Raw genomic sequence first — 72089 nt, 5'->3', positions numbered from 1 at the left:
TCCTCTGTCTGATCAAAGCCTTTTTATCTTTTTATCCAATTGGTTTTCTACTTCTGCTTTGAGTTTTTGCTCTGCTTCATCTTTTGATCTTAAAAGATATAATTTTGTATAACGAGAGAAATCATTAATAAACGTAATATAGTAACGTTTCCCACCTCTACTTTCAGTATTTTTAAAATCTTCTAAGTCAGAATGAATCAGTTCTAACACAGATGTGGTATGATGATTTACACAGGAGAAAGATTTTCTAGCAAATTTGGCTTCAGCGCATGTTTCACATTGAGTGTACGAATCGCTAGACAAGTTTGGTAATAAATTCATGAATTTCAGTCTATTTAAGCACTTTGTACCAATATATCCTAATCTACCATCCCAGATGTTAACAGAGACAGAGATGTAAGCAGAAGGAGAACCATTATTATTATTACCTATAACAGGCCAATTTGGAAGAAAGTCATAAATAGAGGTCGCAGTACGACCCTCACGAGGAAAAGGCCTAATTACAGTAACGTCTAACACAAATAGCCCTCCACGTAAGTATCCCTTCCCAAGAAATTTCCCATAACGAGTCATGACCAAGCGGTCAGACTCAAACGCCATCTTAATCCCGACCCTGTTTAACAAGGCTCCAGAAATTAAGTTTCTACGAAGGGAAGGAACGTATAACACATTTTTAAGCATCAACTGCTTCCCAGAATATAACATAAGTTCTACTGTCCCTCTACCACTTACCTGGGAGACGCTGGAGTTTCCCATAAATACTTGTTCTCCTTCGGTGATAGGTTCAAACACTTTGAACAGGTCCTTCTTGTTGTAGAAATGGCGAGACGCACCTGTGTCCACGACCCACTCTTCTAGGTCTCCCACTATGTTGGCTTCAATTATCACCGCTGCTACCACTTCAGTGTTCTCCGTGTCTTCCAACAGGTGAGCTTGGTTCTTGGACCCTCCAGTGTTGGATTTTGGATTTTTCTGTTCAATTCCTTTGCGGTGGTAGCACTGAGCAGCTCGATGGCCCTTTTTTCCACAAACAAAGCATCCAGTATCTTTTCCGCTCTTCTGGATTTTGCCACTCCTCGGCTGATAATTATTAGATTTATTCTTGAAGTTCTTTTTATTGTGTCTATTTTGATCACCAATTTTTGGCCTTTCAGCGCCAACACCTGTTTCAACAACGTTAGCTTTGGCATTGTCAGGGAAAGCAACAGACCTGAGCACTATGCGGTTTTCCTCTTCAATGTTTAGGCTGTTGACCAACTGTTGTAGGTTGTACTTGCGTCTCTCATGCTTCATTTTATTTTTGAAGTCCAACCAGGACTCAGGTAGCTTCTCAATAAGAGCATCAGTTAGAAATACATCATTTACCTCTGCTCCTTCGGCATTCATATCAACAACTAGATTTTCGAATTCATGCACTTGTTCGACTATGGATTTTGTGTCTACCATTTTGAAATTCATCCATCGCCCCACAACATACTTCCTTCTTCCGGCATCATCAGTGGCATATTTTTGGCGCAATAAGTCCCATATTACTTTGGCAGACTTATAGCCAGAAAACATGTCAAATAACGAGTTTGACATGCGCTGAAGGATAATGGCTCGGGCTATCTTATTATCCTTTTCAAATTTAGGACTGACCTGTTGGGATATGGCAGCTGTTTGTGGAGCAGACGTTTTTGGATCAGATGGAGTGATCACGACAGTAACTTGGTTATCTCCCTCGGAGGCTCCCTTTTCTTTCTCGGTGACTTGCTTGTCTTTGTCTTGAGGTTGCACAACATGAGTGGCTACGGATGGAATGGTCGTTGGCAGCATGCATGCTTCAGAGTCGGCATATATTATGTAATCCACATCTTGACCTTCCAGTAGCATGATGATCTTTGTAGCCCATCTCCTATAGTTGAGTCCACCGGTAAGAGGTTCGACCGAGGTGACATCGCTGTTGGGTTTGGGTTGGTGAGACATTCTTGTTTTCGCTAAAGGCTTTTAATTGTTGGGTTTTTTGTGGAGAAATCACGAACTGGAAAAACAAGAATGGAATGTGTGTGTTTATAAAACACAAGTTAATTTAGGCTGGCGAAGAATTTGCAGAAACGAATAAAGGGATAACGTTGTGTTGTGTTATGGATTAACACTTCCTTAAAAGCATTTAGGCGACCAGGGACATCGCATGCTTTCGACAGGTTGAACACAGAACGTATGTATATATATATATATTTATAAAGCTCAGACTTTTCTGTGAAAGGAGGGAGAAGGAATGTAGGATTTGAATGAATAATGAAGACTGAAGGAGGCAGTATATATACTGCAAGCTACAACTGCCATCCTTCATGCCAGCCACAACTTGGAGAAATTTGTGGTAGGAAGAGAAAGGCTCACTGCCACGTGCAGTAAGTTTAACGCAAGAATAAACAAAAACTTGGTCAAGGGGATCTGATCCACAAAATTAGGGGAGAAAAGTCACTAATTCCTTTTTCCCTGTAAATGTTTCCCAACAGAAACTGCTACACCGGGGGAGTTCGTTTGTCTCTGGTTGTCTTCATCGAGAAGCCGAGGTCGATGCCGGTACGTTATCCATGTCTCGTTGTCGCACCACCACCGCCACGCCGTCATTACTGGAATTGCAGTTTGCTGGAGAAGAAGCTCTAGTCACCATCTAAGCTATCACCACCGGGAAGGGGGAAGTCGATGGTTGTCTACCGCTATTTGAGCTCACCAGGGAACAAAGTCGCCGGAATATGCATTTTGAGCAAGAAGCTGCTCATAGTCACTCTTGATTCGATTTATTTCTAATCTAAGAGATGCATTTATTCCTTTAAAGCTTCAGCTCGTTGTGCCAGTTTATCGCATTCTGCCTGTCCCGAAATAAGAAAACAGTATGAGGAATTAATCCAGACTGACAAAAGCAAATGATTAAAGGAATTAGTTTTACCTTTTTGCTCAACCTGGAGTGCCTTGAACATCAAGATGGAGTGCCTTGAAACTAATGTCTAGCACAATAATACCATTTTCATTTACTAATATAACTACAGCATAGTTTTCTTTTTTTTTTTTAAAAAAAATAACTAGAGCATAGTTGATCAAAGACAATGGCACAATCTCTCAAGCAAATACTGTGTATTATAAGAATCATGTCTGCATCCACATGTTGGTTACGATCACAACAAATAATATTCTCAAAGGTCAACAGTGTTTATTTTTCTACTTTGGTGTGAATGTTATTATAGAGTTTATATAGCCATTATATACTATTATTGTATGTAAGAGTCTGTCGATCTGCTGTGAGTAATGTATAAACATCATAATAACCTCAAGGAGGCCGGTAATCCGCCACATAAGGTTTGGTAGATTCCGGCGACTTCGTTCCCTGGTGAGCTCAAATAGCGGGCAACCATCGACTTCCCCATTCCCGGCGGTGACAGCTTAGACGGGACTAGAGATTCTTCTCCGGCGAATTAAGGTTTCGGTAATGGCGGCATGGCGGTGGTGGTGTGACAACGAGACATGGATAACAACCGGTGACAACCTCCGCTTCTCGATGAAGACAACCTGCAACAGACGAACTCCCCCGGCATAGCAGTTTCTTCTTCGGTGTTCCTTGCAGCTAGTTGAGGATGACTGGCATTTCCGTCAAGGTAGCAACCTCAACTTCTCCTTTTGGCCGACGGTGATGGTGAACAAGCGTAGAGAAGTACTATACTAGGCAGAAGAAAGCAGATGAAAATCACTATCCTTTTTTATTTCTTTAATTTTTTTTTTATTTATTTATGCTCATGTGGCAGTCAAAGACCCACTCCAAAGCTTATGTGGCTAGCTATGTAGGATTTTACCGGCTCTTACGGGAGATGTAACCGGATAATTGGGTTAGATGATTCAAAAGTGTAAGTTCATGTGTTTAATTGCACTTTTAAAAAGTTCGTGGGCCTAATTGACTTTTCGCGAAATGTTTAAGGGCCTATTTGCACCTTTTCCCTTTTTTTTTTGTTTTGAAAAAAAAAATCTTTTCTTCAGCTTTTCTTTTCTTAATTCAATTTCTTTCCCAACGAAATGCCATCAATTTAATTATATATTAACATAATCTATATTGGCAGAATCTATCTATTAAAAAAATATTATAATATCTTACCTAAAAGGAAATATATATATATATATATATAATCAAATAAAAACACTGTCACATGAGAGAACTAATAACCGTCGATATGGCGCACCAAAAAAAGAAAAAAAATCGTCGATATGGGAAGATTTAACGACTTTAAAGCAAGGATAGAGGAAAAAGAGACGGTGACTACTAGAATGTAAATTAAAAATAATTTATTATGTAAGTAAAATAATATTTTATCCATCATTTGAATATCATATATTTTTACGTAGAGTATAATTGGAGCCCCATCGTTCAACAACCACTTATGCCCCCAGACAAAAATAGATTCCCACTCTTCACCCTTCAATGACACCCATCACCCACAACCCCGTGTGTTTCCAACAGACTACGCCACACAAAAAATGGATTATGTCCAGCCGTAGCTTCGAGGAAAGAACTTTGAGGAAAATATCTAGCGTTAAAAAGTTTAAACACCAAAGCGTCAGGCCTCATCAAAAACTTCTATGCTTGTTTACCAAGCATTGCCAAATTAAACTCGCGTATCTTACAGAACCCCAGCCCTCCCAGCCATTTCGGAATACACAACTAACTCCATTGAAGCCAACATAGCCCCTTCCCACCTCTCTGCCTTTCACCCCATCAAAACCCATTCATATCAATTTCAATGGCATTACACATGCCCTACAGAATAAGAAAGATCGTTATTGCATACGTTGGGATAGCTTGAATAATTGTCTCCAATAAAACCCCTCTCCCTACTCTAGAGAGGAACCTGTTATCCAAACTATGCAACCTAGCCAACACCTTATTGCATATAAAATCCAAAATCTCTCATTTATTTCTACCTACCAATGATGGTAACCCCAAATATCTCCCCGCCCCCATCCCTTGTTGAACCCCCAGAATCCCTACCACCACCCCTCAAAACTGTTGACCTACATTTTTACTAAAATTCACGATGAGTTATCAAGGTTTATTTCTTTTCCTGAAGTCATCACATATACCTGTAAACACTCTTTAATTTCCAACACTTCCTCCTACGACACTTGGAAGAAAAGAAAACAATCATCGGAAAATAAAAGTTGAGACACTTTGTAGTTGCTATATGAGCATTGCTACCTCGACCCACATGTGTGCTAGAAACTTCATGTTTATTTCCTACGGGGAATATTCACCAAGGTGGAGTTTTATCATCAGAATTAATAAAAGTTCTCATTCTCTCCCGTGGGCATAAGCTCTCATATGAACCGCGTAAACTCTTCTTCATTTTTTAATTTTCTATTCTTGATCTTGTTTTTCTCAAAAATGTCCATCAAAATAACTAAGGTCTATTGATGGGTAGTCCTTCCGAGGAGCAAATCATCATAGGTAAACACAATGGGCTCCATTTGTTATTTGGTAGGCTTGCCCATATACCCCACATATATGCCATCTATATCCATTTTTTCTATAAGGTCCTACCTACCAAAGATTACATTGATCACTGGTGTTTTGTTCTTGTCAATCGAGCCTTGGGCTCGTTCGTAATTTGGCTTTCTCTCGTTGTAGGGGTTGGGGTGAATGTCATTTCCTTTCTCACCTCTAAACATTCCTCTTTGCCACCTTGTCCCGATCTATGACATCGTTGAGCTTTCCTAATTGCACAAGGAGCTTGATAGCGTAAATGGAACCGGGGGTTACGATTACACTACGAATACGTATGTGTGCGAATAAGTGGGAGAGCGCTCGAAGGTCAGCCGGTCGGTCTACCGTAGGGCGATCGGGCGGTCCAAGGCTGAGTGATATCCCGAGTGGTAAGTAGTTACGAGCAGGTCGCTTAGAATAGTGTAGGCTGCTATTGTAGGGTGGTCAGGTTGCAATTACAGAGCGGGAATTACAAGTGAACGGTTACATGGGGGTGTAGACTGTGATATAGATTGATGTTGTAGGGTGAGATTACATGTAGTGAGTAGTAGTAGTTACATCAGATGGAGATGAGAAGTGAGGGGGAGACCACTCCTATTTATACTAATCAAGCCAGTCTACGCATTTAATGCACCAGTTGCAAGTGGCTTGACGTGGCGCCTTCTTGTTGGTTTGGTCAGGCAGTCACTTTGCAGGCTACACGTAGGTTGACTAGTCGAGGTTGCAAAGCCGCAAGTTGTCACTCGCCGCCCTGTAAGCGCAAGTTGGACTGCTTTACTTGTTGTGTAAGATAAGGTTTTGGCTTGCAGGTTGAGTCACTTTGTTGACCGACCGGTCATCCTTCGGTAGATCAGTCAGGTGTGTTTCTGTCGGGGCAACTCCAAGGGTGATCCAAGAGCATTTTGTCACGAGGCGTATCGGTACAAGCAGACCGGTTGATCATAAGTGATTTATTCCAGTCGGGTTGATGACTTTGACGGACCGATCGGATGACTTTTTGACGGACCGGCTATACGGATCAGTTTTTTTTGCGTATTTACCCATCACGAGTCCCCCACTTCTTGAATCCACGAGAATCGTTGGTTTCGAGAAGTGAGAATAATTTCTTTGTAATTTGTTCCAATCAACTTGTCACGAACAAAATTTCACTCGGTCAGTCTAACATTAGTCTTCCCGGTCGGTCGCCCTACAGCTGGTAATTCCGGCCTTTAATCAGCATGTTGAAAAAAAATTTGATCGGACGGCGTATATTTGTTGGAGTGACACGCGGCGCGATCTGGGCCTTCCACGTAATCGGGCCAACCCTTCAACTTCTGAGCCCATTAGCCTCCTATAAATAGTTTTCTTAGATTTTTTTATTTGCACTTCAGTCTTCTTTGGCCACCCTGCATCTTCTAAAATTGTCTTCAACTTGTAAGGTAAAAAATCTCCTTCCCTTTCCTTTTTCTTTTTGTTTCCTTTTTTGCTCTTGCTTTGTTTTATTTTTCTTCTTTCCTTGTCTTGCCCCGACCGTGATACACATGATTTTATACCATTATTTGTCCCATGATCCAGTCAGTTATGTTGCTTATTTCCTTCACCTTGATACCTTTAAGGCTCGTTTGTGTGTTACATTTGATCAATCTTAGTTTATTCACAAATGAGGAGCAAAGGAAGGATTTTCAGTCATCTTGGACGAGTTTCGAGACATAAGGAATCTACCCAGGGACGGAAAGGAGCAACGGAGCACGAAAGGAGTCAGAAGAGGACCAGGAGGCCGCCTCACGGCCAGCCTCCCAACCGTGATGGCGGCCGTGAGCCCCACCGCGGATAGCAGCTGACCACGGCACCTCACGGCCCCGATCCCGGTCGTGATGGTGGTCGTGACCCGGCTGCTGTATTTATTTCGCATTTATTCTATATTTTGGGTCATTCCGAGCCCTAGTTTAGTTCAATACAATTTCCCCTTTCTTTAGAGTTTTCCATAGCAGAGAATAGAGCAGAATTACATCCTTGAATTCGGTTACGAGCTTTGAATCATTGTTTTGGATTGGAATTACTCTCAAGAATTGTTAGTAAAGTTTTCTCTTTTATTCTTTAGTTTTGCTGCTATGATTTCAGTATTTAATTATTGCTTTGTTTTATTTACTTCAATCATGCATGAATAGTTCGCTTATGGGTTTGGATTAGGGATTTATTGTTAATCTTGATGTTCAAGTTGTGATTATTGCATAAAGGGATTGAATCATTTACCTAGGGTTTATGTTGAATTGGGGATTAATTTCTACTTGTTATTGATTGATGGCCACAATTAATTGCTTGTTTAGGAGAGGGATTCATTGCAACGAAAGTTGGATAGAGACCTCGAGCCTTACCAATTTCAACCTAATTTTTCCTACTATGAGAATAGGGGTAATTTGGGGGCTTACAATGCTTAGGTGCTTAAAACTATGATTGATGCATCACGAAAGTGGGGCAATCTTAGCCTAATTCTGTTTATTGATTACGAAAGTAGCTGAATTGAATTATTGTGTGCATTGCCCATAAATCCCTAGGATTAATCCTTCTTTCCCTAATTCTGAGATTGTTAGAACATCAAGATAACAATACCCCTAATCTAACCCATTCCTTTATTAATCAGTTAATTCTTTAGCAAATTTATTTCTTTCAAATTCATCATTCAGTTATTAGTTACTTGGATTCTAGTTAATTCACATACTCTAGTGCCTAGTTCACTTAATTCACACAATTCCGTGCCATAGCCCCAATCCTCAGCGAAATGACATTCTACACCCATATTCACACTCACATTTATACTCATCAGACCGAAACCCGAGTCTCCAAGCAACACTTGCAATAATTGTTTTCCTTCTCTCCTTACTGCTTTGTCACACACGTCGAACAACCGCCCCGATCATCTGCTTTTCACGAGATCAACACGTACGTTTTTCTTCCCTTTTCTTTTTTCTTCTACAATTACAAAGCTTCTTTCTTCTCTAAATACATATGCATGCCTATTAATTTTCTATTTGCCACCATGTACATTAAAAAATGTGTACATATATATTTGTGATTTTCTTTGTTGTTGTGTACTGTACTGCCACCATGCATGCCCCTTTTTCTTTTAGAACGTAATATGTATGTACATTGTTGTTCGCTGCTTCGCTATCATCATCATATATATTATTATTATTTTTTAAAAAATATATGCTGTGTTTTTGGTCGACCGACTGCCAGTCGGTTGACCAAAATCACAACAATATATATGATTTTGGCCGACCGGCCAAAAATTGGCCAGTCGGCCAAAAAACATATACTTATATTTTTTTATTTTTTTGCTTTTTTTTTTTGCCGATTGCTACCTTCTCTTTGTTTGTTGTTGTTGATCCGTTGCCAATCAATTGATGTTGTAGTTGCTCACTTGATGTGCCGGTCGACCAGTCAAACTGTCGGGCCAACCGGTTGGTTACTTATATAAACACACCGCCTTCTTTGTTTGCTAATATTGGTTTTGTTGTTGTTGGACTCTTGCTCCATTGATCGACCGGTCACCAAGACCGACCGGCCGGCCAGTCATTGGGCCTTGCTCCGCTTTCCGCTGATTTTGTCATGTTTATCCTTTGATTTCCACTCGTTAACTTCTTGCATGTTCTTTGCATGTGCAGCATGTCTTCAGATGATAGCGAAAACAACTCCGCTCGGGACTACGACGATCAATATGATGATGAGGTGATTAGTGAGTCTGGTGGGTCGTCACCCGGTCACACCGACGACGTGGAAGTTGTTGACGCCCGACCGGTCGGAGGGAGACCGGCCAAGGCCTGTCCTACTGCCCCTATTCAATCCACTTCGTTAAAGCCCCTGCCAAAGAAAATGGGAAAAGTGCACCAGGGGGAAGGGAGCTCTTCTAGACCCAAAGGCAAACCCACCAGCGAGCCGAAAACGACGGGTGGTAATGACGTTGAGTTAGACACTGATGACACCCCGACCGAAATAACTATTAGAGAGGAGAAGCAGGTCGCAGAGCTTCTTGGAACAGAGGTTAACTATAAAGTGGATAGGAACTTGGCCAGCATTGTTTATTGCCACAGCAGGAGATGGATAGGTGTTCACTTTGACTCATTGAAGGCCGATCTGCGATTCCCGCTTGACCCTTTCTTGGTTGACTTTGTGAAGTACTATAATATAGTCTCGGGCCAGATAGCGCCAAATGGCCATCGAATACTCGCGTGCTTCCCCCAGATTTGCAAGCGCCATCAGGTTCCTTGTACGATTAATCTATTCAATTTTATCCATGTGGTGAAGGCCATGGGAAAAAGTTGTAGCGGCTGTTTCGTCATGATCCAGTGTCACGGACTGGTTGGATAAGATTTCGCCTTTTAAAAACAAGTGGTATACTCGGTTGCGTAAGTGCACGCCACCATCTGAGACCCCGGAGATCCGTGCTGATGTCGATAAGATTTCAACAGAATCCTATTCTTGGGGGCCCTACCATTCTCCAAAGGCCTTTGCAGATGCGCGATTTCCTCCTCCGATCTACGGGTCCTCTGGTCAGACTGTTGCAGGCGGTGGGTCGGTCGGTCGGTTGATCGAAATATCATGACTCGTCTTCTTGTAATTTCTAACTCTTTTGCTTGTTGTGCAAGTCCACAAATAATGGAGTTTGACGACAACTTGAATAAGCTAGCCGGGCTAGGTGGGAAGACTTCGTCTGGCGGTCAAACCTCAAGAAGTCTGAAGGTTGTTATCAAGAGGAAATCGACAACTTCCTCCGCAGACCGACACACTGCTGGTTAACCACCTCTCGAATCTCAGCCATCAGATTCCTTTGTTGCCCCCGACCAGACTAAGTCGACTGGGAAGCACCCATGGAGGTGGCGGAGACCGACCCACCTAAGGATGTTCATGCTGGTGACTCTAAGAGGGCCCGGCTGACTGGGGAGAAACCTGGACTTGTTGATGCACTTGCTCACGGAGCTTTTAGTTTACCAGAGATATTCAATATGCTTTTCCAGATGAGTTCTCCACCCGCAGCCTTTGTCAATGAGAAGACCGACTACGTAGCGGGGCAAATTGCCCATCACATATCGTAGGTACTTGCTCCGTTTATTAACTGCCACTCGCTCCTTCCATTTTCTTTGTTTTTAGTTGATTGCTTTTTACCATATCTATATGCGCCCATGTCAGGCTGCCAGTGGGGCTGCCGAGTTGTTTGTCCGGGCGACGGTCGATGTTTCACATCGTGATCAAGAAATAAGGGAACTTAAGGAGAAAGTGAAGCACCTGGAGGCTCATATCGACTCCTTGAATCGATACCCCGGCTTTGATCAATTCTTTCGGGACGCCGCCGTGCTCTACCCATCCCGACCGACCAATCTACCTGCCCTGGTCAAGTCTTTCTGCTCGTCCGATGATGTTGTTGCCCCTCTACTTCATGCACTGCATCAGGCTCCCGTAGGTCTGCAGGCGCTATGCCGGGTGACTGCTTAGGGTTACCATCGAGGGAAATATGTTATGCAGGAGTCTATTCACCAAGCACTTGCAGATGGTATTGAGGACTGGGAGCAGGTCAGTGCATTACTACCTGAGCAGATTCCTCCGGAGCCTTTTAGTGATCCTCCTGTAGATCCGTCCGACTCGCATACTGCTGACTCCCGGAGTCATGTCCCTTAACTTTCTGATGGACACTTCTTAGCTTGTTTTCCTTTTCTTCCAGACATTAACTACTAGTACCCGGGAGACCGACCCCGTTCTTGTGTCGGTCAGACTTGCTATTTTGCTTAAAATATTTCTTTATTTCCCTGCTTCATGTAGTCTTCCTTTAATTTTTAATCTTCATGTTTTTTATACGATCGACTGGGTGTCCTCCACTCCAGTCGTATTGATACCTGCCCTACAAACATACAGCAAATGGATTGCAAAAAGATGACAGTTTTAAGTGTGATAGTTATCCTCAAGTTGTGTAGAGTACCCAATGAGTAAGACTTCCACTTGCCCACTAAAGATGAGTGTCCAGCGGATATGACTGACTTGGTCGATCGGGCAAGACCGTACCGGTCGGCCTGCCAAAATTTCAATTGGAAAAAATCTTAAGTGATAGTTCCCAAAATCAGTAAGTGGTCTCAACCACAACGCCGACCGAGCAGGATCGTTTAAGTAGAGCTGAGATAGCTCAACTGGAAAAAAAAAAAAAAAAAACCTCAAACAAACAGGTCGGAAAAACAATAGGTGACCTTAGTCACAACTCGACCGGTCAAAATCGTGCAAGTAGGGCCGGGATAACACCACCAGGCAAAACCTCAAACGAAAAAGCCAGGAAATAATCAAGTGAACTTAGTCACAACTCGACTGGTCAAAATCGTGCAAGTAGGGCCGGGATAACTCACTAGGCAGAACGTCAAACGAAAGGGCTAGGAAACAATCAAGTGAACTTAGTCACAACTCGACCGGTCAAATCGTGTAGGTAGGAACAGGATAACTCACCGGGCAAAACCTCAAACGAAAGAGCTGGGAAAAACGCTTGCTCCTACTTCGGCCGATCGGCCTTTCTATTATTTTATTTTTTTTTTTGGAGCGACGTAAAGCAAATCCGACCGGGGTCGGTGAATATTACAATGATATTAGCAGGAAAATTTCCATTTAACCATCCGAGTACAAGTATCATGCTAGTCACCCTACACTACTTGTAGAATTGTATGAGATGTTCGGAGTTCCACACTCGGTCAATCAGTCAACCGGAGAGGGTCTCTAATTTGTATGTGCCGGGTTGGACTACTGCCACGACTTTGTAGGGCCCTTCCCATTTCTTAGCAAATTTTCCTTGTTCGGTTGGCTTACTAGCTTCTCTCCGTCGGAGCACCAAGTCGCCGACTTGAAAGTAACGTGGTTTCACCCGTCCGTCATGGTAAGTTTTAGCCGCCTTCTAGTACTCAATCATTCTTCGTGCCGCCGTGTCCCTTTTCTCATCAATGAAGTTGAGCTCTGCACCTTGCAACTCGTCGTTTTCCTCCGGTTGGTAATTCCTTTCCCGAGCGGTAGGGAGCCACGCTTCAATCGGCACCCTTGCTTCGAATCCGTAGGCCAGCGAGAAAGGTGTTTCGTTGGTCGCCCGTTGCGGAGTGGTTCGGTAGGTCCAAAGAACATACGGGAGCTCTTCTACCCAGCCTCGACCCGCACTTTGTAATATCTTTTTCAGTCCGTCTAGGATCGTTCGGTTGGTGTTCTCCACTTGTCCGTTAGCTTGTGGGTATGTTACGGCCGCTCGGGTGTGCCTGATGCCTAGTTTGGCCATGAAGCTTTTGAACGGTTGACTATCAAATTGCATCCCGTTGTTAGTGATTAGGTAGACCGGAACCCGGAACCGAGTGATTACCTTTTCCCAGAGAAACTTTTGGCACTGCTGCGAAGTGATGGTTGCTAGTGCTTCTGCTTCTACCCACTTGGTGAAAAAGTCAATGGCTACGATCACATATTTCTTCCGACCGGCTGCCATCGGGAATGCTCCGATCAGGTCGACTCCCCATCTTGCAAAGGGTATTACCTCGCTGATCTGTTGGTAATATGTGGCCAGTCGTCTGGGCAACTTGTGAAATTCTTGACAAGTAGCGCATCGCCGAACGCAGTGTTCACAATCCAAGTTGATTGAGGGCCAATAATATCCTAGCAGGACGATTTTTTGTGCCAGCGTACTTAGTCCTTGGTGGATCGAACAAATGCCTTCATGAACTTCTCCAATCACGATCTTGGCCTCATCGTTGGTCAGCACCTTAAGAGCGGTCCGCCATATAACCGCTTATAGAGTTTTCCGTCGATCAATTGGAAGTGTGGTGCTCTCAGTCTGACCTTCTTCGCCGTAGTGGTGTCCTCTGGTAGGAGGCCATTGGTCATGTAATTTTTCAGATCGTACATCCAATCCGGCTCGCTTATCTCGACCGGTCGGACCTCAATAACATCAATGCTCGACGACCCGATCTCTTCAATCCGTACAATCTTAGACACGTACTCAGGGGCCTCTTGTGTCAATTTGGAAAACATGTCGGCGTCCGTGTTCTCCATTCTAGGCACTTGGATCAACTCATATTTGTCGAACTGTTGTAACAGCTCCAGGGCAACGTCCTTGTATTGTATTATGCGTTCCTCCTTCGCTTCGATCGTTCCGGACAGTTGGCCGATTACCAACAGGGAATCCGACTGTAACCTCAGCCGGTCGGCCTTCATTTGCTTGGCCAACCGTACTCCGCCTAAGAGTGCTTCGTACTCTGCTTCGTTATTGGTGGGTCGGAATTTAAAGATCAAAGCTTGATAAATTTTGAAACCTTCAGGAGATGTGAGTACGATTCCTCCTCCGCATCCTTTCTTGCTGGATGACCCGTCAATAGAAGCTTCCCACCATGGTTCCTCCAAGGCGGTCGGGCTCCGGGTCCTGCGCGGTGCACTCAACAATGAAGTCCGCCAACGCTTAAATTTGATGGCAGGGAGCGACTTATACTCAACCGCAAACTGGGTAAGCATCATGGCCCATTTGATCAGCCGCCCCGATGACGTGGGATTTCTGAGAATCGTTCCAAGTGGTTGGTCGGTCAAAACTACCACCGTGTGAGCTTGAAAGTAGGCTGCAAGTTTCCTGGCGGTCACCCAAAGTGCAAATGCGGTCTTCTCAAACTTGGTGTATCACAACTCTGGTCCTTGGAGAGCCTTACTGACATAGTAGATCGGCTTCTGGACTCCCTTGGTTTCCTCCCGTACGAGCACTGAACGGACCGCCCGGTCAGACACTACCAAGTAGATGGAAAGTGTCTCATCTTTCTCCAGCTTGGACAAAACTGGTGATGAACTCAAGTAGGCCTTCAGGTCGTCGAACGCCGATTGACATGTTGGTGTCCATTCGAACCCATTAGACTTCTTCAGTATTTGAAAGAAAGGTAGAGATTTCTCAGCTGATTTAGACAGGAAAAGACTGAGTGCTGCTAGTCGACTGGTCAGTCGTTGAACGTCTTTAACCGACTGGGGGGGTTGCATCTCCATGATCGATCTGACTTTCTCGGGTTTGGCTCGATCCTCCGCCCCGTCATCATGAACCGTAAGAATTTTCCCGTCTAGACAACAAAAGCACACTTACTTGGGTTCAAACGAAGGTTGAAAGTTTCCATCACCCGGAATGCCCGTGCCAGGTCGGTAGGATGAGTTTCTTTCGATCGTCTCTTGACGAGAATGGCATCCACATACGCCTCCATGGTCCACCCGAGCAATCCTTTGAACAACTTGTTCACCATCCTCTGATAGGTGGCTCCGGAGTTTCGTAGACCGAACGCCATCACCACGTAACAAAATACTCCATCTTGGGTTATGAAAGCAGTCTTCTCTTCGTCTTCTTTGCTCATAAAAATTTGATGGTAGCCTTTGAAGGCGTCCATAAAACTTAGCAGCTCACACCCGGCCGTCTCATCAACCATCTGGTCGGGATTTGGTAAGGGATATGGATCCTTCGGACATGCCTTGTTTAAATCAGTGTAGTCTACGCACATTCTCCATGTAGGTGGTTTAGGTGCCAAGACTACGTTGGCCAACCACTCCGGGTAAAGGACCTCTCGGATGTGCCCGACTGCCAAGAGGGTGGCGGTCTTGTGTCTCTTCTTTTGCTTGACCAGTTTGAAACTCGGTTGGATGGATAATCGGTGATATATGACCGACCGGTCGACACCAGGCATGTCCTCCGGTCCCTAAGCGAAGATATTTTTAAACTTTTGTAAAACTTTGATAATGTCCTCCCGTAGGCCGGCCAGGAGGTTCCGATCGATCTTGACCACCCGCTCTGGCCGGCTAGGGTTGAGCATGATCTCCTCTACTTTCGAAGCTGGTTGCGGCTTCTCTTTGACTTCTCCTTGGTCGACTTGTTGAGAGATGGTGTGAATCCTTGCATCCTCGCGATCGGACTGCTTCACTGCATGCACGTAGCACTGACGGGCCGCTCGCTGGTCTCCTCGAACCACTCCGATCCCATTGGGTGTGTGGAGTTTCATGCACAAGTGATTCATTGATATGACAGCGGCTGCTTGGGAAATGCCGGGTCGACCAAGTATTGCATTGTGAATACATTTCAACTTGACCACCACGAACTCCATGGTAGTCATCAAGACATTTGGTTGGGTGCGTAACTCCACATTCAAACTAATCACTCCTTCTGCCTCTATGGAGTCGCCTGTGAAACCAGACAGCGGGGTCCATATGGGGGTCAACTGGTCAGTCGACAGACCTAGTTGGGTGAAGACGTCGAAGTATAAAATATTTACTGAACTTCCCGTGTCAACTAGTATTCTTTGGACGTTCGTCCCATTGATGTCCATTGTGATGACGAGTGAGTCGTTGTGGGCTTCCCCGTGGATAGGAAGATCTTCGTCAGTGAAGAATATCAGCTCTACACGTTTCTTCTTCTCCCGGGGTTCCGAGTGGACCGACCCGACGTACAAATTTCTCGCCCATTGCTTTCTTTGGCGAGAAGAGTCTCCTCCTTCTGGTCCTCCATAGATAACATGAATAACTGGCTTCTTTCCAGCCGCCTTGTCGTCACTTAACCCGTGCAGACCGGGCGCATTCGATTGCCCCTTGGGGTTCCTCTTCCAAACGTTCTTTTTGAACTTTCCTTTGTCACGTTCGTCTTTCTTTACGAACTGCTCCAATTCTCCATTTTGAATGAGTTGCTCAATGACCAGACGTAGGGCGATGCACTCCGCTGTCTCATGACCCTTCGTTTTGTGAAAAACACAGTACTTGTTCTTATCTGGTCCTTCGGGTACCGGATCGGGTGGATGGACCAGGTTGCATTGCTCGGCATATTGCAAGACCTCCACTAGGGGTTTGGTTAACGGGGTGAATCGTGGTCCATCCTCTTGTCGGGCACGTTGCTTAAAACGCTGTCGATCTCTTCTTGGGTCATGACCTTTATCCCGACCGATCGGCTGCTCTTCTCGTGTATTCGCCATGTTAGCCTTTATAGCGTCCGCATGGTGCCTGGCCCGAGTAATGGCCTCTTTGTAAGTTTTGGGGGGATGGACAACGAGGTCGTAGTAGAGTGGCCCAGAACGGAGTAACGTGAGGAGAGCGTGGATTGCCGCCTGGTCTTCCATTGGTTCTACTTGGTCAATATCACGATCCCATTTGTGCTAGAAAGCGGACAAGGTCTCCCCCGGGTCCTGCTTAACTCCATTCAGATAAGTGTAGGGCTTCTTTTTCGATCTGCTGACTACGAAACGCCTCACGAACTTGTCAACTAGCTGGCTGAAGTTTCCAATCAATCAAGGTTCCAACTCCCTGAACCACTCGGCCGCTTTGCCTGCCAAAGTGGCGAAGAAAGCTATGTATATGACTGCATCATTCACTCCCAACATCAACATGTTGCCATAGTACATGTCGATGTGTTCTTGAGGGTCAGACCGACCGATGTAGGTACGCATCATCGGGATCCTAAGATCTTGTGAGTAATGCGTGCTCATGACATCGTTAGTGAAGGGTGTGGCGATCAGTGGACTGGGAGACTCTTTATTTGAGTTATTCTTCTCACGAAGTTCACGTTGTAAGCGGTCGATTCTTTCTTGCATCCTAGCCAACTGACGACGGGGACTATCCTCCCTGCTTGGATGTTGCTCCCTCTTGTTCGGTCGGTCACCCACCCGACCGGCCAGTCGGCCTGTCCTGTCTTCCCCTCTGGATCGCGACGCGCTCCCAGTGCTGCTTCTCTCCGTTTCTGTAGTCTTTCGTGATCTTTGCCTCGGTTGGTCCTGGTCATCTTGAGTACCCAATCGAGACCTAGCACTCTTCCGAATGCGATCAAAAGCACTCCTACGTTGAGCAGCATCAGGTTAACTATGATCTTGACGTTCTTCTTAGTCGGGTATTCGCGACCAATCTGCTGATTGAATCTCTTCTGAATCACGATCTCAGGGTGGCAAATGCGACTGCCTTTGGGAAGGTTGAGCTACCGGTTGCTGCTGTTCTACAACAGGAATTTGAGGGGTCACCATTACTTGAGGAGTTTGCGTCATGACATAGTATTCTGAGGTCAGAAGCAGTCAAAGGGGTGATCATACCTAATCCAAAGACCTTAAGAGGATTAGCGATGAAGATGGTCACTCCCAACTACAGTAAGCAGCTCCGGAGAGAAGAACAAGAAAAGGAAATAGCCACCCCTAGTTCTGTTATTAGACAAATAGGACTTTAGATGACTAGTTCCTGCTTTAACGATAGATTCCTATTAGGCTGACCAAGGCCAAACAAAAGTTTCTAAGGAATCTAATAGGATATTGATTCATATGTAATGTATCTGGAAATCACTAAATGAACTTAAGGATATGTTCCAAGTGATATCTTTTAGATGAATCAAACTTGTTTCTCTCGCAATCTGTGTTCGAAAGATAGTTCGAGAGGTCACCCGATCAGTTTGTCTATATACGTTATGTCTCGAAGAAGGGTAGTTCGAGAGGTCACTTCGAAAGATAACAAACTGATATCTCTGAACGGAGGAATAAGGAGGGTTAGGGATCAATCACTCAGGGGGAAGATCCTTAACCAGATCAAGACGGAGGAATAAGGAGGTTTAGGGATCAATCACTCAGGGGGAAGATCCTTAAACTCATGTGGAAGACAATTCACCTTCGAGAGGTGAATCCGATAAGTTCAACGAATATATGAGGGGAAACGGCTAACTTTGGATATTAATGCTAGCCATGTGGGCACCGGTTACTGACGGTTTTCCATATTTAAAAATCTTCTCGTGATAAGTGGGAGCATGCTCATATAATTACTATTCTTTAATACCCCACTATCTTGAACCTAAAACCGCTCTGTTAAATTACCAAAAATACCCTTATTTTTCATATACTCTGACCGTTACTAGGGGTATTTCTGACCTTTTACTTCTTTAAAGAAAACCGGTATCCTTCCTTGGGTCAAGCTCTCAACCCTGCCCATATATCCAACCCGAATCCACACGATATAAAAGCCAAATCCTTCTTCTTTACCCGGATTCAAGCTAAAACCGTTTACCCAAAATCCCCAAATCCCCGGATTCAAGCTAAAACCGTTTACCCAAAATCCCCAAATCCTAGGATTCAAGCTAAAACCGTTTACCCAAAATCCCCAAATCCTAAACTTCAAGCTAAAACCGTTTACCCAAAATCCCCAAATCCTAAACGCAAAGCTAAAACCGTTTACCCAAAATCCCCAAATCCTAAACGCAGTACTAAAACCGTTTACCCAAAATCCCCAAATCCTAAACGCAGTATACATTCCCTCCAAAACATCTAACCTTCATCAATGGCGTCCCAATCCTCTACATCAACCTCATCTTCTGACGCATATCAGAGGGAGTTGCTACACATTCGCTCTCAAATCAAACAAGTCAAGGCGAGGAGTATCCTTGACAGAAACGGCTTCATCACCAACTCCCCTAATCCAAAAATGGCGGAAAAAGTCCTGAAGAAGTTTGAGAAAGCAGGACTGATGAAATACATGACGCACGACTACGGGACCGTTCACCCCCTCGACTTCACAGAATGGTTCGCAAATGCCAAGGTCACGAAGGGTAAAATCGAGAGCCGCTTTAATGATTTTCCCATCACAACATCTGTAGGTGACCTCAGAGCGGCATTTGATTTCGCGTCATCGGAGGAAGCAGTCAAGCATCTATCGGATTACGACTTAGACAAGCAAGCCTTCTGGGAGAAAATCCGACTAGCGACTGCACCACCCAGAGCATCCTCTGCCCTCCGCAAATACCACCTAAAGGAGAGGTTTGCTCTCGCCGCCGACCTAATCATGAAGTTTGTGCTCGGCAAGGTGTCCGGAACTGACGAGGTTAGTCTAGACCTCCTCAAAGTCCTCCATGCCATTTGGAACAACAACAAGCTGGATTGGGCACATATTATCTTCAACTTTCTCCAACAGCAAGTGATGCGCTCAGTCTCCAACGCCAACCTGTCTATCAGTAAAAAGGTTGGTTTCGGATTTGTTGTGCAATTTCTCTTAAGCCTGAAGGGCTTTGAATTGAGGGAAGGAAAAGAGATTCATCGAAATACCTATATGGGTAGGACGAAATCTCTANAAGCTAAAACCGTTTACCCAAAATCCCCAAATCCTAAACGCAGTATACATTCCCTCCAAAACATCTAACCTTCATCAATGGCGTCCCAATCCTCTACATCAACCTCATCTTCTGACGCATATCAGAGGGAGTTGCTACACATTCGCTCTCAAATCAAACAAGTCAAGGCGAGGAGTATCCTTGACAGAAACGGCTTCATCACCAACTCCCCTAATCCAAAAATGGCGGAAAAAGTCCTGAAGAAGTTTGAGAAAGCAGGACTGATGAAATACATGACGCACGACTACGGGACCGTTCACCCCCTCGACTTCACAGAATGGTTCGCAAATGCCAAGGTCACGAAGGGTAAAATCGAGAGCCGCTTTAATGATTTTCCCATCACAACATCTGTAGGTGACCTCAGAGCGGCATTTGATTTCGCGTCATCGGAGGAAGCAGTCAAGCATCTATCGGATTACGACTTAGACAAGCAAGCCTTCTGGGAGAAAATCCGACTAGCGACTGCACCACCCAGAGCATCCTCTGCCCTCCGCAAATACCACCTAAAGGAGAGGTTTGCTCTCGCCGCCGACCTAATCATGAAGTTTGTGCTCGGCAAGGTGTCCGGAACTGACGAGGTTAGTCTAGACCTCCTCAAAGTCCTCCATGCCATTTGGAACAACAACAAGCTGGATTGGGCACATATTATCTTCAACTTTCTCCAACAGCAAGTGATGCGCTCAGTCTCCAACGCCAACCTGTCTATCAGTAAAAAGGTTGGTTTCGGATTTGTTGTGCAATTTCTCTTAAGCCTGAAGGGCTTTGAATTGAGGGAAGGAAAAGAGATTCATCGAAATACCTATATGGGTAGGACGAAATCTCTAGTCCCCAAAGCTAAAGGTGGTAAGGCTGCACCTTCCCCCTCACAGCCAAAAGGAAGGGGCAAAAGGAAAGCCCCAGCCAAGGAGAAGGACTCTGATGATGAGCCTTTGGATGCTCTGATTCAGAAAGTTGCTTTGAGGGCTAAAAGGGCCAAACATATTGTTGTCACCCAGGTTCGAGAGGTGACACCATCAGTTATACAAGTACCCTTCGAGGACAGGGCACACGCCCAGGGGGAACCTCAGGCTACACTGGCCACTGAGGTTGAGAGAGTGCCCCCTACCAGGTCCCTGTCAAGAGATTTGTGTGATAATCTTCATGATGATATTACTGCTGAGGGTACTGGTGAATCTGTATTAGAACCTCGAGAGGAGGTTCGAGAGGTTGAAGGTACTGGGATCAGTGATCCAGTACAGGGGGATACAGAAGAGCCACGACAGATGGTTCGAGAGATAGATGATCCAGCAGCTGAAGCTCAGGGCTACATGGTAGATGCTGATGATCAGGGCATTGTGGTCCGGGACCCAGTGCAACATGCTCTAAATGTTGAGTTTACACCCACTGAATCTGCTCAGATTGATAGATCAGTTGCTCAAGTAATAGCAGATGTCAGATTGGAAGATGATCTCTCGGATAATGGTCGAGAGATCACTACTACAGAAGTTCTGCCTGATGAACAAAATGATGGAGAAGAAGAAGTCACTACTCAGTTGGAAGTGGAAGCACCTATTCCTGATGACTTCTCTAGGGTGATCAGGTGGATCAACTGGAGAACCAGTCCTTTCACTCAACTGATGGCCCAAGCAGCTGAGATGGAGGCAGAAGAACGGTTTGCACTCCAGTGGTTGGGTATCTCAGAAATCCCAGCTCATCATCTCCTAGACCTTGCCCACGAAACAAGAGTGTCTAAGTTGAACAGTGGAAGAACTGATAAGGGCAAAGGAATAGCTGAAGAAATCGAGGTTGAGCCTGAGGAGGATCCAGAACTTGATGCCCAATTTCGAGAAGATATCAGGCTCGCCACTGCCATCTCCTTGGGACAAAACATTGAATTCACGAGAGGTCCAGGAGAGACTTCTGGGGTTGCTCACGATGATATCGCAACAGCCGCAATCCCACTGTCCCAAGTCAGTAACTCTGCTCTGGACGAACAGGTAGAAGCTTCGAGAGGTGAATCCGAGACCTCTGAAGCACCTCAAGTGGCACCCAACACCGTTCTACTTTTGCCACCACCTGCGTCCACACCCTCGACTGACAACGATGAAGCTCAAACAGTTCGAGAGGGTGTAGTTCTGTTGCTCACACTGCCGGGTTTTCCTACTGCTCCTGAAATAATTGTCATTCCAGACTCATCGGAGCAGACTGAAATGCAGCCCAATGAGCACTTAGAGCAGACTGCCCCAAGTCCTGCTGGTTCGAGGGATACTGATGATACCATCGAAGGTGGAAACCGGGAAGCACCTGTCGACACTTCGTCTCCAACCTCACCAGCAGATGACCAAGTTCCCAACACTGGTTCGAGAAGTGACGCTGAGGGGAAACTTCTATTGGATGGAAACCAGGAAGCGTCCAATACCGAAGAACCTTCTCCGGCTAATCCTCTCTCCACAGTTGCTGAAGCTGAGGCTCCAGGTTCGAGAGGTAAGGAGCAAGAAGTGATCCATCCCTCAGGTGGAAACCGGGAAGCACCTGACATGGAGCTACCTTCGAGCTCTGAACCCAGTGTCCCTGTGGCTCCTCAGACAATAAATCGAGAGGTGGACTCGCAACTGCAAGTCATGGGTGGAAATCTGGAAGCACCCAAGTCCCCTCCGACAAAAGGTACATCTCGATCCTCATCTCCTACTTCTGACTATGATCAACAGGCCGAAGAAGTCTTCATTGGCGAAGTGCGTCAATTCATGGCTGATCAATCTCAGAAGATGGCTCAGCTCGAAAGAATACTCGTTGTGGTCCGCAATGCTGCAATGCCTGCTGCTGGCACAAGTGAATCCCAAGGTCGGCATGCCGAACTTCTCGAACAGGCGATATGGGCTGAGGATGCAGCACGGAAAGCCACTGATGAAGCTGCTGTAGCTCGAGCAGAGGCTGCAAGTGCGAGGGCTGAATTAGCCGAGATGCGAGCAGAGCTTCGAGCCTTTCAATATTCCAGTGAACTTCGACAGGATGTAATGAAAGCCATACTCGATGACCTGTCGAACCAAGTGCCTGCCCAGCTTCAAGCTATCTTCGAAGGTATGTCCATCCTTCTTTCCCGTGCTGATGATGCCAACAAGGGGGAAAATAAAGGGAAAAAGAAGGGGGATACAACAAGCAAGAAAAGGGCAGCAAGTGAACCAGCTGGACCACCTCCAAAAATACCAAGAATCATGAGCAAAGCAATGGAGGATGCTAAAAAGGCAGAAAACCTAAGGGTTCAGCGCACACTGGAAATGGAGAGAAGGAGAGAAGAGGACAGAGAAAGAAGAAGAAAAAGACAAGAACAACAGTCAGAAGAAGAAAGGAAGTTAGATCTTATCATGACAAGTTTTAAGTTTGGGAACAGAGAAGACACTGAACAAATTCTGACCCTGGAGATATTCAACCTGCTGAAAACCACTGGGATATCTACACACAGCAATATGTCTCCAGAAGAATGCATTGCCTGGTGGAAAAATGGAGTAATTGATGGTGAGTTCGTGGGGGAAGCCTACAGGAACTACAGGCATCTAGATGTCACAGATGAATACTTAAGCCTGGTAAATCCGAAAGATCCCATCAAGACACGAGAAGCCATTAACAAGAAAAGGAAAGCCAACAAGAAGTAAGCTCTCGTGGTCCAAACTCCACCTTATCTCAATGTATTGATGTTTATGTTGTTCTTGGTCTTATTTCTCTTAAACCTTTCTACTAAACTCTGCTTTGTAAACATTCCCTTATATAATCATATATACATCTTTTGCTGGGGGTGTTGCGTGAGCTCTATTATTCATGTTTTAGTAGAGTATTTGTCAAACTTACCATATGCGCTGAAAAATAAAATCTATGTTAATTCTTTCTATCAAATCAGCCATATAGAGTAAGTATAAGTGTTGGCATCATCAAAAAGGGGGAAATTGTTAGGAACATCATGTAATAGGTTTTGATGATACCAACTGATAAGTAGAAATCCCCAAGTCTCGATACATAGGCAAAACGCTGTAAGTTCGACAAGTAAACCAAGAGCGAAAATACAACCGGGTAACTTTGAGCTCAACTCGGAAAATATTTAAGCTTGAGGTAAATTTGTTTGAACATCTTAGAAGTCTCATATGTTGTAATCATATAGACAGATCAGAAGAAAGCATGGGACAACACTGGAGGAATAAGGGTCTGCGAGACATCAACTAAGTCTCGAGACATAAGCAGAGTTCGAGAGGTAGGACCTCTCGATACAGTTATCTAGTTCGAGACATAAACAGAGTTCGAGAGATAGACCTCTCGATATTTGAGTACGAGACATCAAGCAATCAAGATATCAACCTTGGTCTCGATACACTAACAATTCTCCAACAAAGCTGAATGACGGTCAGGAAGCATACTTAAAGCTTGGAAAAGAAGAAATATCATGGAGATAAAATAATGAAGAGGTGCCGAACGTAAAGATTTCAAAATGGACGGAAATGGAGGACACGTCAGATTTCCACCACAAACGGTCAAAAGGTGCACCAATGCTGAAGTGATCTGATTCCCTACAAACAAGGAACAATGGGAATATAAAAAGAGTAACTTTTACCAAAAGACGAAAGTGGAGCATGGACTCAAGAAAGTGACCTATGGAATATTCACTACAAGACAAAGAGGTTCAAGTTACAAGATCACCACTCCATGAAATATGCTGAAAATATGCAAGACCCATGATCAGCATGGGAGACAAATTTCAAACGGAATAATTTTCCCTCCAACGGAATTATTCCTCTACTCTCATATATAAGGACGTAAAGACACAGAAGCTAGAAAAGAGAAGGAGTTAAAAAGTTCGGAGGAACAGAGTTACAAAATTCGAAAGAGGTGTCTGACTAAAACGTTCAAGTGCAAGTGCTTGTATTGGAATATCATTCTGATATTCAAAACAGCGAGAAAACACATCTTAGTGTTTAAGAGAGTTACAAAGCTTAAACTGTTATACATCTAGAAGGTGACCGAAGCTGCTCTACATCGAAGTTGATTCAACGATAGCTTGTGGTCAGATTGGAACCTGTTACATTCAACTGTGACAACCAAAAACACCTTGCTTTGGATTAAGCAAGAGAGGTGGAGTAACCTGGCAGCTGTCCGAGTGAAAGAAACCTGAGGCTTGACGCGGGCTTGGTGATCAAAGGTCAAGTGCTCGAAGAGGTGGAGTAGCTGGAAGCGGGGAGAAAGACCTTGGAGAGGCGGAGTAACCTGGGAGCTGTCTTGTGAAGATCCTGAGTCTTGACGCGGGCTTGGTGATCAAAGGTCAAGTGCTCGAGAGGTGGAGTAACAAGAAGCAGGGCGAAAAACCTTAGGCTTGAGGCGGGCTTCGTGATCAAAGCTCAAGCGCTCGATATTGTACTAAAAAGGGAAGTTTTTTAGTGCAATCCTTCCAGGGAGTTTCTGGAAGAAGAGTGGATGTAGGCGGGTTGGCCGAACCACTTAAAAATCTCTTTTGCATTTACTTACTGCTTTTATCTCTCGCTAACCTCTCGATTGCACTACATATAAACACACCTCTCGAACTAACTCAAACTCGTGCTAACTAAAAGGGGATAACATTTTCGCTGCGCATAAAACTTTGTCTTCACCTCGTGAGGTATCGAACCTAAACATCCTAAGTTCAATACACATGAGAGGTCGAAAAGATTTGCAAAATCTTATACAAGTCTATTCACCCCCCCCCCCTCTAGACTTGTACCCCATCCCCTTGGGACCAACATTTATACTAATCAAGCCGGTCTACGCATTTAATGCACCAGTTGCAAGTGGCTTGACGTGGCGCCTTCTTGTTGGTTTGGTTAGGCGGTCACTTTGCAAGCTACGCGTAGGTTGACTGGTCGAGGTTGCAGAGCCGCAAGTTGTCACTCACCGCCCTGTAAGCGCAAGTTGGACTGCTTTACTTGTTGTGTAAGATAAGGTTTTGGCTTGCAGGTTGCGTCACTTTGTTGACCGACCGGTCATCCTTCGGTAGACCGGTCGGGTGTGTTTCTGTCGGGGCGACTCCAAGGGTGATCCGAGAGCATTTTGTCACAAGGCCTATCGGTACAAGCAGACCAGTTGATCATAAGTGATTTATTCCAGTCGGTTTGATGACTATGACGGACCGATCGGATGACTTTTTGACGGACCAGCTATACGAATGAGTCTTTTGTGCGTATTTACCCATCAGAGCTCAATTTCTCTTTTTCAATGTGTAACATTCATAAGTATCATGCACATACCGCCTATAGAATTGCCATTACTTTGACTTGTTAATTCCTAAAGGTTTTCAACTAGTGGGGGAGGTAACCTCACCATATTGCACTTTCTAGTGTATGTTAGGGACAAATAATAGGTCCCCAATTACTATTATTTTCTAGACTTAGGATTTTTGAATTGTAAATCCGAAAGGTCCCTTAGAGTACTGACTTTACTGAATAGAAAGTTTAAAAAAAAAAAGTAAACTAAGTTAAAAAAGTAATCCTAGGATAAGTTAGTCTTAGAAGGTTAGTATAGTAACTTCCGAAAGGTTAATCTTTGAGAAGTTAGTTTCAAAAGTTGAAGATATGAGAAGTTGAAAACTGGAGACCGAAAAGCTGAAAACAAAGAGTAGAAGACTGGAAAGTTCAATGACCAAAAAGTATAAGGATAAGCTTAACCGAAAATTTAGGGACACGAAAAGTTAACTAAAGAAAAATTTAATTTTTTAATAATTGGGGATTGACTAAGAAAAGTCAAATCTAAAAGGTTGCTTAGGTATGATATGAAAGGTTAACCACGAGAAGTCAAAGATTACCTTACGAATCAACTTTTTGGGCATTCTCTAAATGAATAATAAACAACCTCAAATGCAATTGTTGCACACAAAATCTTACCAAAGGCAAAGGGTCCTAGGTGCATTTTCCAAGAAATATTTCTCAAAAAAACCTAGACAAATGGTGTAGTGCAGAAAGCAAAAAAGCAAACAATAAAAATAGAGACAAGGGCCGAAAATCTTAGCAAAAGCAGCATGTGCAATACACAATGGTCATTACACATTTGGTAATATACATTTGAATTTGTATATTCAAATGGGTAAATAGATACTTCCACTTGAAGCTAAAAGAGGTGCTGGTTAGCTGAGAATTACTAAGAGAGAAAAAGAAAACAAGTATTCAAACCCACAACCAGTGAGAGAGATAATCTCAAGATCTTATAAGTCAAGATCAAGCTCAAGACTTCAGAGATCATCAAGAAAATCTCAAGCCAAGTCTACCATAGTTGGAGAATCAACAACTTTTTGTATGATCAACCAACACTCACTACTTGAAATAGTAGAAAGAGACGGAGTTACAAGTGGTGTATACTTGTGAAAAATCTAGAGACTTGAGGCTAGCTTTGTGATCAAGGCTCAAGTGTTCATTTTTGTACTAAATGATAATAGTGCAAACCTCCTAAGAATTATAAGAGAAGAGTGGAGTAGGTTGGATTTTGTCGTACCACTATAATAATATATTTATCTCTCTCTTATTTACAAGCTTTTGCATTCCATCATACCCAACCAAACCTAAAATTTTACAAGAGTAAAAACGTGAAAGATAACTTAAAAGGGGTTTAAAATATTCTGTTGTGCACTATGTGTTAAAATTGATTTTAAGTTCAAGTTTTCTTGGACTTGAAAGAATTCGAAAGAGCTTTCAAAAAATATACAAGTCTATCCCCCTCCCCCCTCTAGACTTGTAACCCAACCCCTCAGGACCAACAGCATAGGCCAAAAGCTCAATTGTTCATGGTGTAAGCAATGCCAATGGTATTTCAAGGATTGGCCTTGGAAAAGCCACGAGGGATTAAGGGTTCTGGCCCAGCAGGTCCCCCACTTCGGTTGTGGGATCAGTTTAGACCTTCAGTGTTTACTTTTGAGTGTTCTTTTTTTTTTATCAATGTCTTTTAGTTTACCCTTCATTCTCTCTCCTTTTGGCTGAGTTTGCATCCTCTACTTTAGTATGCCAATTGGTATTCACCATTGCCACCATATAGCTGGTTGGAGTTTTCTTCATGTGATTTTTGTAGAGGTCACCAGCTCTTAAAGCCTCTAAGAACATCATGGTGGTAGATTTTTCGTCCATCCCGTTGACTTCTACTGCCTCAGCACGCAATTGAGTCAGGAACTTAGTGAGAGAATCGTCATACATCTATTTTATCATGGCCAAGTAGGAAAAGTATTTCATTTCCTTCCTCCCACATGTGGTTGGTGGATTAACCCTTAAGCAATCTCGTGAACCCCTGTTGAGCTGATCCCCGAGGGGTTGAGAAGAATACCCTATGCATCACCATGTTTTTGGCTCCCATTAACATTATCGCAGCTTAATACACCAAGATGCGTTCTTGTGGACCTCCTACACCATAACATTTTGACTCTCAGTGTCTTGAAGTTAGCTAGGAAGGGTTCCGCCATGATTCATTTTATGAAGAGAAGTGTGATTGTGGTATATGGAATCATGGGAAATTCACCCTATTCCTTCCATCGTATTAGCTCCACTAGTCTTGTATCCACCTTATTTTGCACATTCCTCTAAGATAGCAGCCCAACCTTTCTTTCTCTGTATACCAACCTGTCGGCTCTCGATAAATGGGGTTAGATCAATACTTTCGTTCATAGTCTCCTATGGAGCAAGCTCTAGCTCCCACCTAATAAGCTCCTTCTTCCTTGCTTCCTTTGCTACCTAAGAACCCCCCCCCCCACCCCACTCCGTGATCATAGCATTTCCCTTGCTGGTCTGCTATTAGACAAGGGTGTACTCAACCTCGTTAAAAGTAGGTTCACCCGATCGCCGAGGTCCATAGCCATCTATTGTGTCTGCCAAGGGTGCCCCATTGTTGTTGTGGCATCCAAATGCCTATTACGTTGGCCGACTCTTCAGTCAACACTGGAATACTAGGCTCGGCTCCTAGGGGCCCTAGGTTAACCTTAGTTGTTGAGGCATCTCTTTTGATGGTGAGAGTGCCAATATGTTTCCTCCTATTTTCTTGATGAGATACTAACCCTTGGGAGATGGAAGACCCTCTTCCTTACCAGTTAAGTCACTCCCGTAGGTCTTAGGATCAATGACTTCCCAATCCAGCCATATGACATATCTTGTTATTAAGTTGAAAAAAAGGGGGTTTGAGATTGAGTAAATTTTTAGGAACACCTACTTTTTATAGCGGTCCTTACATACAAAACTAATAATGGTTTTTATTGGACATGGTTCACCATAGATTGGATAATCGATGTATTTTTACAAAAATTGATAAGTTGGACGCTACGTCACTGGTGCTCTTCCGATATGTGAAGAATAATTTTAAATTTTTGGGTGAAAACACTGGGCCCAAAATAGAAGTCTAGGCTTGAACCTCTTAGTGATTACTATTGGGCTACAACCAATGAAGGAATAAGGTTCAAATTAGCCACTAAACCTAACCTAAAAGTGCAATTAGGCCATTGAACAAAAAAAAGAGTACAATTAGACCATTGAACACTCTAAATGTATACAATTTCACCTAATAGCAGGTTACCATCCATTTCATCAGATTACTTGCTTATGTGGACAGTGAGTTGACATTTTAAAATAAATTTTAATAATAAACTATTTAAATAAAAAAAATTTAAAAAAAAAAAAACACACACACAAGCCCTCCCCCCCCCCCCCTTAATAATACCCTTGTCACTTTGATAGGAAACCTGCGGATAAATTAAATTAAATTTTATTATTATTATTATTATTATTATTATTATTATTATTATTATTATTATTATTATTATTATTTACGTGAAGTCAACTTCTTTCACAAAACAATTGAAATCTTCATCCAAAATCATAAAGCAAAAGTTGTTTTGTGAAAGAAGTTGACTTTCCGTAAATAATAATAATTAATTAATTAATTAATTAATTAAATTTGAGTCATCCGCAAGTTTCCTAATAGGGTTGCAAGGATATTATTAAGGGGGGTGGCCGTGGGTGTGTTTTTTATTATTATTATTTTTTAAATTTTTTAAATATTTTAAACTTTTTATTTTAATAGTTTATTATTAAAAATTATTTTAAAATGCCAACTCACCGTCCACATTAGCAAGTAACCTGATGAAATCGATGGTAACCTGCTATCAGGTGAAATTGCATGCATTTGGAATGTTTAGTGGTCTAATTGCACTTTTTTTGGTTCAGTGGTCTAATTACACTTTCAGGTTACGTTTAGTGTCCAATTTGAACCTTATTCCACTAATGAATAAATAAAGAAGATGAAAATGAGCCAAGGCACAAGCCTAATTCAATAATTATACATTGCCTTCAGACCAAGTTAGATAGCTAGGCAACTCATGATGACTAGTCCTAACAAGTTGATGATGATGTCTAAAAGTCTCAAAGGGACCCTATTTATAGTGTTAAAAACCCCGTGTAAGATGAGCAACGAGTAGACCTTGAGTTTCGTAACTTCTCCACTACACAAGTGTCAATGTTAGCTTTTGCTATGCGTTCCTGTCGTCCATTTTCTACCTATGACCCATGGATAAACAATTCTGCTGGCATGGCTAATTAAGCAACTACGTCCATAGCCAAGCAACCTCATCGGTGGCTACCCAGCCACACCATGGGCGCTACCGGTCATGTCAAAACAAATAATGATGTCGTGGGGTGCCTAACGACCGCAATCGTTCACCAACACCCCCTTTCATCCACCTTGCTTCTTCGCTATGCATAGACGCACAGCCACACTAGTGCCACTCTTGGCTAACATCGACCTTGCACGACCAAACCTAGTTTTGTTTAATCTAGCGGTATGTCGCAAGCACATAATGGGTCTTGGCATGACTTTAATGCACCACCCCTACTTTTTTACACATTTACCCCCTTGGTTCCAACCTAGCCTGCTTTGACCCTTAAATATTTTCATCGCAACCTCTTAGATTTCAACCCATGTGATGGTAATAATGTTACCGGCGTAATATATTCAAATAAGTAACAACAGTTTTGTACAAGAATGTTTGCGTGTCCCCCACCTCTACAACTGGTTTACTGCTTATACTATGGGTGCAATGTCTCTTCTTCTATGAGTGTAACAGACTCAAGATGGTGAGCCTTAAGTGTCAGGTAATAATAATATGGAGCCATTGGAGTAATTTTTCTCTTCAGGTGTAACGGGTGGTCGTTTGACTTCCCTGTGTCCGCTTGTCTGCCTGTGGTTTGGATCGGTGTCTGCCTGTGGTTCGGGTCGGGTGCTTACCCAATTAACCTGTCACCAGCCCCCAACTCCCTAGCCAGCGAGAGTGGTCGAGGTAGCTTGGGAGTAATAACTTGTATTAAGCATAAATCTTTTCGATAGGATCCAACTTTAATATTATAAGGAAATCTCAGGATTTCCTCTATATTTTCAAAATATTTCCTAATCTTTAAAATATTTTTCCTTCCTTTTATACGTCTCCTTTTTTTATTTCATATAAAAACCTTCCTCATTAGTTTTTTACAACCCCCCTTCAATCCTTCCTCCACATTCGTTTTACCTGGTACGCTTCTTTTCTTATGCTCTTTTAATTAATTTTTTTTCAAACCCTAGCCTAGGCTGCCTCGGCCTCACGTGGCTAAGACGTGGCCTCTGCCATATGCTGTTAATAATTTTTTTTTTTGTGAACCCTAGCCTAGGAGGCGCGGTCGAGGCCTTGCGTGGCCGAGACGAGACCTCGGCCATATCCGGTTTTTTCTTTTTTTTGTGAGTGTTTCCTTGTTTGTTAGCAGGTTGGTTCCCCCTTGTTCGCTAACCTGGTTAGTTTTTAAATTTTTCAATGGACGTGCTAAATTCAATTGATGTTGATGATCTCCCTTCTTCTTCTGATGATGAGGAGGAATATTTACACGATGATGATGATGATGATGACCCTTCTTCTCCTTTTAAGAATTTCCCCCATATTTCATATGAGCATGGTCCTTCTTCCTCTGATTTACAAGAGAAAAAACTCGTCCAAAAAGGAAGAGGCACGGGGCCTCGCATTTCCCCCTTGATAACTCTCGTATAGAGTTTATACGGCCTCAATTAGATCCCCAAGATTTGAAGGATGCCCAAGGTCTTGTTGGTCATAATGTTCTCATTCTTAGTCCTAAGCCTAATGCTAATATTATGAATCCACCTGACACATATTTCGGAGTTCACATTCTATCCATGCAGCTGGGGCTTAGGTTTTCTCTTCATAGCTTCCTTATAGAATTTCTAAACTATTATGAGATAGCCCCAGGTCAGTTTGTTCCGAATGGTCACCAAGATATTGTGGGTTTTCTTTCTATGTGCCGAGAGAAGGGGTGGAGCCCAGACTAAGCCTTTTCCAAGCACTGTTTGTAGTTGGTAGGTTGTCCACCTCTTCGAAGGGTAAGGTTTTATTGTTATTTCCACCAGACCCCATCTCAAGCTTTTTGACGATTGTGCTTCTTTTAATAAGGACTAGAAACCAAAATTTGTCTTTGTCTCCCTCGGTTGTCCACCCCCTTTTACCGTTAGGTGGGGATCCCAGGTTAGATGCCACACACCTTTAGATAAGAGTCCTCCTGTGCGTAGGGATGTAGTTGAGCTCAGGAAATGTGGTTCTCTAAAGGTTGCTAAATACACTACCGAGTGGGAGTTCGCAAAGTTGGGTTTTTTTAGAACTCGACCAGGTGCCCTTGATTCACCCGGTATCGCTCTACTATTCGTGATCCTTGACTGTCTTTCTTAACTGTTTACTCTAACCCTTTTTTTTTTTGCAGGTGCTACGTCTTCGAGAGCGGACCGATACTTGTCGTGGTTTGGACAAAATCTGCTGTCTAAAAATAGCATAACGAACAAGAAAGGAAATAAGAGTCAAGCAGCACCAATGGCAGAGCAGGGGACTCCAAACTTGAATTCTATGCTAGCGATCCGAAGTCCTCTGTCCCTTCTACCTAGCCCCCCGAGCAGGGAGAAACTTCTTCCATTCGTAACCCACGTGCCCAGACTAACCTGATTCAGCTAGGTGTGGACGTACCTCCTGGAGCATCTATAATAAACGGGAGTATCTTGCCTTACTCCTCCAACGGATGTGCAATTCTTGAGCGCCCAGGAAGTGAGTGTGCTACAGGAGCGGTACCTCAGACACATGCTAAAGGTTGGTTATTTTCTTTGAAAATCTATTCACTTATATGTAAATGCTTCTCACCTTATTCTTATGTTGCAAGCTATGCTGGAAGGACAAGTCCTCCATGCTCAGTGTGAAATAATATGCACCAAGGCCCTTGCGGAAAATAAAAACCTCTAGGAGCTTCTAGCAGCAAGTGAAGGTGAGCTCGGGAAGCTAAAGGCAGATCACGCGGTACTAACTCTAAGTTGAAGCAAGAGCAAAAGTATCATGAGAAGACTCGTGCTAAAACTGCAGCTTTGAGAGAGTCCCATGCTACAACCCTTAATGAAGTGGAGGAGACCTACAGGCAATCTTCCAAGTTAAAGGAAGACGTGAAAGAGTACATGAGCACTGCTGAGGGTGCTAAGGAATTTTCAAAGACCAAAGCGGGCCAAAGCTCAAGTTGCATTTGAGCTTGGAATGTACACCATGCAGTAGCATGTTTATCCGGTGTTGCGCGAGAAAGATCCCAACTTTGACCCAGTGGCCATTGGCTTGCTAGTGATGGAAGAGAATCTCGACCCATATGCCAAGAGCCATGAAGTTTCTACTGATAGAGATGCTACTGACAAAGTTGATGTTGATGCCGATGGAGCTGATGATGCTACTGGCTGTGATGGATGTCTCCTACTGCCGACCTTCTCCACGTGAATACCATCAATGTTCCCAACATTCCCTTAGAAAGTATCGTCATTGAACTATAATAGAAATATCATTATAGTTTTTTTTTTAAAACAAAAAACTAATATGAAATAAACTTTTTTTATTACTACTAATTCTATTACAATATAATTGTATCTATCCAAACATATTGAAGCGCAAAGAGTCAATGTCTTAATGGGATTCGAATATGTAACCTCTCATTTTAAAAAAATTACAAAGATGTTATTGAACTATAAGCTACTTGACAATATAAAATAAATTTTAATCTCACGTAATTGCCTGAATTAGAGCCAATTGTGGGACCAACAACTTTTTTATCTTTTATACATAAATATAATTATTTGTTGTTGAAAAAAAAAAGACCAATACTAAAATAAATTAAAGACGATAATTAAAAATGAAAATATGATTATAATACAGATTTTAAAAGTGAAATAAACTCTAATCTCACGTAATCCTAAATTTGAGGTAATTATGGGGCCCACGTCTGAATCTTCAGACATAATTATTTCGCATGTGATTAGTATGTACTTTTATATATTTGAATAATTATTATTAAAAAGTAACTTTGACATTTATCAATTTATACGATTATCAAGAAATCCAATCTTTTAACTAACTATATTAACTGTCACATGCAGAAGTGGAAAGTCAAACTCAAATCAACTATGAACAATACTTTTTCAAAAAAGTTCCTTCACTGATTGGACCATCAAATGATTGGTGGAGCATATACATTTTTTATTATTTTCATTAATAAACTCTCTCTAAATTTTGTCAATAAAATATATAATTATTTATAATAATGAGCTAACAATAACTGTTATTTAGGACTAATTAAAAATAATTTTTTAGATAAAATTGTCAAAATAATTATACTACTATTAAGGAATTAATATAAAAATATTAAACAATATCATAAAGTGTTTAGATATCATGTGTTTATGTGTTTCAAAGCAAAACTTTAACTCAAAAACTATGCGTTTTCTCATAGTTTCTGATCGAATCAAATACTCTCAAAGTGGTTCAAGGATTGAATTCATGCTTATTAGACTCTACTATTGATTTGCTTTTAAGTGATGTTAGACATCTACTACGTACTTTTCCCGATATGTGTATCTCATTTTGTCAAATGATCAGTGAATAGGTTGCTCATCTCATAGCTAGAGAAGCTCTTTTCTTGCCTGATTGTAGGGAATGGATTGATCATCACTCCCTCTTTCCTCTGTAATGTTTTGTCTTCAGACTTAAGTTAATGGAGTTCTCGCTTTGTTTTCAAAGAAAAAAAATCTATGCACTTTTGAAGGGTACGATTCAATACTTTCAAAGTGCGCTTGTACCTAACTTCTTTATTTTTATACGTTTTACGTATTTCCTTTTCTTAATTTATTTTTCTGCTTCTTTGATGGATTTGATGATAAATTTATTCTATTTTTAGTTTTCAACAATGGTAGTTTTTTTATTTATTTTTCCTTTTTAAATTTGGCACATTACATCATTAACTCTTTCTTCTTTTTCAAATTTAGTCATACCATTTCAATTTTTTTCCAAATTTAATCATTGTTTAAGATTGAGTTTAATCCCCAAAAACAAAGGTAAGGATACAATATGGTCTATATCATATTATTGAATTTTATTTCTCAACTATAGTGTTATTTTCACATTTAATTTTCCTTTTCAAGTTGACCACATTACATCGTTAATTTTAATCTTTTTTTCTAAATTTAATTTTATCATACCTTTTTAACCTTCTAACAAATTTAGTAACTAATTAAGATTGAATTTGATAAATAAAATGAAGATAAGGATACAATATGGTCTATGTCGTGTTATCGACTATTAATTCTCGAGTATAGTTCTATTTTCATGTTTAATTTTTTCTTTTTAAGTTGATCGCATTATATCATTAATTTTAAATTTTTTCTAAATTCAATTAACCTTTTTAGCTTTTTAACCAAATTTTGTTCCTAATTAAGATATGGAGTAGAGTTTAACAAACAAACAAACTATATATATATATATATATGGTGTATATCATGCCATTGAATTTTATTTCTCAACCATATTGTTATTTTCACATTTAATTTTCCTTTTTAAATTGACCGCATTACATCATTATTTTTTTTTTCTAAATTTGATCATACCATGTTAACGTTTTTTAAATTTTAGTAACTAATTAAGATTGAATTTGATAAGTAAATTGAAGATAAGGATGCAATATGGTCATTGTCGTGTCATTGGCTTGTAGTTCTCGACTATATTGTCATTTTCACTTTTAATTTTTCATTTTTAAGTTGATCGCATTACATCATTAACTTTAATTTTTCTTCAAATTTAACCTAACCCTTTTAACCTTGTTGGCAATTTTATTTATTGATTAAGATTGAATTTGACTAGCAAAATGGAGATAATGATACAATTTGGTCTATGCCGTGTCACTAACTTTTAGTTATAGACTACAATCTTATTTTCACATTTAATTTTTTCTTTTTAGGTTGACTGCATTACATCATTAATTTTATTTTTCCTCCAAATTTAACCATACCCTTTTAACCTTGTTTGCAAATTTAGTCCCTAATTAAGATTGGATTTACTAGCAAAATGATATAAGGATACAATGTGATTTATATCGTAACATTGACTTTTAGTTCTCGACTATAGTGTTATTTTCACATCAAAATTTTTCCTTTTTAAATTGACTGCATTACAACATTAACTTTAATTTTTCTCCAAATTTAATTGTATCCTTTTGACTTTGTTGGCAAATTTAGTCTCCGATTAAGATTGAATTTGACTACCAAAATGAAGATAATGATACAATATGGTATATGTATTGTCATTAACTTTTAGTTCTCGAATAGTGTTATTTTCACATTTAATTTTTCTTTTTTAGTTACCACATTACATCATTAATTTTAAATTTTTTTCCAAATTTAGCCATACCCTTTTCACCTTGTTGGCAAATTTAGTCACTAATTAAGATTAGATTTAGTAACAAAATGAAAATAAGGATACAATATGGTTGATGTTGTGTCAGTGACTTTTAGATCTCAACTATAGTGTTATTTTCACATTTAATTTTTCCTTTTTAAGGTGACTGCATTACATCATTAACTTTAATTTTTCTCCAAATTTAATTGTACCAAAAGAATTAACTTTGTTGACAAATTTAGTCACCGATTAAGATTGAATTGGACTAGCAAAATGAAAATAAGGATACAATATGTTCTATGTCGTGTCGATAACTTTTAGTTCTCGACTATAGTGTTATTTTCACATTTAACTTTTCCCTTTTAAATTGAAAACATTACATCATTATCTTTAATTTTTTTCCCAAAGTTAGTTGTACCTTTTAATTATTTTGCCAAGTTAAGACGTTGATTAAGATTGAATTTGTCCAAAAAAAAAAAAAAAGTGATGATACTAATACATTATGGTCTATATTATGTCACTGACTTTTAATTGACGAAATAAATTTATTGTATAATTTTTAAATTATAAATTTTCTATCAAACTTTTTCATAATATCAATAAAATTAACCTTTTTTAATATTTCTATTTTATGAAAGTCGAAAGATTAAATGTTGACCATTTACTAACGTTAGGGCTTGACTTGCATAGAGTGCTAACATTTATTGGATAAAATCCAAAGAAACAAACAACAATTGTTATTTTTTAAAGAAATACTAACATCGAGATAAAATATAAATGAGTTAAAGGCTGATTTGGTCCCTTGACTATAGTGAAAATACCATTTAGTCATTAACTATCCTCCTTACCAATTAAGTCCTCAAATTTAAAAATTTTACCCAATTTCGTCATCTATTATCATCTTACGGCTCAAATTGACTATCATCCAACGTCTCAAATTGACGAAAAAATGACATTGGGTAAAATTTTTAAAATTGAGAATTTAATTTGGTAAGGACGATACTCGATGACCAAATCGATAATTTTGTTATAATCAAGAAACTAAATTGGTCAAAAAATTGGTCATTCAACTCAATATAAAATTACCAATGTTGACTCTTTTTCAATTGAACTTTAACAACATTATAGTCTATATGGTGTCATTGACTTTTAATATAATTGAAATAAATTTATTGTATAATTTGTACATAATAAACTTATTAAATTTTTCATTAAATTTGCACACAATATGAATAAAATTAATCCTTTTGTAATATATATTTCCAATGTTGTGTCTTTTTCAGTCGAACTTTAACAGCTAGCACGAAACTTAAAATGGATAACATTTGGAAGCCAAAAATCAAATGTGTCCCCCTCTTTCTTTTTCTTTTTTTTTTTTTGTAAATACTACTGACTCGGTTACAATATAGTATATGTTCATAACTACTTTCTAAACCTACTGAAGCACAAAGAATTAATATCACCCGCACCTCAAGCTCAAATTAAACCCATGACTTCCCATATGAGAAAGCAATTTCGTGTCACTAGACCACAAGGTCATTGGCTCAAATGTGTCCCTTATAAAAGTCGAAAACATAAATTGCAATTACCTCTATACTATAGTAGATTAACTAATGGTGATCTGAAATTAATTCCCATTTAAGAATTACTGCTTGGCGTTTTAACCTCACATACAATTACATCAAAAGTGATTAATTAAACTCCTTAATTTTCAGTTAATCAAATTTCTTGACTCTTTTGCAGTTAAGCAAAGAGTCACTTAAATGTTTAAAGAAATTACTGTTGTAGAGACGGTAATTTGTTTTTTGGTTTTTAATATTTCTGATAATTAATGTGATGGATATTGAAACAAGTCAGATCTTCTGCACAATTTGCACAAAATGTACCTGAAACTAACAGGCCATACTGCACTGTAAATATGCATATCATTATTCGATTTTTTGACAAAAATAAATTTGATGATACCTTAAAAGACCAACAACAATAAATGACAAAATATACTATAGTGCCAGTATGCTATAAAAGAAAAATATAGTAAATATTAAAATTTGGAGAATTCTATAACACCGTATGTCATGATATTGCTGTCAAAAAAATCAAAGATTATTTACTTTTTGGGTCATTTTTATTTTATTCTCTCTCGCAAATTTAGCTAATGTGTATTATGACGTTGCAGTCAAAAAAATAGAAGACTTTTTACTTCTTTTTTATGGTCTTTCTTTGTTTGATTTCATTTTTTCACTAGCTTTCTTTCACATAAACTGAATTAAGAAGATAAAAATTTATTTATTTATTTTAGTCTTTATTCAGTTTTTTCTTCCTTTCTTTCTCGTAAACTCAGCTGACGTATGCCATGACGCTACAGTCAAAAGAGTAAAAGATTATTTACTTTATTAGGTTTTCCTGTAAAACAAGTTAAAGTGTGTCATTACGTTACAGTCCCAACGGTCTCTTTTCCTTTTATGGATTACAGCATTATAAAAATATCTTAAAACACTTAATTAGGAATATAAGATTGTATTGAAAGATTTTCTAAACATGAGATTTACGTGATGGAAAACAAAAGCGTTAACCATAATTGGTTCACTCAGAGAGACAAATCATAATTGAAATTCCAAATAAAAACAATCACAATTCAACAAAATAAAAAAAAATATTATTATTCGTTGCATTAAGTTTTTGGAGGAAATAAGGATTTTATGCATTGAATGTGGACTTGACCAAAATGTGGGTGTGCCCTTCTTTGTTAGAATGGAACCTACTACTTCACTACATACACTTTCTTTCTTTTTGTATATAAAGTGATGTCTCTCTGTAATTTTCCTACCCTTTTACTCTCTCTCTCTCTCTCTCTCTCTCTCTCTCCCTCCTTCTCTCTTTCTCTTTCCTCTCTCTCTCACATGTTTAACGAGGCTGACTTGTCTCTCCGGCATTGACTCGTTCTCAGGCGACATACTCCGGTGAAGGCTCACAGCTAGAGATCGGTGAGCATAGCTGTACGTGATAATTATTTTGCATTTTATTTGCTGAATTTTGTTGCTTAATTACCCATTTTCAGTAGTGGGGGATTTGCATTTTTCTTCTAAAACCTCAAAATCACGTGCCTGCAGATTTTGCTGATTTGATCTTTACCCATTTTAATTCTGTGAATTCTGCTTTGCTTTGGTGTTTACTCTCTCTGATTTGGTGTTTTTGATTTCCTGCTTTTTTTGGTTTTTTTTCCTTCTACTCATTTTGGGAAATTTGAGCTGTGCTGTGCTGTGTGAAATTGGTAATTGGTGAAGAAACAGAGGGAGGCTGCTGGCGTGGTTGAAGAAATGGAAAAATTAATAAAAATTTTGCTCTTTTTTTTTTTTTTTGTTTTTATTTTTTGGTTGAATTTTGGGGATAAAGAACTGTTTCTTGAAATGAATTTGCCGGCATTTATTGCATGATGGCATTTTCCGTTTTATCTTCTAAAGACAATGCACTTTTTTAGTTTTTTTTTTTGGTTGGTTCAATTTTCTGATTAGGTAGAGATAGGATTCTTGGGTGGGAATGGAATTTTGTGGGTTTGGGGGGGGGGGGGTTGAGAGATATGAGTGATGAAGATTTTGTGTTTTTGCTGCAGGGTTTTGTGGGTGCTGGTTAATGCTGCTAGGGTTTGGTGCACAAAATTCATGAATTCTCTTCTAGAGTAGGAGAGATTAGAGGCAGCTAGTTGAAGAGGATGAACCCCCATATGAATCTGGGGAGGCAATTTTTTATGCCCCGGGAGAATGGAGTCGTCGACAATGGGGATCCTTGGATTCCAGTGACACCACAAAGGCAGATCTCGACGAGACCCAATCTTAATCCTGCTGACACGCAAGGGAATTGGCAGGAACGGGTGTTAACCGCGCCTCATCTTGTTCCATCTGAAATCCAGGGGAACCAGATGAATCCGCGGGAACCCCAAACGCCAATTTTACCTGGACCCCCTAATCTTGTTCCGGCTGAAATGCAGCTCGGGAACCAGATAGAGAGGGTGAATCGGCAGGAGGAGCTGCAGAGGCCAATTTTACCAGGGCCGAATGGTATTCCAGCTGAAATGCAGGGGAACCAGATGGAGAAGGCGGCAAATTGGAAGGATCTGATTGGTATCTATGAGCACCTCCTGCAAGACAGTGCTGAGGATACAGGGAAAACTCAAAATGTTAATTCGGTGGAAAGAATGGATAATACGAGAGCATTTCAGAATACAAATTCTGCGGTGCCAAAAAATTTGTACAATAGGGAGCTTAATCATAATTGGAATAATAACCTAGTTGAAAGCAGAAGTTATAGTCAGAATATAGACTCATATGGACAAAATCTAGGCCATTCCAGTCCAGCTTGGAATAACTGTAATACTCTAGCAGAAGTGTTTGGGATGAGAAACTTGCAAACAGCACATTGCTCGAATGCAACACCAGACAAGAACACCTATGTAACTGGTAAACCAGTTAGTTCCAATTCCTGTTCTCCATTGGAAGGCGGCAGTTATAGACAATGCAATACAGCGAGCCCGATGCTTCAGAAGCAAGCCCATTCAATGAGTTCAAGTGCAGCTTCTGATGGTTACAACAGACAATACCGACCACATGGTACACTTTCTTCATTTCTTATAGTGTTTATTTCTCATTCTGGTATTTTAACTAAATGTTTCAAGAGCACAGCCTGTACTCCCATTCCCACTTGACATAGCGGGATGGCATCAGGGGATCAACACTCACCAGACCCCCTGATTCCAACTCTCAAAGTCATGTGGGACAGGAGTTCCGAACAAGTACAAATGTCTTTTTTCCACATTTCAATTGCATATGGATAACAAAATTTGAAAGCCTCTTAAAAGTGCAATGCTCTATTGTGATGATATAACCCAGAACAATATCTCATTGAAAAGGGTAAAAACTTGTGTAAAACTATCTCACGAATCCTTTTCCGTGAGAAGTATCAAGTTGTAGACAACAAGTTACTTATTATAGAAATCATAATTAGTATTGTAGAAAATTTAATACTCCCTCCATCCCTAATTGCAAATGTTACTAACTTTCCAATTTTACCCCTCAAAAGTAGGTGTCATTTATACGAAGTACAATTATACTTACATCATTAATGGTCTAGAAATTTGAAAAAATCAAAAGGGTAAATTGGGAAATGTAGAATGATAATTATGTTCAATTTTAGAAATATGACACTATTTTGGTACAAACTAAAAAAAAATAAGACAGATAAAATATGATAGAGAGAGTACTAATTTAAAATAAATAAATTGTTACTTATAATAAGTATTATAATATTTATATGTGAAATTATGATACTATTAAAGGTAAAATGATTGTTACTAATAATAAATATTATAATACTTATAACTGAAACATACTTACAAAGTGAAATTTTAATGTAAATATCTTAATACTTGTGTGATCCGAGTGTGACTCCGTTGAAATTAGATCAATTGTAAATTGATTAGTAGCACATACTTGTTGGACCTATTTTATCAAGTATGACCTAGTTACACAAGCATAATTACATTACAGTCAGGTTGAAATAAACAGGATAAGCATATGATATTAGGCATGTATATAAGCATGACAAATTCTCTTACAAAAGCTAAAATTTAAGAATTTGTTGATTGGGTTGGATAGTCAAAGCATGTTGTAGTACTTTGTTCTGATTAATTAATACCGAATGCTGCTTTATGACAGGCGGTTTCTCTGTGCTGCATCCTACCAGCTGCAAACTATATACACCGACCCCGGGCACTGTTGCAAGCTCTAGTACAGCAAGTTTCTACCCACTTGCCCCAATAACACCAGATAAGGTGCAGCAAATAATGATGCACCCGCTAGATACCATTGAGGAATTCTCAACTCCTGACAAGGATAAGCAGGAAAGAAATGTTGGGCTCATACAGAATACACCAGATTCATCATCTGCTGCGATATCGCCACTGCAGAAGGAATGCAACTCGGTAAGTGGAGGAAATGGGGACATTGACCTTAACAAGACACCCCAGCTGAAGCCTCAGAAAAGACGGAAACATCGGCCAAAGGTGGTGGTGGAAGGGAAACCCAAAAGGAAACAAAGGGCTCCTTCAACAAAAGGCAGTACACCCAAGGAGACTCCATCTGGAAAAAGGAAGTACGTGAGGAGAAAGGGTCTAAAGTCCCCATCAACTGAACAATCCAATATAGTGGACGAGGCTGCTGCTTCAAATCCAGAAAATCATGCAAACTCTTGCAGGAGGGCTCTAAATTTCAACTTAGGAAATGAAGTGACAGGTGAAAGCCATGATAGAAATGAAGTGACAAAGGTAGAAGCACAAAAACACACAGACCAATCTTTTGATTTGAACTTGGATGATCAAAATACAACAGTGTCTCTGGGTCTCCACAACGCACTTACAGCATCAATCCAACATGAACTACAGAATGGAGGTCAGCAAGCAGAAACTACAAGCAATTGCATCTATACTGCTCCTGAAACGCCTCTTCGTCCGAGTACAAGCTCAGCTACTAGTAAGAGCCATACATTGAATGCCATTGCTAGAAATTTGAGCATGCGAAATCCTATTTTATATCAAAACAGCAGCCAGAATGGATACAACCAAGTACATCAACTTACCCCTGAAGAGGGTGCAAGAAGCCAAATTGGATTTCAAACAAGAACAATCCAAGGAAAAACTGATGATACGAGCCAGTCAACATTGCAGAGCATCAGTCAATTCGTGAGAAATACAGCCAATATAAATGAAAAAAGAGGATGCAAGAGAGACTACTCCCAAAGTTCTGAGCCTATTGCACTGCTGAGATCTCAATTTTTGCACCACAAGATGTCTCAGACAGGGCAGCCCAATTTTCATTGCAGTACACTGGAGATAGGATCAGAAGCTCACAAAAAGAGGAAGTCTGAGGGCACACTTTATGAGATTATAACAAGTATGCCTTCCTGTTTAACATCTAATAAAGGTGGCTCAACACATGTTCAGCAGAGCAGCTTTACATCCCATGCTAATGACAGATTATCAAATTCAAATCTTCATGGCACAATAACCTGTAAAAAAGCAGAGAATAGGATGAATGGGATTCTGAGCAATCGGCACACAGATCCCTTGGCTTTGGGGCTTCATTACCTGAGACAGCGTGCTTCACATCAATTGCACTTAGATACAGAGAAGCAATGCATTACATCTCATTTGCCCCAAAGTAAAGAAATAGTGGCAAAGCATATATCTAGAGAAGGCACTGAAGTCCATGGTCGCAAAGCCATAGTTGCAAGTAGCAACTGGAATTATCAGTATCCAAGTCTCTCACTTTCTGGGTCTCTACAAAGGCATGAATCAAGAATTTCTCCCAGTATGATTTCCTCAAGTACATGGGAACTAGGAAGGGCATCATCCAATCAAACATCCAGTCCAAAGAAACCTCCTCGAAGAAAGAGCAAGAATACACAAAGTGACCAACAAGCCTCAACAAAAGCAAGAGGTTTTTCTGTTCATCAATTTACATATAACCAACATCACCAGTTTCTCTATTTTCTTAAATCATGAGACTCAAAATAACAATAGCATTCTTGATGCAGGGCTACATGAGGAAGGGAAGTACTCAGTTACTGTTGATATACTTGCTGTCCGGCTGGAGCGCATGGTTATCAGTGACAAGGATGTGGTTCCAAATGAGCAAAATGCACTTGTTCCATACAAAGGAGATGGTGCAATTATACCATTTGAAGGATACGATCTTACTAAAAAGCGAAAGCCACGGCCTAAAGTTGACCTTGACCCAGAGACAAGTAGGCTTTGGGACTTATTGATGGGGAAGGAAGGAAGTGAAAGCACACAAACAATGGACAAGGATAAGGAGAAATGGTGGGAAGAAGAAAGGGAAGTTTTCCGCGGACGGGCTGACTCATTTATTGCAAGAATGCATCTTGTTCAAGGTATCATAGATCCCATCTCTCTCTAAATTTAATCATCGGAGCTGCAAGTGAATCATTCTAGTTCCCAACAGTACTTAAAGGCAGTTTTCAAAAAGTTTTGGCTAGACATAGTAGTCAGGATTTTTTGCCATGACCACAAAATCCTTCTTAACCAACCTAAGTCATGGCTGCACATTCACAATTTTAATCTTTGCAGGAGATAGACGATTCTCAAAATGGAAGGGATCAGTAGTTGACTCTGTAATAGGAGTGTTCCTCACACAGAATGTGTCAGACCATCTTTCAAGGTGAGGAAAATGACTTTGCACTAAAGAGCAAAACTGGAGCACACAAAATATAACACTCCTATTCATATTTTGTTTTATGTGCAGCTCTGCTTTCATGTCCCTAGCAGCCAGGTTTCCTGTGAAGTCAAGGAGCATCAAGGAAACAAATTGCCAAAATGGGGTAAGTGCATGGATTGAGGAACCAGAGATTCAAGTAATAGATCCAGATGGCACCATCACATATCATCAGAACATAATAAAGCAGCCAAGGTGTGGTCAAAGCTCTCTGACATCCAGTGAGGCATCAGAACATGTAATAGAAAATCTGGTGAAAGGAAAGGTCCATTTGGCAAATGAGCACCCCAGGAAAACAGAGGAAGAAGTCATTTCATCACAAAATTCTTCTGACTCTTTCATTCTTCAAGCCAATGAAGAAATCAGATCCAGCTCTGGGTCCAACTCAGAAGCTGAAGACCATTTAAGTGAGCACAGCCCCAAGAATAACCAGAGTCATCTGTTATTTCCTCAACCTACAGAATTAACAGCCCCATTCCAAAAACACCAGAATAATAGCATGGGGAGTCCACTATTTGAAACAATGAGCTCAATGCTTGAATATCAGCAATCAGCAAATCCAGTGTACAACAGACAAAATGTTACAGTGGACAGACATGGTACTACCTTTGATTACCAGATCCTATCTGATATCCAGTGTCAACAAAATTCAGGAACTACCTCTGGTGATTTCTGGATGCCCATGAAAGAATACTTGGGATCAGGGGAAACAACCTCTGATAGTGTGAGGAAAGCCACATTTTTGCATTTGACAGCTAATAATGTCAGCAGAGCAAAAACTTCGGATTACTCTGGCAAAAGCATGGGACATATGGCAGGACATATAAGCACCTCAATTACCCAAGAAACAGCATCTCCAATAAATCAACCACCAGGACTCGACAAAAATGCATTTATAAACAAGATGTCAGCACACCAAGTTAATCTACAACCAGATTCTCACTCTGCAAACATCAAGCTGTCCACCAGTCGTGATCAACAGGAGACATCCAAGATCATTCAACTGGAAACCACCATCACTGCAGACTCAAATCCTACTGAAGCCAATGCTAAAAGACAATCAGGTAATGCAAAGAAAAAAACTTTTAAAACCATATAATAGTGGATAAAATGTTCATCACCTCGTGTGAGATACTTAGAAATACAGAATAATCAAATGCAGAATGGAAAATACATTCATCCAGCAAACAATCTACTGGGAATGACATTAGTGCAGCAAATGCAAGAAAGAGAAAGTCCGAAGGGGACAGGAAAGTGGTATTTGATTGGGATAGCTTGAGAAGGCAAGTTCAATCTAAGGGCGAAAGAAAAGAAAGAAGTAAGAACACAATGGACTCAATTGATTATGAAGCAATTCGCTGTGCAGCAGTCAAGGACATCTCAGATGCTATCAGGGAAAGAGGAATGAACAACATGCTAGCTGAGCGAATCAAGGTATGCATGAGTTCGGTATATTTTTGTTAGTTTCAGGTCATGAAAAATGATCCACTTTATAATGAAGAATTATTGCTTTTACATCTTGTACAGGACTTTCTCAACCGTATCGTTAGAGATCATGGAAGTATAGATCTAGAATGGTTAAGAGATGTGCCACCTGACAAAGCAAAGTGAGTCTACAGTAAAACAATATCACAAATTTGCTCATTGGCTTGCATCATGCACCATAACTTCCCCCATCATCATAGACCTTTTGCATTTCAGGGAATATCTATTAAGTATACGAGGATTGGGTCTGAAAAGTGTGGAGTGTGTAAGGCTATTAACACTACACAATCTTGCTTTCCCGGTAAGATTCATTTTCCAACTCAAGATCATTCAGACACTTGATTGTTAGCACTCATTAGTTGAGTTTGTTAGGTTGATACAAATGTTGGAAGGATTGCTGTTCGGTTGGGGTGGGTACCCCTTCAACCACTTCCTGAGTCACTCCAGTTACATCTTCTTGAGTTGTGAGTAATATTTGTGGTATCATTCACTCTAAAGTTTTTCTACTACATTGGGCCTTACCAATTACCATGTTTCCATACAGGTACCCAGTGCTGGAGACAATTCAGAAGTATATATGGCCCAGACTCTGCAAGCTGGATCAGAAAACACTGTAATTCATTTAATCTTCAAAATAGTTCTTGTCTAGTTCATTAACTAGTGGCCAAAAGCATATCAAAAATTTTACCTGTCAATGATTCACTTGTTAATGTGGTACTACCTGCAGGTATGAGCTACACTATCAAATGATTACATTTGGAAAGGTATAGTGCTACATGTCTTGAAGTTCAATCTAGAGTAGGAAAATTATCTTTACCGTGAGGAATGGATTCTTTATGGCTTATTCTGATATTGGTTTACAGGTTTTCTGCACAAAAAGCAAACCAAATTGTAATGCATGTCCAATGAGAGCAGAATGTCGACATTTTGCAAGTGCTTTTGCAAGGTTAGTTATTCACTATGATTTACTCATATGTGCAACTAATTGACAACATATAGCACATTTGATCCTTACTATTGACCTAATTTTGACAATTATAACCTTAAGATATTCAAGTGTGGATAGCTTTTTCATAATTTTGGTCAGTGGGTCAGTGAAAAACAAAAAGGATTATTACAAACCAAAACTGCTCATACAATTAGCAAAATTTCATTTAAGACATAGTTCACCTGTGGAGACTAGCCATTATAAAAATGTTCAAAAATTATTGAGTAATTATTGTTTGGGGGGGAGGGGGTGGGGGTTATATTGCTTAAATTTTTTTATATTTAGCAGAGAATAATTACTTTTTTAATAATTGTATAAATGAAGAATCATCCACATGAGGTAGAAATTGGAAGCCTTCATTCCTAGTTTTCCAGTTTTCACAAATGCATCAGACAAGAACACATGTAAAATATCATAGCATAATAACATTCTACCTGCAGCGCAAGGCTTGCTCTTCCTGGGCCAGAAGAGAAAGGTATGGTTAGTGCAAGTCTACCCGTCTCAGCCAACGGTAATCCTGCTGCAGCATTCAAGCAGATGCCTCTTCTCCCAGGAAGGTCAGAAGGAGTAAGTGTTGTAGGTTTACCTGGTGCAGTTGAAGCTGGCATGATCCCTGCTTTCTTGAACAAGCCTATGCCACAACCTCCACAGATAACTAGTGTAAACAGAGAAGTAGAAGAACTCATTACTAGCAACTGTGAACCTATTATTGAGGAACCAGCATCACCTGAACCATTGCCAGAAGTATCAACAAGTGACATTGAGGATGCATTCTATGAAGATCCTGATGAAATCCCTACAATCGAGCTCAACATGAAAGAATTCACAACAAATCTGCAGGCTATCTTGCAAGGGCAAAATTTGGGAATGCAAGACGGTGACCTGTCCAAAGCTTTAATTACTTTGAAACCAGATGCTGCTTCCATCCCTACACCCAAACTAAAAAACATTAGTCATCTGCGGACGGAGCACCAAGTGTAAGTTTCTAACTTGTTCAGGATTGATGGCATACTGATAACAGAACCAAAACAACTCTGAATGAACAAAATTTGGTAGATTTTATAATTTGTTCGTAAAACATGACTACTGCTGGAAACTTGTTGATAATCTTAAAGTAGCAACCACTAAGACAAATGTAACAACTCTAACCTGTTCATTTGCTTTATCAAATGAAAAGAAAGTTATACCTGTAAAATCTGAAATATCAACCTTTGATATTTATATCATATGGATAAAATACCATCAATAATGAGGAAGCAACAGTTAACCAACTCCCTGATCATTGAGATCTAGAAGCTCTATCACTCTTTTAAACAAATTTTGTTACAAAGTTATATTATTAGCATCTCTTGCTGAAAGCCAATGTGTCTATGATATATTGCAGGTATGAACTTCCAGATGTGCATCCACTGCTTGAAGGGGTTAGTTATTAATATGTACTTTGTTTGAAGTTAAATATTTGGCTAGATGACACTAAACTTGACCACTGACCCACAATCTTTAACTCCAGCTGGATAGACGTGAACCTGATGATCCAAGTCCATACCTTCTAGCTATATGGACACCAGGTAAGCAAGCATGATTTAAATAAATTCTCTCTTAACTCATACTTCCCAAACATAAATCTTTATCTTGCAAGTTGCAATATATTGGTAAATTTAGCAAAACTGGCTCCTTGCACTTCAGTACAAAACTAAGCTAATGATTAGGTGATCCTGCTAAGTCTAAGGGAAAAGTACATGTCAGTGCCTAACTACCATTGAAATGGCAGAAAGTGTGGGTCACTAGCAGTTCTTTTCCATTTCCTCTTCAGTTTTTGAATAATCTTTTCCTTCTAGTTGGGTTCAAATGTTTGGGCCAGAAATAAGATGTCCATTTTTCCACAATGCTTATTCCAAATATATAAGTTCCTAGCATTCCAATTTACATAAAATACAATTACTCCATAGGACTTTGTAGTCTCCTATAAATAATACTTCATACGCAACCAGTGACATAATTATACCATCTCATTTCAATAGAAGTTACTCAAAGTAACTTATCTATTTTAGTAAGATGAGTCACATTAGACAATATAGAGATTATTATTTGAATTTCCATATTATCATAACATGAATGCTTACCTGATATGTGCATCAAATAACCCAGGTGAAACTGCCAATTCAATTCAGCCACCTGAAACAAATTGCAATGCCCAAGCATCAGGTAGATTGTGCAATGAAAAAACATGTTACTCATGTAACAGTGTAAGGGAAGCCGATTCACAAACAGTTAGAGGCACTCTTCTGGTAAGTGATGCAGTGATACATATTCAATCAAAAAGGATGCTAATATAAACAAAAATATAGGTTAGTACTTCTTTTACTGAAATAACTACGTTATTCTAGATACCATGCCGAACAGCAACAAGAGGAAGCTTCCCACTCAATGGCACATATTTCCAAGTAAATGAGGTAATTTTGTAAATCTAATTTCTTTTATTAATCACTGTGCAGTGCAAGTCTCAATTTAGGGCTTACTGTATGTTCTAGAAATATTATAATGCATGCTATTGCTAAAAATACGCCATCATGTGCAAAATTGCAAATGGCCAGATGATATTTGGATAGTTTAGACTTACCATATGTATATATGATCAAGAAATATCACAAAACCTGATCTTGATTGTGTAGGTATTTGCTGATCATGATTCCAGTCTTAATCCAATTGATGTTCCAAGACGGATGATATGGTACCTGCCAAGAAGGACAGTCTACTTTGGGACTTCTGTCTCCACAATTTTTAAAGGTATACTAAAATGGACATTGAACCATGGTTATTAAATTTTTTATTTGAGAATCAAATCAATGTCTAATTATTTGTACTTACTAGGCTTGTCAACTGAACAAATTCAACACTGTTTCTGGAAAGGTATGAACATCTTTTTGCATTAAAAAGCAACAATAATGAGACCTTTTAAAGCCATTTTGCTGATAGAGTCCTTTTCTATATTCATTACCACCCTTCTGCCTTATTCTCCCTGCTAAAGTAATTTGAAAAGCATTTTGCAGGATTTGTCTGTGTCAGGGGATTTGATCAGAAAACAAGAGCACCGCGCCCACTCATGGCCAGACTACACTTCCCAGCAAGCAGGTTGGTCAAGAATAAAAATGAAACCCGAAAGAAGGATGTGTCTGCTGCAGAGAGGATTGATAAATAGGGAGCTAACCAAGGCCTGCTAAGTCAAAGACAACAGAATTCCTAGGGTAGAAGTTTGATTACTAACAAATTGTTGTACATTCAATTATTTCTTGCCTTAACAGGACATGTGATTTTACATGTAATACTTAGCAGCAGAAATCATACATGTTTCTTGGCAAGGCCCCTTCACAAGAGGGCATGATGTATAAATAAGCAATTTGTATAATTTCATTCATGCTCACAAAGTGAGCCATTTTTCAGGAATGACAGATACCAAAGGAGAGAGAGGTATAGAGAGTAACAACTTTGATCTGTAATGTATATTGCCCCTATACAAATGTATGAATTGGAGTTTTTTTAAGATCCATTTAGTGCCAGAGTGTCATGAATGCCATGCCATCCGTGTCTATCTTATAATTAGTAGAGACTTGCAGATGATAATCGCAATTTATTGACAGACATCTATAAATCCAAATAACAAATAATTCCCAGAAGAAATGCATTTCTTTCTCATCAATATATTAGACAGTCCAAGAGAAAACAAACACAATAACAGAAACTAAGCTCTACTTAACCTCAATAATTTGATTAATTTCCCACCCAAAGTTAAAACAAATTAACTCTTTCTCCCTTTCATAAGATCGGTGCAGTAAATGAAAAAGAAAGAAAGAAGCAATCATTCCAGAGGCTGTACAACAACGAAAATATAGCACAATAGAGCAACCTTTTCATGTAGAATCATGATCAGACAACAGCACTTAACAAGTAACATTTCATTGGAATTCAAAATCTGAAGCAATGTAATGGTGAATACCTTGTCTACCAGCGGCGGATGTATGCCTTTGGCTAAAGTACACACTTGCTCCATTCCTAACAATCCATACAAGCTGGAAGATTAACCTATCCTTCCTGCAACAACTCTGAGAAGAGAAATTTAAAAAGGAGAACTACAACATGAATAGATTAGGAAGATCTCCCTAAACCTCCACCTTGATTCAAAATGGAAAATTATAAGCGATGTTCTTACAAGGTATAATAGTTCGCCGGTAATCAAGCGAAGTTGAGGATTTAAGACAATAAGATATACGCAATGTAGTAATGAAATGAAAAAAGGAAATGAACTTGAACGGAATACTCATCTGTATGTGCTTTGATCGGAAAATGGGCGGATGCCGATGCCGGAAAGAGGCGAATGAGCAGAGCAGAGACGAGACGGGTGGAGCGTCGTGCTTTGGGTAGGGTTGTGGAATTTGATGATATTTGTATTGGCGCGCATTGTTCGATTTGTTTACCGCGCTCTTTCGCCCTATAGTTTCAAGATAAAATTTGAATTTATTTATTTTTTAATTGAATTCCTTTTTCTTTTTTCCTATTTCTTTTCCCTTTTCTTTTTTCCTTTGTTTTCCTTTGTCAGCTTAAGGATACGTTTGGTAACCTAGAAAATGATTTTTGAAAATCGAAAATAGAGGTGATTTACTGATTTTCTTAAAAATGACTTCCCTTTTTTTTTTGGTGTGGTGCCTTAATTGATTAAAAATATTCTTTTTATTTAAAAAAAAAAAAAAATTTCAATGACTCTCAATAAAATAAAAAGATACTTACGGGTCTTTTTGTAATAGTAAGTTGTTGAAATGCGAGTGTTTTTTTTAATTCATTTTTTTTTTTTTTTTGGCATGGCGACAAATCTTTCGCAAAGTATTATACTTGAACATACAAATATGGATAGTGCATTTAATGTATTAAATGATATGTTATAAATTTTGTCTGCATTAAGGGCCCCGATATTTTAAACAATATTATTTTTATATAAATACTCTTGAAATAAAACCATTTTTAGCAACTATGGAAATTTCATTAGTATGATTTCAAACATATCTTATAACAAAATTTCAAATACAAATATTTTATGATTTTTCTAACTCTATATTATATCATTACTAGTCACTGGCACGTGCGTTGCGTGAATGCCCAATGACCAATTATTCAATTAATGTGTTAAAATTTTTAAATAATATATAAATATTAATAAATATTATATGAGAAATTAAATGAGTACATAAATAATGTGTAGTAGATATTTTAGTCATTCAAAATATTAGATCTTGATAAGTTTTTGAAAATATATGTGTAATTTCAATTTAAAGTCCATTACTGAAAGGACTTTAAATCAGAATTAACAAAGTATCAAATTATGGACAAATCATCTTTTTAATTTTAATTGTGTAATCTAACATATAACCATTATGAACAAAATAAAATATACTTTATAAATTTTTGCACCCCATAACTAAAAATCAGGTGTGTAATCATATGTTAATATTTTATAATGCATCAACCATTGATTGCTCAAACCTCCTCACCAACTACCATATCTACAAAAAGTAATTAAAAATTAAAGATTGCGTATAAGAATGAATATAAATTAGATTGATGCATGGGCTAATATTCTACTTAGTTGACTAATTTAACACAACGTTAGATCATAATAATTACATGAATTTTATAAAATAATTTCTTATAATAATTACACAGAATTTTATAAATAATTTCTTTAAACTTACCATTGAAGCTAAATTTACGGAACTCTTAAAATTCCAATCATTTTCAATAACTAAAATCCCAAAAATCACATAAATTAGATATTTCTAATTACTAAAATATTATTAAGACATTATAAATTATTTTACATCTAAACACTTAAAGAAATTATTAATTTTGGGGAAGCATCAATATTACTCCTTATAATAATATATTACATAACATATATTATTATAATATATTTAGAAAATCCCCTTGGCATAACATATATTATTATAATATATTTAGAAAATCCCCTCGGCATAAATATTTACACTTACTCAAATATTATTAAGGCATTATAAATTATTTTACACACAAACAATTAAAGAAATTATTACTTTCGTGTAATCAAAATCTTACGAATATTACTAATGAATATTCATATAAATTTGGGACAAATAAATAATTTTAATGAACATTAAACTTACTCTCGAAGCAAAAGTTCTCGTAAACACTTATGTGATTTATGTGATTTATTAATTGTAAACTTTTAATTTATGTGATTTTTAGAATGTTAGTTATCGAAATGAGTAATTATTGTTTTTGAGTAGTATTTGGATTTAAATTATAGTATTCAGTGAAAATATAATAGTTTTTGAAATTATGATAATTGATGAATTTAATATATTGTTGAAAGTTTGTTAATTGGTGAAGTTATATTTGTTGAAATTAAAACAATGTTAAATATGGAATTTAATATATTTATTGAAATTTTAATTTACTAATTGTAAACATTTAATTTATGTGATTTTTGAAAATTTAGTTATTGAAATGAGTAATTATTTTGTTTGCGGAATATTTTGATGTATGTATGTATGTATGTATATATATATATATATATATATATATATATATATATATATATGTGTGTGTGTTTTTTTTTTGGATTATAATTGGTGTATGTATGTTCCAAAATAGGCCCAAACACCTTTTTTTTTAAATTAGGCCCATGTCTGGCCGAATTGGGCCAGACATGGCCCAAACCCATAAACCATACTTTATGTTCATAATCAATTTTTCATCTGCCAAACCTAGCTCCAAACAACTCCTTTCATCTGCAGCCAACATACAGAGAGGGAGAAACGCGGAGAGAGAGAGAGATGCGGAGAGGAGAGAGAGAGAATCGCGGAGGAAGAGAGAGAGAGAATCCCAGATGTGAGACGCCCACCGGCCACCGGCAGACCGCCACCACCCCTCAGCCCTCACTGTCTCTCTCGCGCTCTTTCTCTCTCACCGCCAGACCGCAACCGCCCCTCACTGTCTCTCTCTCACCGCCAGACCGCAACCACCCCTCACGGAGTTCTGACATCTGAGAATCTGAGTTATATGTTCCTCTGTTCTCTAAAGGGTGAAGTCCGAATCTCTCATTCTTCGACTTCTAGAGATTAGAGAACTATCTTCTCTGTTTTCGCCGGACAACGGTGACCCCTTTGACGCAAAAACAGACGACAGATCCGTAGATCTGGATTGACGAAACCCCAGTTGTGTGTGGTAAGCAATGGATAGATCCAATCGCCGTCGACTTCGGTGTTGGCTGGTGCAGTCTGCTCAACAGCTCGCCGTTGGTTGCCTGGCCGGAGTTGCTCCCTCGCCAACTGATCCGAGCCTCCGACACGACGCCGTGAGTTCTTTCTTTAATTTTTTAATTTCTTAATTTTTTAAAAATAAAAATTGTCCTGGTTGGATTGTGACTTTTGTGTGATTTTGTATTAGTGTTGCCTGTTTATATTATTGCTTGGTTTGTTAACTTGTATGAAAATTTTAAACTTTAAAAACAAATGTCTACTAATGTTCAATAAACATATACTAATTGATACTGCTAAACATAAGTAATTGATACTGCTAATTGCAAAACTGTTTCTTAAATAAACATATTGTAAACTGCTAAAAAAATACTATGTATGTTGATTTATTAAACATACTGTTTGCTAAATATATCGAGTCTCTTTGTTAAAAATATTTATTAAACATTTTGTTAAATATTTTTAAACATATTGTTTGTTAAATATTTATTGTAAACATATTAATAATTATACATTTATATTGCTATTTTGTTTAATACATGTATTGGTTGTTAAAATTTTACTAAATTGTCAATGCAAAAGGGGGTTTCTCCACTTCGTCTTGATTTTGTGTTAATGATAATAAATGTTGCTAATGCATAACCAAAATAAGTTTGCCCAGTAATTGGGTGGGTAGTTTTTAGTGTCTTGAAATATTTTTAGTTCTTGGTGTGTAGTTAGCTTGGAATAGAAATGTGTAAAACTTAATAGTGTTGCAAAGTGATAAGCTTACATGAAATTTAAATTATTTGTAATGGGGCACTATCCTTGCTCTTTCCATTAACTATCTGCCTGATGATCCATCCAGATATCTAGCTTTCTTTGTTAGTGTATTTTATGCTGCTGAAAGTTATGGCTAATATGTGGTGCAATCAAGTAATACACAAATAAATAATGAATATAGAAAATTGTAACATTTGTCATATATCACATCAATATTTTGGTAAGAACATTTGTGGTTACCTCTCAGTATAAATGATACTTAGATCACATTTTCCAGGTGCATATCTATCACCCCTAAATTATACTTTTTTCCCCAAAAATCATGCTGCACGGAGGTATTTTATTTCATATATTTGGTTAATTTGTAGTTTGTAGTATTTTCTTAGAATAATTAACTGTTAGTTTATTCAATTTATGAAGCATACATCTTAATAATGTTAATTAGAAAAGTGAAATCTTTTAGACATATTCATCCTTAATTTTTCTACTTGTGCTACAAAATAGAAAGGAAAATTTGCAATTAAAAGAGATATAAAAAGTTGTAAACTTGAAGATATAAAACAATAAAGTTTATAACTTACAGCTTTTGAAGCAGTACAGAACCTACAGCCAACACAATTGATGCAACTGAAAAAAGTCCTCAGCGAATACTGCTCAACCTGAAAGTTTTGAGGAGGTAATTATTGCAACTTAAAACCATTGTAACTTAATAAGTTGATTGTTAACTCTTTCATTAATTTAGTTATTGAATATGTTCCTAAGTGTAAGTTACTAACGTGCATACTGATTTTATAGAAACATTTGCAATTAAAAGAGATATAAAAGTTGTAAACATGAAGATACAAACCAATAAAAGATTAAAACTTACAACTTCGGAATCAGTATATAATCTACAGCCAGCACAATCAATGCAACTTGAGAAACTCCTCACCATATACTGGTCAACCTGAAAGTTTTGAGGAGGTGATTAGTGCAAATAAAAAACATTGTAACTTTTTTTTTTGAGAACAAAAACATTGTAAATTAATAAGCCAATTGTTAATTTTTTTCATTGTTTTAGTTATTGAAGAATTAAGTTACTAACTTGCATACTAATTTTATAGGTTGTATTTGATTATTTGTTGACATTGATTACTTGATACATTGATTTACATTAAAAAAAATATTTAACAGCAGAATTGCAGTGCTCTAAAATCAAAATTAGTTTGATATATTAATGGTAATTAGAAAAAAGGTACAGTTATTGTTCTTTATTTGTTTTTATCTATGCCATGGGATAAAAAGGAATATTTACAGTTAAAAGAAATATACAAATTTTTACTAACTTCTAACAAAATGCAGAAAACAATGATTTCAACTTACAGTTTCAGAGGCAGCATAGAGCTTGGAGCTATCAGTAGTGATGATACTGGAAAAAGGTTGTTGGTATATAGTCGTGTGTTTGAATGTCTTGAAAATGTAATTAAGCAGCCCATAGCTGGATTCAGGATTCAATTATTTGAACGACTGAGCAGACATGAATCTTATTTCCTGGACATTGAAAAACTAAAAAGGTGTCTTGATAAACGTGAGGTGCCATAATGTGTCATAAGAATCAAATTATTCAAATAAAGAAATAATTTTTTTTTGGCACAATGGAAAAGTTAGCTTGAAAATGGCAAAGTGGCACATTATTTTACTTTTCCTGCCAAAAGTAAAGAGAGAATATTTTGGCCACATTAATAATGTCAGACGCACTCGTGTGGAGTAGTGAGAACTGAGAAGCACTCGTGTGGAGTAATATGGCAAATTTGCAATTTGTTTAAAAGGTGAGGTCAAATGATAAAAAAAATAAAGGTAAATGTTTAACAAAAAAATTTCAGCCATAAGATTTAAGATCAATGGACAGCATTGGTGTCATTTTTGAGGGGTAATTTGCAAGATTATTATAACTTAAATGTCTATTTGAGACTAGCCTATTATTATTGGTGTTGTTATTATAAGCCCAAATTAACACAAAGCCTATAAGTCCATTAGCCCAATTATCAACCCAGTCCATATTATTCTTCAACTGAGACATACATTGCCTGAGTAGAAACCAGAGCCTTAGCTTAAAAACGCAAGCACTGTAAGTTTCTTCATCCATTTCTTCATCTTCATCTCCTCAATATTTCATATCTTCTTCATTTTATCTGTTTGTGATGTATTAAGGTTGTCTGTATGTTGATATGTTGTGTTGTGACTGTGTGTTGTGGTTTTGTCTAGGTTAAGGTGGAGGAGTAGCAGGATACCAGGCTTAAGGCTTTGAGGGGAGATTCTTGTTTGAGGAGGTAGCAATGAGGTAAGGATTCATGTATGTTCAAATGTGTCTTTGTCCTAACCTTTGTCTCTTATCTACTATGTTTTGTTCTTAAAATTTTATAAACTATTTTGGTTTCAAAATCTTGGATGATAGAATCATATGTGTGTAGATAGCAAATTAAACACAACTAGTCTCAATACAAAACCATAGGATAACAACAAAATTAATTGGCAAAATTAGAACTAAAACTAATGTAGAAGTTTCACAACAAATCGTTCATGTTCCTAGGCTGATGAAAGTACCAACCCATTTCAAAGATTAACTCCACACAAATAAAATCATTCACTGTCGTAATCAACTAGCAATTGAAATATGTAATGCTTGGCAAATCCAATGAAACAAAGATAGCAAATTAAAGAAAGACGAGGAAATTCTTATGCCACTGCTGCCTAACACAGAACTTGCTGCCCACGAACGGTGTTGCTGCCCAGAAATTCAGAACAAAGTCGAAGCCGGATGGGGAAGTCGTCGTCGTCGCTGCAATTTGTTACTGTAAAAAAAAAAAAAAAAAAAAAATCTCCACGCCGCCCCGGAATTGATCCGGGGCCAATTGATGTTGCCTTTCTTCTTCAGAATCGCCATCTATTTATAGCACTCAATTTCAACAACTTCGCACATCCTCACCACGTAAATAGCTCATCCTTAGCAACTAAAACTCTGCAAGACGCTGCCATGGCCAAAGAAGTGGCTCTACGTTATACTTTCTCGTTCATTCGGTTCTTGTGATTGGTTGGAATAATAATAATAATAATAATAATAATAATAATAATAATAATAATAATAATAACCATTATCAAAACTAATGAATAATAAAAGAAAATGTAAAATTGACTAAATATTATCATATTAATTATAACAAAGGTTATGAAAAATAATAATATAAATGATGCTTATCAAATTTCCCACACTTATTTATTTCCTTGTCCTCAAGCAAAGACATTATTGAAAAGAAACTAAGCATTATATCAGACCAAGCTTCACCCAAATTGCCTTTCAAATTTATTGTTTCATCAATGTAAGTTAGTGTCAACTCAAAGAATGCATAAAACACTTGGCTAGAAAATAAATACACTTATTGATAACATAAAGCTTGTGCTCATGTGTTGTTACCCCTTATATGAGCTATACAAACGCGAATAAAATAAATATAAAAATTTCACAAAATACAACCTAAACCAAATTAAAAAACATTCTATCATAGACTCATAGTGCATGTGCAAAATATGAAGGATACATGGATCAAGGCATTTATTAAATCAAACATATATTTAAGTATTTAACACATTAAAAATTAACACAAACACATTTAACAAAATTATTTCACTACCAGATTCAACTCCAATCATGTCATCTAACATGCAACTAAGATCAGAGATCTCATTGAAGAAAGTGTTAAATGTCACATAAAGAAAACCGAAAATTCTCACAGTTATATCATATATAGAAACTTTTCAGCAAAATTACCAAACTTTTCACATCACACCAATCCAGAAAAGTTGGCATAGATTCACCAAAGGTCAGCAAAAAATAATGGATCATTCCCCTCATATTCTTCAAACACTTTATGGTACTGGATATCAGTATTGAGCATTATATAAGTGCTATTCCATATGGTAGGAACATCCAGCTGCAAAGCTGATTTGGCTTCCACCTCAATAAGATTAGCAAGATCTCTAAACTTTTTTTAGCCTTGTAGGGGAGTTCCTAACCCATCTCACTGCATCTCTTACCCTTTTAACTGAAGTGTCAGCAAACTTCAACCCATCTTGCACTACAAGATTCAGAATATGGGATATACACCTCATGTGCACGTACTTAGACCTTACAGAAGTGTTACCCCAAGACAGCAACTTACTTTTGAAAAACCTCAATGCAGTATCATCGGAAGATGCATTGTCAACTGTGACAGTGAACACATTTTTAATACCCTACTCAACCAGACAACTCTCCAAGGCCTTGGCTATATACTATCCACTATGAGATAAAACAAGGACAAATGCTATGATTTTTTTGTTGAGCTTCCACTGATCATCAATGAAATAATGCACATGTAATTTATCCTCTGTACAGAGGTCCATGTGTTAGTGGTTAAGCTCTCTTTGGGAGCTACCCTTAAAAAGTTGTGTGAAGACTAATCTCTCATCTAGGTATCTTTGAAAAATATCTCTTGAAATTGTCCACCTAGAAGGGATTTGGAAGCTAGGATAGGCAACTATAATAAACCTTCTAAGCCCTTGCCCCTCTACAAACCTAAAGGGTAACTCATCTATTATAATCATCTACATAAAGCCTTCCTAATGGCTTCCTGATTAAGCACCCAAGTCCCTAATTCACTCATTACCCCCTCAGAACCCTCTGGTGCAGAGGATGATACAACATTGAAGGTGAGCATTGATTGCATTATATCCTTAGAATGAGAATTTTTAAGACATTCAATCATATGATTTTTTAAAGAGGAAGTGTCATGTTTTTTTTGGCTCACATGCAAAGAACCTTGCATAGTATAGGCACTTCCCCTTAGTTAACTTTCTATCCTTATCAAGGATCTTTTCAAAGTGTTCCCACACCTTTGATCTAGACTTAACCTCCTTCCTTTTTTTTTTTACAGGAACAATTGGAGTCACCTGAGGCTGCTGAGATTTCTCAGTGCCTTGGGCTTGTCCTCTTGTCCCTCCTGAGTTGAAGGTTATGGTCCATAACTAGGTTTAGTGATGCTTTCCATCTAAAAAGATGGGCATCAATTCATTATCAAACATTCCAACACTGCCAATTGGCAAGTGCACAACAATCACCATAAACATACAAAGAATTGAAAGGAATCCAAATTTAGACACAAGTTTGTGTCATCATTTATCAAGATTTCATATTTACATATTTACATTACAAATAGTTAAGGACATTAACTGAGTTAAGGGTCATACATCCATAAACATATCACATATTTACATTACAAGAAATCCATATTCAGGAACTTAAATCCAGTTCATCATTATCTGGATTTCAGTTAAGAGCTTCCACCAATAAATGAAAATTTTGAGTTTCAACCCTGATAATTTCACATTTAAGCCTTTAAATCTTTAAGGGACATCACAATAGATCACATAACATCACATAATTTAACAGCTTCACACTGTTTCCACCATTATATGATTTATATCACAATATGTCAAATTGTCAATATATCAGAACATATATCTGTAAAATATCATAACATATGTTTATAATATATTAGAACATATATTCATAATATATCATAACATATATTCAATATATATCAGAACATGTATTTAATATATCAGAACATATATTCATAATATATCATAGTGTTTAGCAAGTTGAGTGAGGTTTGCACAACCCTACATAATATATCACAATACAGTGAATAAATCACAAATTAAAAATTAGGGTTTGTGAATAAAACTTCTTCCACATTAATAAATCACAATATATCATATCATATTGAACATATATCACAAATATATCACAATAGTGACAATACAGTGATTAAATCACACATAAAAAATTAGGGTTTGCGATTAAAACTGCTTCCACATTAATAAATCAGAATATATCGGAGCTTAATCATAATATATCGCAAACATATCACAAATATATTACAATATAGTGAATAAATAACAAATCAAAAATTAGGGTTTGCGATTTACTTGATTTCCCCAAAATAATCCCCGGAGAACAAAGGCCTCTATTAGTAATCACCACGATAAAGGCTTCCACCACCAACGCCCACCGGACAACCGGCTAATCAGACTATCGGACTCAGTCTCACTGTGTCACCTATCTGACTAACGAAGAACAAGAGAGAACAGAGGAAAAGACAACAGAGACTCACAGAGACTGAGAGTAGAGAGTACTCAGAGTAGAGAGTAGAGAGAAGTCAGAGAATTGACGAATGAAAAAGAATAGAAGATGAACGACTGCTCAAATGAACATTGTCTACATTTATAATATATATATATATATATACAAGGCTTAAACGACGCCGCATGGTATGAAACATAATCCTAATCTTAAAAAATATAAGATATTCGGGAGGGTCATATATCAAAATATCCAACCCTATTTGAACTCCCTTCTCCAATATCAAAAGCTTTGGTTGCTAATTTTTATCTCTAATCCTTTGCCGGTAACTTGTTTTTTAGTACTTGTATCAGCACCATAATGTAAATATCTCAGTACTTATGCTTTTTCTGCTGAATTTTTTATTTTTGCTGTTGGATGCAACTCCTTCACGTTGGAAAGAGTTTGTAGGTTAATTGAGAAAGACTTGAATTGGACATTGAGAAATATGCCATAGATATACATAAAAGATTCATTAAGCAGTTACTAGAGGAGGTAATCCTATTGGGTTTGATATTATTTCATCCCTGGCCTATTACATACGCAAACTCAAATCTTTGAACTGGAGACTAATGTCATTTCTTTTCTACACGCATGAGTTGTTACAAATGGCATTCAACTCTTCAATTAGTAGCAAAGTTCTTTGGCCATTATAAGGTTTATGCTCATTGTCAACAAAGAAGAAAATATTAGGAAAATCCTGGAGAAGCTAATATATGGTTTGGCCTTTATGCTCACTGCCATTATAAGGTTTGGTCGTCCTCAGGTTCATCAGAGAAGCTAAGAGTGATCGGAGAAGAGAAGCATAGGTAATATAGGTGAAATGACAGGTTTGCCCTCCCATTTAACGTTCATTTCACAGCAAATCTAACGGAGGACCACGGGTGGTTATTTTTTAAAACATGAAGGATGACGCGTGGTCGTTTAAAAGTTGAGGGACCGCAGCTGGTAAATCGCTAATACTCAGAGGACCAATGGAGGTATTAACTCAGGAAATTCTCATCACTTTTCACTTTTCAAAGAGAGATCACCCACAACCTTTGGGTATTTTTCACTTTTCACCATCTCTTTTCCGTAGCTACAGCGTAACTACATTCATATTTCGAAATCCACTTGGTCCTAGATAGAAAGTGTGAAGCCTCTGGAGTATTCTTTCTCCACTTTTGACTGACCACTTGGATCGTTCAACTCGGGTTCAGTGGTCATCGCCCGGTCTAATACTGATCCCCTGGACTTATAGGAGCGTTAGAATGATTCCTAGCTAGCCTCACTAGGTTCATAAGAACGACTCCTACCCGAAAATAGAGTTACTATACTTAAGTGTGCACACCCCTGCAGGAGACCCTTTTCCTTCCGGGTGATATAGTACTCGGCGAATAGACTTCGCCCACAACAGTATGAACTGGTCATACAATAACATAACCACCATACGAGAAAGACACTTTAAGCTCTTTATCCCGTAGGCTACAAGACAAGGTCCTTCACCACTTTTACTAGAACGAAGGGTTTGAAAACATTTTCCTTCCTTCAGTTTTCTTTCTTAAATCATTTCTTTTGGACATATTTCACAATTGAGTCCAATACTTAAAATTGGCTACCTCATTAGCCCCTGAAGGATTTTCAAAATACTTCCAGTACGCGCAGGCTTTTCAAACATCATTTTCTCATCAATCAAGTGAGGTACACACTCACTAAAAAATGGTATTTGCCTCAAAAATAAGGTTTTGACAACCTATATACCAAAATAGCGTACGTTTTTCAACGTAAGTTTTATAAACATTTTTACTTGCCCAAAGGCTTTTCAACATAGTTCCCAAAACCATTTTGGAAGAAAGCACCTCTGAACACAAGCTGGACACACATCGGATACTTATGTATTCTACTAACACTACATATATCCATTCTCAATACTATTATTATAATAGTACGAACCCATAGTCAATCATTTATGAATCAATCGATTCATAGCACCATTAATATTAACATCCTTAACCTTGTTCCTTATCAAGAATTTCTGTCCCTATTACAATCCAATCATCATCGGTGATCCATAATCACGGTTCCACCATTAACTACTAATAAATAGTTGTCCTTTTTACTATCGTCATCAACAACTTCCACTATCATTAACACCATTATAACTTAAGGAAATCACACATCCATAATCGATACTTAGTCACCCATAATCCAACAATTGACCTTAATCACTCTTAAGCATTAATTATTGTCATTAGTAACTACTAACCTTGTAATCCATCATCGACAACAAGTCAACAACATTATAACATCATTATCAAGCCATCGAAAGCATTAACACCATTAGATCGTAACTTGAGGTAAAGTCATTACCTAACCATAATCCAAAGTCGTTCAACAACTATTTCCTCAAAATTCACCATATACAATCTTTATCTCAATATTTCCATATAACAATTTCCTTAATAAACATCGTAATATCATCACCACTCAAAACTCCTTTAAACCATAGTATCTTTACCAAAGAGATATTTTAAATCCTCAAGTAAACACCAACAATCCCCAAATCAAAAGAATCACTTCCAAGTTCTTAAAATAATAACCAAAGAGAGAATTCCAACCTCTCCAAATAAATTCTAAAAGAGTAATTCCAATCTTTCAACATAACCACCAAATAGAGAGTATTGCCCATAACAAAGATCTCACAATAATCACCAAAGATAATCCTTCAAATAATTAGTCCCACCTTGATAATATATTAATTACCATTCCGCCTATTCATCCAGTCATTAAACCTTAATAACTATTATCAGTCTTTAATCACTATAATTAGAGCTTAATCACCTCCTGAACTCCACTGTTAATCCATCATTAATTACTAAGTCCTTAATTAAGCTCTAATTACTATCTATGATCATTACAATCATCAGTAATATCCATCCTAACTTTATCACCATTTCATAACCCATGTATCAACATGTTATAACATCATCATCATTCTCATAACCTCTTAGGTTCATTACAACCCCATCATCTAAACATCAATAATAATAATCAAAGCTTATACAATTTGATCTTACTCTCGAACCTACTGGACTCCACTGGACGCGCGTCCAGGGCCGCGTCCAACACGTTCCGCCTATTCTGGACAGTAATTCAGCTTGGCGCAGTCCGAAAGATTGAGCCGGTAAAAATAGTTCCCGAACTCTTTTTCACTTGAAATTTTTATGGTAGAACCCCAACTCATAGTACTTGATGTCCATAAAAGGTTTTGGTCATTTTGGTTCGCGAATAAACACAGAAAATTCCATTTTTGCCCTTGGCAGTGTGCTGTCCGGAATTTTTTCTCTTTGGACCAGTTTTGGAGAAAAATTCGAAAACCATACTTATACTACTACGATCATTATGAAATTTTATAGGCAGGTTCTACACTTATAGAACTACATGTCTAAAAAAAATAGGATCAAAATACCTTACCAATTTTTCCCAATAAATCTCCGAAGTTACTGCCAGAATCTATCCTGATTTCTTTCAATATTTCCACAAGTATAAGCCTATGTGGACATAAATATAACATATACATGCATATCCAAGCTATGAACATGTATACAAAAATATTTCCAAAGCTCAAAAACACCATATTTCAACCAAATAATCAATTATCCAAGTTGAGGGACCGCAGCTTGGTAAATCGCTAATACTCAGAGGACCAATGGAGGTATTAACTCAGGAAATTCTCATCACTTTTCACTTTTCAAAGAGATCACCCACAACCTTTGGGTATTTTCACTTTTCACCATCTCTTTTCCGTAGCTACAGCGTAACTACATTCATATTTCGAAATCCACTTGGTCCTAGATAGAAAGTGTGAAGCCTCTGGAGTATTCTTTCTCCACTTTTGACTGACCACTTGGATCGTTCAACTCGGGTTCAGTGGTCATCGCCCGGTCTAATACTGATCCCCTGGACTTATAGGAGCGTTAGAATGATTCCTAGCTAGCCTCACTAGGTTCATAAGAACGACTCCTACCCGAAAATAGAGTTACTATACTTAAGTGTGCACACCCCGCAGGAGACCCTTTTCCTTCCGGGTGATATAGTACTCGGCGAATAGACTTCGCCCACAACAGTATGAACTGGTCATACAATAACATAACCACCATACGAGAAAGGCACTTTAAGCTCTTTATCCCGTAGGCTACAAGACAAGGTCCTTCACCACTTTTACTAGAACGAAGGGTTGAAAACATTTTCCTTCCTTCAGTTTTCTTTCTTAAATCATTTCTTTTGGACATATTTCACAATTGAGTCCAATACTTAAAATTGGCTACCTCATTAGCCCCTGAAGGATTTTCAAAATACTTTCAGTACCGCAGGCTTTTCAAACATCATTTTCTCATCAATCAAGTGAGGTACACACTCACTAAAAAATGGTATTTGCCTCAAAAATAAGGTTTTGACAACCTATATACCAAAATAGCGTACGTTTTTCAACGTAAGTTTTATAAACATTTTTACTTGCCCAAAGGCTTTTCAACATAGTTCCCAAAACCATTTTGGAAGAAAGCACCTCTGAACACAAGCTGGACACACATCGGATACTTATGTATTCTACTAACACTACATATATCCATTCTCAATACTATTATTATAATAGTACGAACCCATAGTCAATCATTTATGAATCAATCGATTCATAGCACCATTAATATTAACATCCTTAACCTTGTTCCTTATCAAGAATTTCTGTCCCTATTACAATCCAATCATCATCGGTGATCCATAATCACGGTTCCACCATTAACTACTAATAGATAGTTGTCCTTTTCACTATCGTCATCAACAACTTCCACTATCATTAACACCATTATAACTTAAGGAAATCACACATCCATAATCGATACTTAGTCACCCATAATCCAACAATTGACCTTAATCACTCTTAAGCATTAATTATTTCATTAGTAACTACTAACCTTGTAATCCATCATCGACAACAAGTCAACAACATTATAACATCATTATCAAGCCATCGAAAGCATTAACACCATTAGATCGTAACTTGAGGTAAAGTCATTACCTAACCATAATCCAAAGTCGTTCAACAACTATTTCCTCAAAATTCACCATATACAATCTTTATCTCAATATTTCCATATAACAATTTCCTTAATAAACATCGTAATATCATCACCACTCAAAATTCCTTTAAACCATAGTATCTTTACCAAAGAGATATTTTAAATCCTCAAGTAAACACCAACAATCCCCAAAATCAAAAGAATCACTTCCAAGTTCTTAAAATAATAACCAAAGAGAGAATTCCAACCTCTCCAAATAAATTCTAAAAGAGTAATTCCAATCTTTCAACATAACCACCAAATAGAGAGTATTGCCCATAACAAAGATCTCACAATAATCACCAAAGATAATCCTTCAAATAATTAGTCCCACCTTGATAATAATTAATTACCATTCCGTCTATTCATCCAGTCATTAAACCTTAATAACTATTATCAGTCCTTAATCACTATAATTAGAGCTTAATCACCTCCTGAACTCCATTGTTAATCCATCATTAATTACTAAGTCCTTAATTAAGCTCTAATTACTATCTATGATCATTACAATCATCAGTAATATCCATCCTAACTTTATCACCATTTCATAACCCATGTATCAACATGTTATAACATCATCATCATTCTCATAACCTCTTAGGTTCATTACAACCCCATCATCTAAACATCAATAATAATAATCAAAGCTTATACAATTTGATCTTACTCTCGAACCTACTGGACTCCACTGGACGCGCGTCCAGGGCCGCGTCCAACACGTTCCGCCTATTCTGGACAGTAATTCAGCTTGGCGCAGTCCGAAAGATTGAGCCGGTAAAAATAGTTCCCGAACTCTTTTTCACTTGAAATTTTTATGGTAGAACCCCAACTCATAGTACTTGATGTCCATAAAAGGTTTTGGTCATTTTGGTTCGCGAATAAACACAGAAAATTCCATTTTTGCCCTTGGCAGTGTGCTGTCCGGAATTTTTCTCTCTCTGGACCAGTTTTGGAGAAAAATTCGAAAACCATACTATACTACTCCGATCATTATGAAATTTTATAGGCAGGTTCTACACTTATAGAACTACATGTCTAAAAAAAAATAGGATCAAAATACCTTACCAATTTTCCCAATAAATCTCGGAAGTTACTGCCAGAATCTATCCTGATTTCTTTCAATATTTCCACAAGTATAAGCCTATGTGGCATAAATATAACATATACATGCATATCCAAGCTATGAACATGTATACAAAAATATTCCAAAGCTCAAAAACACCATATTTCAACCAAACAATTATCCAAGTTCAAGTGACTAATCCAACTTAAGGGATTCCTTACCTCAACCGGGTTTCTAATCCTTGTAGAAGACTTTTGGAGTTGATTCCTCCAATTTCACCTTAAAATCCTAGAATCAAAATCAACACCATAACAACAAATATAAAGAAACTAAGCTCAGATTCAAGTGCTAGGAAGGAATACAAAGCTTTCTACCGAATAAAATTGGAATCTTACCGAACAATTTGAGAGTTGTGAACAAAGCTTGGCTATGGTTTTAATGGAGGAAAATGGTGAAAATCATCTCTCTTCCTCTCTTTGTGATTTCGGCAATGGGAAGAAGAAAAGGGAAACAAATGGCTTTTATACTCACATCACACATAATTGGCTTATGTGATAAGATTAAGAAAAAAATAATAAAATAATAAAATATCTTCCAACTTATCAGTTGGGGTCCAAACAGATAAAGTTTCGATAGAAAATAATCCAGATAGAATAATTTTCGAATCCACAAATTTGTTCCAGTCTAATCCTCAAAATTGGGCTAGGTTCGGTACACCGCGAAATTTAGCGATGTACGATCAAAATAAATTTTCGCTGCTATGAGCTGATTTAATTAAATAGAAAATTCAAGAATAATAATATGGTGCTTAATAATCCATTTCCTAGGACAAACGGGTCCGAACACCAGCTCCTAAAATTTTTACGGTTCGTGACCGGTACGTAGGTTCGCAGCTTAATAACAACTATACTCACTTATAAAAATTCTTTTGAAATATCTTAAGATCATAACTTAGGAATGTCAACGCCTTAGGATAATGTTAATAAAATACGGGGTATTACAAAGAGATAGTGACTTCATCTTCCATCCTAACAATCTGCATTGAATACTTGTGATGAGATCATCAAATGATTCTTTTCTGATCTTGCCCTGGAATGAGGGCACTCCCAAATATCTGCCTAGGTCGTCTGTCTTGGGAATACCTAGTTCACTTGCTATTGCTTGCTGAATTCCTTCATCAGTGTTCTTTGAAAAGGTCAACAGAGATTTCTGATAGTTCACTTTTTGGCCGGACAACTTACAAAATGAATCCTGACATTGCTTGATGATTATTGCTTGTTTCATAGTAGCTTCCTCGAATGATGTCATATAATCCGCAAAAAACATGTGTTACCATTGGGCCTAGTCTGCTCACTTTTATCCCTTTCCACTGCCCTGTTCTTGTAGATTCTTCAATGGTGTGGCTTAGTCGTTCGCTACACAGTACAAATAGCAGCGGGGATATCGGGTCTCCTTGGCAAATGCCCCTACTTGGTCTGAACCATTCGCCTCTCTTCCCATTTAAAGTAACTGCCAATCTTGGAGTAGTGATGCCCCACATGGGGAGTATATGTATTGTATTATTACGATTAGTAATTTTAATCTACAATTGTATTACGAATAGGAAAGTATGAAATAATATATTATATTAGGATTTGTATTACCATATTTTAATGTACATTTGTAGTACGAATAGGAATTGTATTATCATATTTTACAATATTACGCAATTGTATTACGAATAGGAAAGTAGAAAATAATATATTATATTAGGAATTGTATTACCATATTTTAATGTACAATTGTAGTACGAATAGGAATTGTATTACCATATTTTACAATATTGCGCAAACCATAATAGTATATAGGATTTTAGATTAGTTAAGTCTAATAACTTCTAACTAAGAGTAGTTATGATATGGGAACAATTCTTCACCATTTTAATCATTTTTCGCATCTAGTTTTGTTGGTCCCGATTGGGTGAGAAAAGTCTAGAGGGGAAGGGGGTGAATAAACTTTTCAACAATTTCAAAAATTAAAACACTTTAGTAATTTCAACTCTAGGTAACAAGCATAAAGTAAATAATCAACTTAGAGTTCGCAGCGGAATACTAGTACACAAAGTGTAATAAATAAACTAATCAGATAAGCAGAGATATATCGCATGCACACAAAAGAGATAACAAACTCAGATGATGAATTCTAAATAAATAAAGAGTAAATAGTAAATGAGTTTGTATGAATCAGGAGGAATTCCTTAGTAAAAAGATGAATAGTAAAGTGAATAGTAAGGAATAGTAAGTGAATAGTGTATGAATAGTGAATGAGCTCTAGGAAATTGAAATGCTCAGTACATGCACTTATGCTATGAAGACTTATAATAAAATATATGATGAAATGTTTTGCGTGCACATGCACTCGTATGAAATACGAGACCCGGATAAATAAATTAGTGAAAGGGTTAGTACGAAGTATGCATGGAAGAATAAATATGATGCAAGTAAAGTAAAGAGACAAAGAGATTTTATAGAGGTTCAAAGGTGGTGTAATCCTCCTAGTCCAGTATTCTCCTTTCACTCCAAGGAGGGATTTCACTATCTTCAATCACCCAGATACAATAGTGAATAATGCCAAACTGCCAACACAGCACTTCTACAACTCCGAGTGTCTTGCACAAAGCTACACTCATTCCGAGCGTCTCGCACAAAGTTACGCTCCCGAGCGTCTCACGCCTAGCTACGCTCCTACACCAACAAAGTGTTTTGCATCCAGCTACACTTAGTCCTTCGAGTATGTCGCACAAAGCTATACTCCCGAGTGCCTTGCACAAAGCTACGTTCTTCTGAGTGTCTCACACAAAGGTACACTCAACTAGGATTTCACAAGCCTCACTCGCTACTCTCCCTTTCTCTACACAAAGTAGATATGGGTTTTACAAAAAAAATATTTTTCTTTTCTCTCTGACTTGAATTTTTCTAATCAGCTCAATACTTGCACTCTCCAATTTTTATTCTCTTCTTTTCGAAAATAATAGCTTTAGATTGCTCAGATGTAGTGATGTAGAGAGGTGTTTGTCTTCAAGTTTTCATGGGTATTTATATCTTGTAAAAGCTATCTACCTGTTGTAGATCTTCCAATCTTGATCTTCCATTTTGAATCTGATAATTTTGTCAACTTGATTTGCAGCTCCTTCATGGCCTTTGTCAGATGAATTTGAAAATTGGCATTTGTCATTACTCCTTTTGAAAGAAGCCCATTTGTCGAAAAGTCTTCACAAGATCAGATTTGTATTTTCTTTAGATTTAGAGCTACAAATTTTGACTTGTCAAGTGTGAACACTTGACTTTGTAATTTCTTCTTCTAATTTGTCAAGTTGATCTCTCCAAAATATTTTCTCCGGTGATTCTTGCTTGAGCATAAATTATATCACCAAAAAATCATCGACAGCTCCAAGTTGGTCTTCATAAGATCAATTCGAATTTTGCCTCCAAAATTTAATTTTGGCTCAAATTTCCATTCCAAAGATTTAATTTTGGTTTGAATTTTTGTTTCCAAAAATTAAATTTCCACTTAGGAATTTTATCTCCAAGATATTGCTTTTTCACTTCCATGTTCATGCTACTGACCATTGCTCCATATTAACTCATTGGTTAATATTCTTTTCAAATATTCTTTACTAATTCGTACTAGTGTCTCCCTTCGTTTGTCTTCCCTTAGGTCGTCCTGTTTCCCCATTGAGTCATCCTCATTCCAAAATAGTGACCTTTGGCTTCTTGCTACGCCTCTTGTCCATCCTTCCATTTCATCTTTTGATGACTTTCATAGCATATAATTAATAAATAACAATATGGTGAGTAAGTCTAATTCTTCATAAATTCGTATGACTTTGTTTGTCCCGATAGGGTGGGAAAAATCTAGAGGGGGTGGGGTGGGTGGGTGGGTGAATAGACTTTTCAAACAATTTAAAATATTATAACACTTTAACTAAAATAATTCAAGTGAATAAATTCACCTTGAATTGCACAGCGGAAATAATAGTACGGTAAAGTGCTATAAATTAATCAACTTAAATATGAAGAGATAAACTGCATGCACCATGTTGGAAAGGCTTAGAATAACTCAAATAATAAGTGTATGAAATATGGTGCACATGCATACATGGGATCATGCAAACCAAGATGTGTAATCTCACTTACACGTATGAAATGGGTTGTGAAATAAATAGCAAGATAGAATAGGATATGTCAGGAGTAAAATATATCTTGCATGCAAAAAGTAGTTTCACACAAACTCAGATGATAAGATAAATATGAGATGAATAGTAAATAAGTTAGCTTCATATTAGTTTGCAAAAATAAAGCTGATGCAAGTAAAGTAAAGAGACAGAGAGATTTATAGTGGTTCAGAGATAGTGTAATTCTCCTACTCCACTTTCTTCCTTTCACTCCAAGGAAGGTATTCACTATCTTCAATTACCTAGATACAAATAGTGATTATCCAAGTGCTACACAAGCACTTCACCGAGTGTTTTGCACAAAGCTACACTCCAACCCGAGCTTCTCGCACAAAGTTAAGCTCCCAAACGTCTCACACCCAGCTAT

General features: G+C 38.4%; 3 protein-coding genes and 1 long non-coding RNA gene across 12 annotated transcripts; 2 read left to right on the top strand and 2 right to left on the bottom strand.

Annotated features, from left to right (window-relative positions):
• Positions 1–15207: 15207 nt before the first annotated feature.
• Positions 15208–16611, bottom strand: LOC116020154. The gene has a single exon (XM_031260637.1). The coding sequence runs from the start codon at positions 16609–16611 to the stop codon at positions 15208–15210; it is 1404 nt and encodes a 467-aa protein (XP_031116497.1).
• A 22542-nt stretch (positions 16612–39153) lies between these two features.
• LOC116019943 (transcriptional activator DEMETER) lies at positions 39154–50680 on the top strand. Of its 2 annotated transcripts, none has more exons than XM_031260341.1 (21): positions 39154–39335; positions 39962–40955; positions 42060–43838; positions 43936–44292; positions 44489–44579; positions 44664–45697; positions 45796–46067; positions 46161–46240; positions 46335–46419; positions 46491–46582; positions 46663–46731; positions 46846–46882; positions 46982–47064; positions 47547–48083; positions 48491–48527; positions 48617–48674; positions 49255–49394; positions 49494–49559; positions 49779–49893; positions 49978–50016; positions 50157–50680. In XM_031260341.1, exons 2-21 carry the CDS (start codon positions 40061–40063, stop codon positions 50303–50305), a joined length of 6015 nt encoding a protein of 2004 aa, XP_031116201.1. In that variant the 5' UTR covers positions 39154–39335; positions 39962–40060; the 3' UTR covers positions 50306–50680. The 2 variants fall into 2 exon arrangements, with proteins under 2 accessions (XP_031116201.1, XP_031116202.1); XM_031260342.1 differs by having other exon boundaries at positions 39154–39347.
• Positions 50681–53910: 3230 nt separating this feature from the next.
• On the top strand, positions 53911–56786 carry LOC116018850. Of its 8 annotated transcripts, none has more exons than XR_004098614.1 (4): positions 53911–54487; positions 55429–55486; positions 55752–55827; positions 56493–56786. XR_004098614.1 is itself a non-coding variant. In XM_031258866.1 (2 exons), the coding sequence occupies exons 1-2, from the start codon at positions 54365–54367 to the stop codon at positions 56730–56732; spliced, it is 363 nt and encodes a 120-aa protein (XP_031114726.1). In that variant the 5' UTR covers positions 53911–54364; the 3' UTR covers positions 56733–56786. The 8 variants fall into 8 exon arrangements, 1 of the variants encoding a protein (XP_031114726.1); XR_004098613.1 differs by having other exon boundaries at positions 55747–55827; XR_004098611.1 differs by having other exon boundaries at positions 55735–55827.
• An 853-nt stretch (positions 56787–57639) lies between these two features.
• On the bottom strand, positions 57640–67790 carry LOC116018852. Its single transcript, XR_004098618.1, has 2 exons — positions 67731–67790; positions 57640–58159 (listed from the first exon to the last, which is right to left on the bottom strand). It is a non-coding gene; the product is annotated as an uncharacterized LOC116018852 (long non-coding RNA).
• Between the last annotated feature and the right edge of the window lie 4299 nt (positions 67791–72089).

This window comes from Ipomoea triloba, chromosome 5, assembly GCF_003576645.1.
Source record: "Ipomoea triloba cultivar NCNSP0323 chromosome 5, ASM357664v1".
NCBI classification, from domain to species: Eukaryota; Viridiplantae; Streptophyta; class Magnoliopsida; order Solanales; family Convolvulaceae; genus Ipomoea; species Ipomoea triloba.
Note: the sequence above shows the minus strand (reverse complement) of the source record. Positions and strands in the feature narration are given on the sequence as shown.

What these genes read in the sequence shown, in the direction of transcription:
- LOC116019943 (XM_031260341.1), top strand. Translation starts at nt 40,061, where the DNA reads ATGAACCCCCATATGAATCTGGGGAGGCAATTTTTTATGCCCCGGGAG. An exon ending in AAGCTGGATCAGAAAACACT is followed by an intron (nt 46,732 to 46,845) that starts GTAATTCATTTA and finishes TACTACCTGCAG; the next exon opens with GTATGAGCTACACTATCAAA. An exon ending in CATATTTCCAAGTAAATGAG is followed by an intron (nt 49,560 to 49,778) that starts GTAATTTTGTAA and finishes TTGATTGTGTAG; the next exon opens with GTATTTGCTGATCATGATTC.
- LOC116020154 (XM_031260637.1), bottom strand. Translation starts at nt 16,611, where the DNA reads ATGGAAGACCAGGCGGCAATCCACGCTCTCCTCACGTTACTCCGTTCT.
- LOC116018850 (XM_031258866.1), top strand. Translation starts at nt 54,365, where the DNA reads ATGGATAGATCCAATCGCCGTCGACTTCGGTGTTGGCTGGTGCAGTCT. An exon ending in CGAGCCTCCGACACGACGCC is followed by an intron (nt 54,488 to 56,492) that starts GTGAGTTCTTTC and finishes AACAAAATGCAG; the next exon opens with AAAACAATGATTTCAACTTA.